This window comes from Prunus mume, linkage group LG2 (assembly GCF_029339155.1).
Source record: "Prunus mume cultivar Tortuosa linkage group LG2, ASM2933915v1, whole genome shotgun sequence".
NCBI classification, from domain to species: domain Eukaryota; kingdom Viridiplantae; phylum Streptophyta; class Magnoliopsida; order Rosales; family Rosaceae; genus Prunus; species Prunus mume.
Window position 1 is genome coordinate 29,431,133 of NC_142699.1, and position 56,169 is coordinate 29,487,301.

General features: G+C 35.9%; 4 protein-coding genes and 1 pseudogene across 8 annotated transcripts; all 5 read right to left on the reverse strand.

Moving 5' to 3' along the window:
- Positions 1 to 368: 368 nt before the first annotated feature.
- Positions 369 to 10,457, reverse strand: BLI (protein BLISTER). Its single transcript, XM_008225840.3, is given in 14 exon segments — positions 369 to 877; positions 1,131 to 1,286; positions 1,896 to 1,964; positions 2,320 to 2,483; positions 3,493 to 3,609; positions 4,358 to 4,425; positions 4,718 to 4,794; positions 5,160 to 5,270; positions 6,070 to 6,135; positions 6,385 to 6,504; positions 7,726 to 8,324; positions 8,459 to 8,479; positions 8,482 to 9,160; positions 9,970 to 10,457. Coding segments are annotated over 14 exon segments (2,394 nt in total). The 5' UTR covers positions 10,036 to 10,457; the 3' UTR covers positions 369 to 796.
- A 464-nt stretch (positions 10,458 to 10,921) lies between these two features.
- Positions 10,922 to 13,446, reverse strand: LOC103323820 (glutathione transferase GST 23-like; annotated as a pseudogene). Its single transcript, XR_016123639.1, has 2 exons — positions 12,945 to 13,446; positions 10,922 to 11,525 (listed from the first exon to the last, which is right to left on the reverse strand). The product of XR_016123639.1 is annotated as a glutathione transferase GST 23-like (transcript).
- Positions 13,447 to 17,132: 3,686 nt separating this feature from the next.
- On the reverse strand, positions 17,133 to 18,142 carry LOC103323821 (putative glutathione S-transferase). The gene is made up of 2 exons (XM_008225842.3): positions 17,754 to 18,142; positions 17,133 to 17,667 (listed from the first exon to the last, which is right to left on the reverse strand). Exons 1-2 carry the CDS (start codon positions 18,060 to 18,062, stop codon positions 17,296 to 17,298), a joined length of 681 nt encoding a protein of 226 aa, XP_008224064.2. The 5' UTR covers positions 18,063 to 18,142; the 3' UTR covers positions 17,133 to 17,295.
- Positions 18,143 to 22,038: 3,896 nt separating this feature from the next.
- LOC103323823 (putative glutathione S-transferase) lies at positions 22,039 to 22,997 on the reverse strand. Its single transcript, XM_008225843.2, has 2 exons — positions 22,654 to 22,997; positions 22,039 to 22,567 (listed from the first exon to the last, which is right to left on the reverse strand). Exons 1-2 carry the CDS (start codon positions 22,960 to 22,962, stop codon positions 22,196 to 22,198), a joined length of 681 nt encoding a protein of 226 aa, XP_008224065.2. The 5' UTR covers positions 22,963 to 22,997; the 3' UTR covers positions 22,039 to 22,195.
- Positions 22,998 to 36,665: 13,668 nt separating this feature from the next.
- Positions 36,666 to 43,368, reverse strand: LOC148920004 (uncharacterized). Of its 4 annotated transcripts, none has more exons than XR_016123641.1 (8): positions 43,058 to 43,368; positions 42,752 to 42,973; positions 38,840 to 39,025; positions 38,355 to 38,637; positions 37,828 to 37,916; positions 37,579 to 37,646; positions 37,117 to 37,413; positions 36,666 to 36,993 (listed from the first exon to the last, which is right to left on the reverse strand). XR_016123641.1 is itself a non-coding variant. In XM_089044724.1 (7 exons), the coding sequence occupies exons 3-6, from the start codon at positions 38,565 to 38,567 to the stop codon at positions 37,403 to 37,405; spliced, it is 381 nt and encodes a 126-aa protein (XP_088900850.1). In that variant the 5' UTR covers positions 38,568 to 38,637; positions 38,840 to 39,025; positions 42,752 to 43,368; the 3' UTR covers positions 36,666 to 36,993; positions 37,117 to 37,402. The 4 variants fall into 4 exon arrangements, 2 of the variants coding, with proteins under 2 accessions (XP_088900850.1, XP_088900851.1); XR_016123640.1 differs by adding an exon at positions 41,500 to 41,604 and having other exon boundaries at positions 42,752 to 43,368; XM_089044724.1 differs by having other exon boundaries at positions 42,752 to 43,368.
- Between the last annotated feature and the right edge of the window lie 12,801 nt (positions 43,369 to 56,169).

Here is a 56,169-nt window from a genome sequence, read left to right on the forward strand (position 1 = left end):
TTGAAATGTTCTTTTTTTTAAAGGATTATGGCACCAAGCAAAATCAACCAAATCGAAAATGAGTTGCCTTCTTGATTATCATTCATAAGATGATGGAGAGTTGTATGGCAAAAATGACAAGTACAATAGACTTGTCCAACAAAACCCAATTTGATCCAACTTCGAAATCAATCTCAATTCAAATTCATAGGTAGACACAAGAAAATTAGCGAAATTCATAAAACTAAACTGAGAAATTATCGTGTGCATCTGAATCCTGCCTTTATATCTGAAAAGATACGCCCCACCTTCAAATGAAAACTTTCCCAAGAAATGCCCTCAAACACATTGGACAATATTCACCATTTAAAAGAAAATGACACCTGAGAAGCCAAATCGTTTCTTTCATTTCTTGGGGGCTTAAGCCCCAAAGTGTACAATGGATGCGGGTAACAAAGAACTGCCGAAAAACGAAAAAAAAAAGATAAAAACACGGTTACAATTTCTTACGTCTGTATACCACTTGTAATCCCCTCTTTCGGTATCCACCAAATACCCCCCTATAATATAAAGATCTAAACCAGTAACAGTAACGAGGGACTTTATTGTCATGTTTCAAAGAACTGATAATCAGATATGTCAATCAATGGGAAGGCCTCTTAGTACAAGATCATATTTCTTCTATTAAAAAAGAATGGACTGTAAAATTGACTCAAAAAAATATACAAATTACGCCCTTCATTACGCCAAGGGAGTGAAGGAAAGCAAAACCGGATTGGAGCATGAGGATTGTTGAGAAGCTATACTGACTTGAATCTCACAGAAGCTTACTAGTTCTTCGTCTTGATGGCCCTCCAGGAAAAAGCTTCATAATCCATCCCAAGACTCTTTCCACTACCTACACGTGAGAATAATAGAGAAAGATGATATTTCTATATATTCCACTCCATGATTGCAGAAACTACAATTAACATTCCAAGAAACATTATTTGCACTCTGGCTTAATTAACAGCTTGGACCATAAAATACATTTCTAATTAGAGACAAAATAAAGTATTAAAGGAACCAAAAGAACTAATTGGTACTTTTGGGGAATGATGTACCTGAGCAGCCAACTATAAATAAAATTATATGAACAGAAAACACAGTACCTCATCGCCTTCATCTGCATATGGAGTATTGTCGGGAATATCAACAGGACTAGGTTGTCTAACAATAATATTCTCGTTAGCCATACTTTGGGCAGTTAAGAGCTCCAATCTCTGAGTTTGAGCTTCAAGTTTCTGGGACAATTCATTGTTCAGCTCCTTCATTCATGAAAATCAATACGGTCAACATTGTAATTATGATCTGTGGACTAACAAAACAATTATGAGCCAGACACAAATCCATATATCAAAACTGAATCAATGCTACTATTAACGATGTAACTTCAAACCACATTATCCACTAGATTATGACCCATTGATGGTAGTGATGTCACTCTCGGTAACAAGAGAGAAGTCAATTCCATGCGTAACGACTTTCACCAAACTTACAACAAAATCAAACTAAGTACAGAGGCCGCCAGACCAAGAGTCAAGGTCAAAACCCATCTGATAAATAGGAAATGTAGTCTGCTAAGATGACAAAAGCATTCCCATTGGAATGTATTTTGTGCTTGAACTAAGCTTGTTCCATTGGATCAAAAACCAAGTAAAACAAAAACAATACTAGCTTGTTCCCAATCCAAGTCCACAAGTTCGAAGTAACATAAGAAATGCATAGGCCTCTTTCAGTCACAATATTTCATAACCCTTAAATATATGTATCAATCCTGAAGAAAGCTTCCTTCTTCCTTAAAGTAGACCAGATACTAACAAGTCAAAAGCAGGAGCAGACTACTACATTGAGTTGAAAATTTAGAATTATGCTACCTTCAACTTGGAACAATTAGATGACTCGGATGCCAAAGATTGTATTAACTCTTCTTTCTCCAATGCTAACTGAAACAAGAAAGCTTCAATAGTTATTATCTTTGCATGCTAGTAAATCATTTAAACTGCAACCACTTGTTTTCTCCTTTTCTATTTTTGAATATTTTGAATGTATAAAGTTTCTATTCAAAATAATAATAATAATAATAATAATAATTTAAACTGCAACAAGAAAGCTCCAGTAGGACTTTTTTTTGCCATCTCACTTTATCTAGTTCAACTAGTAAATCATATAAGGTGGGAGAGAGTTTTTTTTTTGGGAGAGAGAGAGAGAGATTAGAATTCAATTTAATGAGCTAGATTTAACAAGACCACTGAAACATCAAAAGTTAACCACTGAGAAAATATAAGGGGTAGATGGTACCTCAGAAATTAGTGTATGGATGTTTTCAATTGTTTGCATCTGGTCATGAGGTAGATTCACAGATGAAACATCAAAAGTCAGCTGTCCACTTGCAGGCAGAATCGGGAAACTTGAGGCATCATCCCTTTCCTGGCCTAAGGTGTCAGGAATAGCATCTTCATTTGCTTCAATTATTAAATTTTAAAAAAAACCAACGAAGAAATTAGTCACCATAAATACATTCATTCATCAGCAAAAATCTTATTGGTGAATATTTTTATCTATGCACATTGTTCATTGGAATTAATATGGACAGAATTAAGTAATAAATTTCTCATACAATGACAACACACCTAACCTTCTCTGCAATAATAAAAAGACTTCTATTAATTTAAACAAAAACTTGATCAGGAATAACTAATGAAAATAATGAGTATTTGTTAGGGTAGGTGCTCATTCGATATTCCCAACATGCACGGTGGTTGTTGAAAGTTACTGATTTATTTGGCTTACATTGATTGTTTGTAAATGTATCTTAGGATAATCAGCATCAATCAATATATCCAACACTTGTGAATAGTAAAAATTTAATAGCAAAGTTATAAACTAAAACCAATAGTTAAATAGGAGCGAAGCACTACAGGAATTCTGAGAATAATAGAAAAATAAAATAATACAAATAGAATACAGTAATAGATGCAGTCATTTTTTTGTTAGATTCTTGGAACGATTATCTTGGCCACCCAAAGAAAGTAAACTAGGTCTTTACTTGTACCATGCATACATACCATTGCCTTTCTAAGTTAAAGTTGCAATCACAGACACATGCTTCATTCATAAAATAGAGGTATAACCACATAAATATCATTACATAGCATTAAATGTTGTCAATTATCACAAAGACTCACCAAAGTAGTAACGGTTTTTATGTAGTTATATCTTTATTTTATGTATGACGTGCTTGGAGGAGAATTCACTCATAGGTTGATATGGTTGATAGAAATGAGTGTGTCGATTCTAACATGAATGCAATCATAAAGATTTTATGAACGACATATGTTCAACCAATAACAATACATGCAAACACTAATTACCAAATAACAAACACAAGCACAAACATAGCCATGGCCACAAACCAATTAACTGGATTCACTAAGAAATTCAGTACTTATTATTATGGCATTTTAAATTTACCTAGATCTTCTGTAGAAGTAGACACATCTTTGTTATTAGTATTCTTGCTATTGCTAACATCAACATTCTTTCCACTTGTGGAAGCTTTCCGTAACATAGACTGCAACAGCTTCTTCTCTGTACCAGATAATAACAATGAATAAGAAGCAAGATTTGGAGGCATAAATAAAACTATAGAAGACTACATTCACATTAGTGGAGGGATTAAGAGACCAGTCAATAATTTCACAACCCGCCTTGTTGGCATGGCAATCAGGGGCCTTCGCTACATGAAACTCCCAGCATTCTTAGCTTGTGTTCATTTTCAATTAACATAACAAAAAACAAAGGTTCTGAAACTTAACAAACCTCAATGGAATAATTTTTTTTTATGTAAAGAAATGATCACTTCATTCAAAGGGAGGATTGGGAGATAGAGTCTGGTAATATTTGAACCTCCTCAATCTCGCCAATGATTATAGAGCTAGTGGTGTGGTGTGGAGGGACTTCACACACTCAAGCAGTAAAATAACCGTGCTAAGAACAGTAGCTTGATTACGCTCTTATTAGCTTAAATTGGTGACAAGGGCACTAGAAAGGCTAGACCATAAAAATTAAAGAGGCACGCCAGTAGCAATTTGTTCTCTCTGAGAAAAGTCACTAAAGGTAGAATTCTACATTGAAAAGTCGGTCATGAGCAATAGCAAACCTAGAGAGGTTCTACTATACAGAGAAGTATTCTTAAAATTAAACAAAAGGGCTTTCATATCAGAGGACTCTACCCTCACAACTTTTCAACTTTCTGTCTTTTTTATAAATAAATATAATATACCCCTTAATCAGAAATAGTGTAATAAAATTCCATTGTAGATCATATAAGCCTTACCTTCCTGAAGAGCATTGATAGTTGACTGCAAATCCGAACGATCCTTTTCTAGGCTAGACAGTTTTTTCCTGCACAGATTGATTTAGGATAGTCATTTTCAGAGACATTGGTAATAAGTCTAAAACTGAAAGTGTACAACATTCTTTAGGATAGTCATTTAGGATGTGCATCTACCACATTCTTTAGCTCACAACTCTAATTTTTCACATTCAGTAACACTCAAAAATTTCAGATTTTTTTTCCAAAACAAATATAACATTTTCCATACAAGAGACAGGGGAGTGATAAAAAAATAATACAAGTGATTCAGAATATGTTCACAAATTTTTATTTTACTGCAAATGTAAAAGGATAACTTACTTGTATGAAGAGATTTCAGCTTGTGTTTTCTCCAATTGCCTTTCCAACTTTAGCTCACTGGACCTTAATCTCAGTGCCTGGGAAAATTAATATAGCAATTTAAATATATTTTTTAAAGCAGCAGCATCAAACATGAGCAATTTTGTACCTAACCCATATCACTATGTGTACATACACACATACACGCATATACACAAAAGCTCGGACAAACTTTTATGTCGGCCAAAAGTGCAAACATAACTCGTTTCATAGGTCACATCCAAGGAAAACATATGACCAAAGTTTCTGCCTACCACCTCCACTACAATTTGCCATTCCCTCATGTCCCCTTCTTAGCACAAAAGAGTAACATAAAATAAAAAATGTTTTGTCCCCATAGAATTACAAAGTTGTTTCTACAAAGCAGTGCCTAAAACCCAAACATACCAAGAAAAATCACTACCTTCTCCTCTAATCCGATAACTTCGGATGCCAAAAGCTTGGCACGTTCATCGGCTGCATTACATTCTAGATGTGCATTTGCATATTCATTTCTGACAGCATCAAGTTCCACCTATTGACATCAAGAAAAATTGAAATTAATGAAAACATAAACTAGATAAAGAAGAATGTGCAATACTCAAAATATAATTAGACATGGAAACATTAAAGAGTGACTAGATCTTATACATCAACAAATGCTCAATCATAGCAAAAACCTAAGAGTTTATTATCTGAGTGTAAACACACATGACAGCCTCATACAAGCTAGAAGGTACATCCTTCATTCTAATATTTTTTTTATAGTTACAAAAAAGTATTTCACCCACTAAGGATATCATTACAATACAAGGGATGGGGAAGACTGGATTGTTTATAGATGGTGGACGGTTCAGACTTAAGAGTATTTTTTCCATAAAACATAAATGACATCCTCAAGTCACAACCATCCTTGGCATTGTAATAATTTCCTACTGCACCTTTCTAGGCACTCTCTCTAGGCATCAAATCTAAAAATTATTACCACATTTTCCAAAGTACCATTAGTCCTAAAATACACATCCACACAATCAAATATCTAAACTATAAACTATAGTGTAAATATACACTGCATTTGTGTCTCAAACCAGCCAAACTAGATTTTCATTCATCCACAAAAGGTCATTAGAATATAATACAGAAATACAGAAATACAGAAATTCTTGAGAATGCACATATGCATGTTGGAGTGGATGCACAAACATGTCTTTGTGCAGAATGTGAAACATATGGAAGCACACACACATATTAAATATCTAATATATATGTATAGTCCCTTGAGATATAAATGAGTTCCGAAATGATCGGTGGAAAGGTGATAAATGGACTCTAACCAGCTGGGCCTTGATTTCCTCCTGTATATTTTCCAAGTCAGATTTTAGCTGGTCAACAACGCTTCTCTGTAGAAAAAGCAAATAGAAAACACTTAGGATGAATTCATGGCAGTATGAATGACCTTTTTAGGGAGATATAGATGGCAGCATCACTATACAGTGATGTTAGCATAGCTGTCTTCTTGCTAGGATACTAAAGGAGAACAGAAAGTAATGCAAAGATGTCAGGCATGCTTAATTCATAAATTCATAATGCATCAACACACTAAATGTTACATAAATGTAATGATGCAATATCACATTACACAGGTACACCTGTTGGTTATAACTCTCCGTCAAAGAAGAATTTTCAGCAGCCAAGGACTCTGCTAAAGCACGAGAAGCATCAAGTGCTCGTTGCAAAGAGAACTTTTCTTGTGTCAAATCTTCAATATGCTGCATAACAACAAGATAAATACAAAAAAGCCATCAACAATAGAATTCTTCCAAAGCAACATGCTCAGAAGAGTGACATCACAGTTTACATAACTGTACACAATTTTCATTAGTTTTTTTCAATTTGGAAGTATACAACCTAAGATCTATGAGAAAATCGAAAATAAAACTTAGTTATTATTAGATGTACTAAACAAACTTAGCATGTAATTGTTAGTCAATCATTCCTAGGAAAAAGGAAACTGCATACACGTTGGCTTATTATATGTATTTTTCTCTGCTATGCTAAAGTTAATTATTGTACTCAAAGAAGGAAGGCAACTTTTGAGATTAAAACTAGGAGCACGCGCTATACCAGTGATGCACCGTATATGATGAGGACATCTTTGTCAAACCCATTAGGGTTTACAAACGAAAGAGATGGAAGAGGGAATTATTAATTAGTTTCCTAATTTATTTGTTAGTTCCTAGGTTCTCTAAGTTTTCCAGATTTCATTAGGATTTTTAGTTTTTCCATATTTCAGTTGGATTTCTAAGTTTCCTATTTTATTTGGAGTAGGATTTCTTTCCTAGAATAGGTTTAATTTTCCTTTTCACTCTAGGGTTAGATTATTATATATACCCCTTCTATGTAATTCATTACGGAGTTGAGTTGTTAAGATATAAAGAAAATTATATTTTCCAGAGATTGGAGACTACTTGGTGTGAAGCCAAACCCCTGGAGTGATTCCAGACCTATCCTTGTTCGTTCTATTTTCTGTTTTCCATTGTTTTCACTTCCGCTAAACTACCTAAATTCTCAATTCACCCATATCCTACATCAGTATATTCTCAGATGCACTTGAAAACACAGGTATTTCCATTCTTCAATACAATGTATCCTTAGTATTTCCATGTTGGATACTTTGTTATCATCAACATCTCTTCATTATAACTCTAGCCATCCTCTCACTAACCCCTCAAAAGTCACAGCTACGAAATCAATTGTGATGATGATCTTAGTAATGAACCTATATTTCCATCCAAAAGGAAGCTCCGAAAATCAAAATGCAACTCAATGGACTACTTGTGTCACCCTTCACATGTATTGAACAAAGGACCTCAATATTTAATTGATTAAGGAATTTTCGAAGCTAAAATTACTAAATATATGCAAAAGAAATATCACCAGTGGGCGTATGTGTAATCATTCCCCATCAGAAAATTAGGGGCAAATGGTACCTGTTCCAGAGCAGAAAAATCTTCATTCTGATTAGGAGAATAAAATTCATGTTTTCTCTCCACGCTATTCCCCTCAATTATTGGCCTCTGCTGGTCCATTCCAGCATTAGGAGGAAATAAAGACTTCACAGAATTCTCAAATGCATGAGGTGCACCAGTTTCAAACTTTGAAAAGGATCTCACAGTATCATCATCCATAGATGGCTTACGAAAAGGCGACGAACCTAGAAAACTCATGCCATTTGATTTATAACTGTTGGACATAAGTGATTCCTCAGGTTCACTGTGTTGAAAAACAGTCCCTGAAGAAGCTTTAGACACATTAATAGAATCCAGGAAAGATGAGCGAGATCTCCTAGAATTAGTTTCAGGTGTAACTGAATATAGTGATGAACTTCTGGCATCAGATTCAAAACCCATGGATTCAGATGTCTGCACTGCTGTACTCTGCAAATTATGAAACCCACTAGCAGAGCTAGTAAGCTTTCCTTCTCCAAATCTGAAAGTTATAGGATCACTTAAGTCCACACTACTACCATGCATGTTTTTCCCAACTTCATCAGCAAACCCTCTTAAGCTGGTACTGGGCTCAGCCAAGCCTGCCATGAGGTCCCAAAACATAATTACAGTGAGCATCTTCCTTGGAAGAGAAGATTCAAAGAAATTGCATAAGCCTACACTGTGATCATTAGATCAAAACACAGGAAATCAAAATCCAAAAACGTATAATTACCTTCATAAAGTGAAGATGGGTAGGGCCACCAGACACTGTGCTGACATTACTGGCCTCACTTTGAAGCAATGCACTGACAGAGTTCTGAGGTGAGATTTTTGTAACAGAGGGATAAGAAGAACCAGAGTTACTTACAGAATCCATCAAAGATATATTATGTTCTTTGAACTGAAATTCATTCCTTCCATGATAACTGGAATGACTTGTATTGCTATCAAATTCTTGACGTGCTTGTGGTCGTAGAGCAATAGACTGATCAGATGTGGTCTCACCTGAGTTACCAGTATATTTTTCAAAATCATTATTCATCCCTTTTGTCCCATTGCTATGATTAACATCTAGTGATCCAGCAAACCCAAAACCACCATAGCTCTTATATTGTTGATCACTTGCATGTTTATGCACTTGATCATTAAAATCATATGTTGAAGGACTACTGTGGGAATTATTCACAGGAGCTTGTTCCTTTTTTTGGGAAAAATCAACTGCTTTGTAATCATTGTTGGATGATACAGAAGAAGTTTCAGTATAAGCACCACTAGGTCCATCAGATGTACCAGCACCATCTGGGACTGTAACTCGTACAAGTTCAGTTTCTAGAGGTTGTTTCTCATTTGAGCTAACTTCAGGGGCATTGGTTTGGCTAGTGGATGAAGCCTTCTTAGCTCGCTCTGCTGCTTTTTTCTTACGGAACTCCTCCAACTGCAAGAGTAGGGGAAAAAAAACCAAATATATGTGAAATTCAACAAACAAATAATGAAATATTTGGTAAGTTACTGTATCAGAATTGACTAAAATTAGCTACATGCGTATTTATTAACAAAAAATACTGAACTACACAGATGAAAACTAAAATGTTGATCTGTTTATCACGAGCCTTTGTTGGTTAAACAATTCTTTGTAAAAGTATGGGTGATCGTGACGTTTTAAATTGATTATGCTCTTCTTTCTCTTTCTTTTTCTTACCATAAGGCATCAATACACGAACAATGCTTGCCACATAACTATGACAACCTAGTCCTATCTGCATTATCTTTTTCAAAATAACAAGTGGGGTAGGATGCAATCTCATCTGTTGTCCGTCTAATGTTTATTCGATGCAACAAAAATACTGCTAAATCATTTTGTTCCTGCTAGCTCAAAACAAGATGTAAAGGTTGAACATAGACACTCAAAACATCAAGATTCAATATTTATCGCAGTTCCTGTACTGTCTCTAAGCATTATAAGCCAAACAAAACGATTTCCTGAACCCAAAAAAATGTGTTTTTAATCATAAGTCAATAGTAGGGAACACAATATCTTCACTATGACAGCAATCAAGTATAGATTCCGACCGTACAAGTGCAAACGAGACAATTGGATTAAAATTCAAAGCGAAGAGTCAATCATTTCACATTTCCAAATAAACAATTGCAGATGCATATATTCTACACAAACATGCAGACTTATGTAAAATTCCATTTGAACAATTTGAACGGAACTGGATAGTAATCGGATGGAAAAAATACCTTGCGCTTTCCCGCTTCCAAATCCTTTAGTTTTCGCGAGTTGGGCAATACTTGAGCTGAAGCCATTTAATCTCCAAAACTCACACAGTTTCAAACATATGAATGCACAATTCCCACCACCTCCCCGCAAACCCCTAACGAACGAAAACCCTACGAAACAAACAAAACAAAACCCTACAAAACCACAGAGATACCCGGATCAAGGAATTGAGCAATGACGCGCAATTAAAATTCAATCAACGGTCGGTTTCAATTTCGAATTCAAAACGTAAAAATCGAATCTTCGTAGAGAGATCAGAAAATATGTATAAAGCCCTAATTTCTGTAGGGACAAAGAGCCCGATCTGATCGGAGAGATGGAGAGCTCTGTGAAATTCTTTGGTTCTGGCAGATCTCCCCCTTTGCTCTCTCCCCTCTCCCTCGCCTCCTTTCTCTCTTTTTTTTTTTTTCTGTGTGTTTTGTTTTCTCAATTTACTTTTTTTTTAAAATTTTTGCGTGGATGATGATATTACGTGGCGGTAATAAGGGATTTTCAATTTGGGCTTTTTGTAGGTTTTTTTTATTCGTTTAATTATTTATTTGTTTTTTGGTGTGTCTTGTTGGGGTGGCGTCGAAGAGATGATTGATTATGGCTACGTAATGAATTTGAATTGGCGACCAGAAGGCCTTTTCGGATTGTGATTTGTGACAATGCTATTAAATTGTTGGTAACGTACCTATGAATTGTATACCAAATTTTGGACTTTGTTACAAAGTAATTGATTTCTAAGTGTTATAGCGTAAGGTCCAAATTTATGGATTTATCTTAAGAAATTTGACTCGAGATCTCGATTAACAGTAAGATCCTTGTAGCTCAAGTGGCAGTTACCCTTACAACTAAGAACATGTGTTCGAATCCGCCACCTCTCATTATCACTTATGTCACACAACAAAACAAAACAAAAAGTTGATATTACAAATAAACCAACATTCTTATCATTTATTTGACTGCGATATAAAAACTTTCGGCTAGTGTACACATACTTCGTAATTTTCTGATTTTTTTTTATAAGAAAAAAAAAAATTACAACCCAAACCCTTTTGGGCAGGCAGGTCCAAAGAGATCGAAATAAAAGCATTTACTAGATAAAGGGGAGCTCAAATTGAAAACAAAGGAATTCATAGAGCATACAAAATATATATATGACTTGGTAGGTTTCAGACTTGATCAGGGACACGAGATTTCCTCAGGCGTGTCATATGGGCCAGCAATTTTTGGTAGTCAGGAAGGTTGTCTTTGATCACAGGAACTTGCTTGAAATTCTGAACCCATGCACGCAGCCGAGGCAAAGTGCTTGCCTCCAGAACCTTGACACCAACCATTTCTTCAGTGGCCTCAAACCAGTGAGGCAACCAACCATGTGTTATGTCTACCAAGTTTATAGTTTCACCCCAAAAAACTTCTTGTCTCCGAGGCCCTGCTCTTCCAAAATTTTCAGGTTTTCCAAAACTGCTTGTATTGTCTTTTCTCGCTCTTCCCCGGCAGTTAATTTGAAGAATGGACCAAAAATGGGAGGCTGATAAATAAATTCAAAGTATATAAGCACTTGTATTGATTTTGTAATGCAAATTGAATAAGTAAACTAATCCTATATAGCTATTTGATCTGGTCTTGTAGCAGATAGACTTATTTATCAAATTATATATGTTCACCAAATGATGTATTAGTATTTCATTTATATATTCAACTATAAACTTACTTTAAACCTCGTTTAATTCTTAAAAGTAAAATACCGACATATCATTTGGTGAGCAAATTTAATGCTCTATCCCTTGTTTTATAAGTCCGCTTTACTTATGACCTAGCTTTTTACCATATATGTGTGTGTGAGTCACAATGATCCAATGTTACATTTATAATGAGACCTATTGCTATGTTGATGTATTTGACACCAGGTATTGGACCTCACTATTTTCAGGTCCCATGGCAGAGTCCCCGCCCTCAAGGAACTCAGTCTCTTTTGTCCCTTTGCCATAACATTTTCATTACGAACTACATAGACAGAAACATTTTCATTACGAACTACATAGACAGAAAAGGGGCTCTCTCTCTCTCATTTTCTTCTTCCTCCGTAACACACCTCTTTCCTGAAACCCCTTTTGGTTTCAGGGCTTCCTTGGAACTACTCCTTCGGCTAATACACTGGACATCTCTCTCCCCCGTCAAGTTGTATAGAGTCCCCCCTCCTCCCCCCAAAAAGTTTTTGCTGGGCTTTTGATTTTCTTGCCTCAGGCAAGTTTTGTCTCACCCCTAGGTTTTTAGGGGCTTTTATTAGACCCCATTCAACCTTGATCCAATGTACAGAGAATATACTATTTTTATTACTCAAAACACAATAAAATTCAACATACATACAATACTAACTAAACTCCTAATATAGTCAGTTAATTGCTAATACAAAAGACTGAAACACCTTTAGCATCCTATCACTTCTTCTCAGCCTTTTTGGCTGATCTTGGCTAGATCTTAAGCAATTTCCCACTTTTGGCCCCCTGATGGTTGTGTTCTTGATTTTTTGGGCTCTGGGTGTAGATCTCCTTTGATCTATCTTCTGTGGAGGTGGAGTTGAAGCATCTGGTGGGATCTACTATCTTATGGTGTTGTGGGATCGTGTGTGATGCTGGTGATGCCGTGACTTTTATTTAAAGGTCAAGGCGGAATTTGAGCGGAAATCAACAGATATCAATATAAAAATTAAATCCGAAAGTTGCTCATATGCTTGTTAACAAACTGAAAATTAAATTATTGACCAAAAGAAAAGACTCAACATAAAAAAATTGAAAACAGTCTGAGTAGCATATGCAAGAGTCTAACTCGATCAACATAATAGATTTCAACCCAGTAGACTGTCTCAAAAATTGAACTATAACAAACAGAAAGAAAAAAAAAAGCAGGTGATACAAAAAGTGATGAAATGAAAATGGAAACTACGCACCTGATACACATAAAATTGGATCCAAAACCGCGCGGAGGCTCTTTCGTGAGCATCTTGAGGCAGCAGACGATAATTCCCCGGCCAAGTTTCTTCGATGTATTCAAGGATGACAGTGGACTCAGCAATCGGTTTGCCGCGATGAACAAGCACCGGGACCTTCTTGTGAACTGGGTTGAGCCGCAAAAGCAATTCACTCTTGTTTGAAAGGTCTTCTTCTATGTACTCATATTTCACACCCTTGAGCTTTAGAGCCCATATCACTCTGTAAACATATGGGCTTGGCCAAAACCCTATTAGTTTCACTTCTTCTTCCATTGTTGACGTGTTGAGGTCAAGACAGGAGGATCATAGCAGTCTAAATTTTGGTTGCTGATATAATACTCTCTGAATTTTGACTTAGCTTGAGTGGTAAATTGTAAGTAAGACAAAATGAAATGTTAGTCCTGCAGCTGCTTGGAAAATGCATGAAAAGTGACATGCCCCGCCCTTCTTAGTTTATTCTTTTATGCAGCTCTCTTTTTTCTCTCTCCTTTTTCTATCTTTTTTCAAAGTTTTACATCCACCGAATGGACCTTATCCTTTTTTTTCTTTTTTTTTGGGCAAATGGTCATTTTGCCTCTCTTTCTCGTTCTTCATTGCTCGCTGATTACGTTACAAGAAAATTCTTCTCCAATTTTATTTTATTTTGAAAAAATGTGATTCCTAATCCTCACGGGTTGGCCCAGTGGTAAGAGCGTTTCCCAGGCCCTATGTAAACGGGAGATCCGGGTTCGATTCCTGCCGTTGGTGAATCAGCGATGAGGGGGGACGGGTGAAATTCCTATAGCCTCTCCGGGTTCGGAAGGGTGGATGGCCGTGGCTTGCCACCAGCTGTCCCCCGTTTAAAAAAAAAAAGAAAAAAAAAGAAAAAAATAAAAAAGAAAAAATGTGATTCCTATGGAGCATGTATATGTCACTATGTGGAATTTACACAAAGCTAGACAGTCCTGACTTTGAATATCTGTGTGTGACTTGGAAAGGGTAGAAAAAGAAAAGTTATTTACATTAATGCCCTTTAAGATTTTAGGTATTTTCACAAAATTTTAGTAGGTTTTGAAAATTACACTAGGATTTCCTGAGGTTTCAAATTATTTTTACAAAGCCCTTTTGTTATTTTCCCCCCAAAATTGCTAATGGCATAAAAAAATTTCTTCAAATAACAAAAGTAATAACTTCAATACCTTTTTTTTCCCCTCTTGTTTGGGCTCGCTCTCTAGCTAGCGAGGAAAGCCATGCTATATATTAGGGTTAGGTTCTCTTTTGCGCTCTACCGTCACTATCGTGCTGATCTTGGAAGTGTTGGCCTCGCCTCTGTCTCTCTCTGTTCTCGAGCAATAGCTTTTCCTTTGCTTGTCGTCTTTCCCTTTTGGTTTAGAGGTGATCATGTTTTGTCGATTTGGGGTTCACGACTAGGGCTTCGTGCCCTAGCATCGTCATTGTGGTCGTTGTTTACGGCTAGGGCTCTTTGCCCTAACATTGTCACTAAATCCACTGGATTGCCCTTGGGTCTTTGTTGGGTCTTATTTGCCTTAGTGTCGTTGCTATTTTGTTTAACGCAGCTCCATCTCCACCCTCTCGGTTGAATCTTGGATTTTGTGTGGTTGTGTGGTCGTGTGGGTTTGCAGCCTTCATGATGGCTTAGTGGTGAGGGTTGCAATAAGGAAGTTTTGCGAGGTGCTGGTGGTGCACCCTCGGAGTTTACAGGCAGTTAGCTTCTAGGCTTTTCTTGGGTAGTATGGATCAGGTGCATTCTAGGATCCTCGGTGTTAGGCACGATTTTTTACGGATAGGGTTGTTGGTTGCAATCTCTGTACCCATCTCTCTGGGGTTTTTTTTTTTTTTTGGTGGTGGGGATCCGGGTGGTGATAGAGCCCTTACTGTTTTTGAGCAATATTTCGGGCAACACCCTGTGCTCATGGATTCACCTAGTGCGTATAGAATTTGCATTGACAAATTTGATGATAAGGCTTGGAGTTGTGATTTGTTTGTTTGTTTGTTTCGAGTTCTTTGTAGCGGTCCAAAGTGGCATGTGTCGGATTCTCTTGTGACATATGTGATACTTTTTTCTACCCTGGGGTTTGTCCCATGTGTTTTCCTAGGAAGGTTTTAACGAAGCCAATGTATTTGTGTCGATCTTTGTATACCATTTTGGTTTATGAATGAAATCTTACTCTCAAAAAACTTCAATACCTTAATCTTTGTCATTTGAAGAAATGTTTTCTATGACATCAATCGTTTTTAACGGAAAATTATTGAAGGGGTTTTGTGAAAACAATTTCAAACCACAAGAGGTGTTAGTGTAAACTTTGAAACCATAAGGCCCCGTTTGGTTCTTGGGAAAATGGGTCTTTGGGATGGGAAATAATTCGCTTTCCCATGTTTGGTAAGTCTAGGCATAGGAAATCGTTGTCTTGCACATGGGAAAGTAGGGGGGAAAGTAAAGCCCTCATTGTCTCTTGGGTTTTGTTTTCCTCCTTATGGAAAAGTTCGGGAAAATGAGCCAACATAAAATACATATTCTTTTATGACCTATATTATCCCCATTAACAATTTAGAATTACAATATAGCATTAAATGCATTTTTTAATTCGATTTCATATGAGTATAATTAGAAACTTTGTTTGTCCGTCGCAAATCTCGCGGCCTGGTGCTCCAGCATCGAGGGGATGAGCGTCAACACGTGACGCGTCCTTCTTTTGGATGAGGTGCGGTTATGCGGGGGCGTGCCAGCACGGTTTACCGTGCGTCGAGATGATGATGAGGTTCGGGTAGAAGATGGTTTAAATGTTGCACCTATTTTGCGTTCGACTCCTAATCAAACGATTGTGGCCGAGTGAGGAACGAATCTCGGCCGTTAGGTTCACGGCCTGAGCCACAAGGCCGTTTAGTGGTGGTGTTGGTGGCGGGTTTTAGGTGGTGCTCCGGCGCGTTGCTCAGAGAGCGATGGTCGTATGATATATAGGGTGAGTGAGGTGATAACAGAGATGGTGCTCCGGCGCCTTGAAAATCAAGGGTCGTATGATATATTGATGGATAGATTTTTCTTACAGTCTACCACTACTCCTAAGAAAGCAAATAAAGGTATTGAAATTGCATTACAGAAAAATATAATTTGCTCCATGGGAGGCTTTTGGTCTTGGTGTTTGAACCCTTTGAACGTAGTCCTGAGCTTAGTATTTATAGGAGTCCTTGAGGGACATTCAAGGCTGACAAGACCTACGTGGTGGAGCCTGACCGGGGCAATTGGGTAGTCAAATCGGCATTTGAGATCGTGAAAAATGGTGGTCTGGGGTTGAGAAGCATGGTGGTGTAACCCCCATAAATCTCGGCAAATCTCGGCCACCGCTTTTATCGTGGATTCGCCCCTTGGCCGTGGGAACGCATTTAATACCCTGGACTGGTGGTTGATGATCGACCTAAGTCGTAAGATTACTTGTGAGAATGTCTGCGCCTAACCACCCCGATTCCCATCACCAAATCCGACTTCAGTCACTTCCCTCGTGCATTGAATGCTTCTTGTGACTAGTGGTTTTGCTGCGAAGTCGAGGCATTACTTCATTAAATGGAGCGTGGGGCCCGAGGCCACGTGGCGATTCAACCACACTTTCAGACCGTGTCTTTTGCGGCCTTGGGCCTCGGTCTTCAAAACTGCGGTCGCGAGGCCAAGGGGATTCTCCCTTTGCAGCTTTTCTTTTGCTCTTAGGAGGGCAAAATGCTTGATGAAACGCTAGGCGCCAGGGCCGAAGGGAAATCCCTTCAATCAGTTCATGACCGTGTTTTATTAGGCACAAACAAACTTAAACAAACTTTATTTTACATTCCTACACAAACCAAACACGTGAAAGGAAATAAAGTATTATTTCTTGATTACTTTTCCAGGACTACCAAACATAGGAAATAAATCTTCATTTCTCATCCATTGAGAAATGACATGGGAAGTGATTTCCCCTTAAATCCATTTCGTGAACCAAATGGGGCCTAAGTATAACTGTAGAATTACCATTTAAGTTCCATGATTCCAATTTCTTTTTTATTTCCCTATCTAAATAGAATTACCATCTAGGAACTGGCTTAAAATTTTTTTACTCAAAGGGGCTTGTAGTTCAAGTGGTTAAAAGTCTTCCCCCAATATCGATTGTGTAAAATAAATATAAGAAATTCGTTTTTATTCCAAGGGCACTACTCCCTTTTGAAATAGAATAATTTGGTACATGAAGTTGAAATTAGATATATAAAATAAGCACACAATAATATTATACACATAAAATATATGTGAGCCATGACCCTACGCAAAAAGCTATAGCCCATATGACTACTGGGCAGTGCTTTTGGCCAAGACAAACTTCTCTCTTTTATGTTTCACATAGTCAAGCAGTCTTCCATGATCAGGCAGGTTCTCTTTGATCACAGGCGCTTGCTTAAAATTCTGAGCCCATGTATGCAAGCGAGGCAGAGTGCCTGGTTCTATCACTTTTTTTCCTACCGCTTCTTCCACGCATTCAAACCAGTAACTCAGAGCTCCACAGGCAATGTCCACCAGACCAATAGTGTCGCCGCCGAAGAATATTTTGTCTCCAAGGACTTGTTCTTCCAAAATTTTTAGAACTTCTTGCAACTCTTTTGTTGCCTTTTCTTCTTCTTCGTCTCCAACAGCTCGAAAATATGCACTAAGGCTGGGCCCTATCTGGAAAGGAGAGAAAAAAAATAAGAGATCTATGTCAATATGTTTTCAAATTCAGAATCTCCTACACGTAAAATGTAATTAATTACCTTCTCTACTAAAAATTGTATCCAAAATCGAGCAAGGGCTTTTTCATGAGGATCTTTTGGAAGCAATGGCTTCTCTGGCCATGTTTCTTCGATGTATTCGAGGATGATGAGGGACTCAGCAATCGTCTTGCCGCCATGGACAAGCACTGGCACCTTCTTGTAAACTGGGTTGGACTGCAAGAGCAACTGGCTCTTGTTTGAAAGGTCTTCTTCTATGTACTCATAGCTCACACCCTTGAGCTTTAGAGCCCATATCACCCTGTGAACAAAAAAGCTTGGCCAAAATCCCAGCAGCTTCACTTCTGCCATCGTGTTGTGGTGAGAGGTTTGAAACAAATGGGTTTAGAGTCTCTCGTCTCTTGGTGCCAGATAAATTCAGTTATATAGAAATATGTCGCAATCTCCTACGCTTGGGCGATAAGTTTCAAAGTTGAAAATGGACTAAACAAAATGAAATGTTAGTCCTGCAGCTGCTTGGAAAATGCATGAAAAGTAACATGCGCCGCCCTTCTTAGTTTATTCTTTTATGCATCTCTTTTTTTCTCTCTCCTTTTTCTATCTTTTTCTAAAGTTTTACATCCACCGAATGGACCTTATCCGTGTTTTTTTGTGTGGGCAAATGGTCATTTTGCCTCTCTTTCACTTTCTCGTTCTTCATTGCTCGCTGACCACGTTACAAGAAAATTCTTCTCTAATAGATGTTGACAGAAACCACTTGTTTCAATTAGGACAAAACCAAGCCCTTCAAATTTCAAACCTCCCAATTTTATTTTATTTTGAAAAAATGTGATTCCTATGGAGCAGGTACATGTCACTATGCGGAATTTACACAAAGCACTCAGTCCTGACTTTGAATATCTGTGTGTGACTTGGAAAGAGTAGAAAAAGAAAAGTTATTTACATTAATGCCCTTTAAGATTTTTGGTATTTTCACAAAATTTTAGTAGGTTTTGAAAATTACACTAGGATTTCTTGAGGTTTCAAATTAGTTTTACAAAGCCCTTTTGTTATTTTTCCCTCCAAAATTGCTATTGGCATAATAAAATAAAATAAAAAGTTACTGTAATTTCCACCCGCCTGTCCTATTTCCCCACCCACCTTATTTTCAAAATTTTATAGACAAATTTGTCCATTTGTAAAATGACTTCTAAAGACTATCTAATTTTTGAACATATGTTCAATAACTAAAAAAATAAAAATAAAAACTAAAAACCCCACAGCCACCAAATCTCCCTCACCCACCTCTCCATTTGTAAATCTCTTTCTCTCTCTCTCTTCACCCTACTATCTGTCTTATCTTCCCCACGCACCCATTCACCCTCCCCCTCCTCCTTTTTTCTCCTTATTTCTCTCATCCCTCCTCTTGACAGCCACTCCTATGAATGAATTAATTCTTTATTTTTCTTTCGTTTGTTATTTGGTATGGTTTTAGGTTGAATAGCTCAAAAGGGTTATTGGGTTTTGGATTGGCAGGGGGTTAAAGGCTAGCATGCTTTCAATGAAAGCAAGGGCATGCTGTAGGGACTTGGGACTAAAGGGTGTCTTTTGGGATTTATTTAGAATTGTTATTGAAGAAGAATAAGAAGAGGTTGCTGGGTTTGTTTGGGTTTTGGGTGAATTAATAAGGAAATGGTATTTTAGGAATAAAGACGGGTGGAAAAATAGAATTGTTTTTTTTTTTTTCAAATGTATATGGTGGATGGGAAGATAAGATGGGTGAGAAAATAGGATAAGGAGGTGGAAATAGCAACACTCAAAAAAAATTTCTTCAAATAAGAAAAGTAATAACTTCAATACCTTTTTTTTTTCTTCTTGTTTGGGCTCGCTCTTTAGCTAGCGAGGAGAGCCATGCTACATATTAGGGTTAGGTTCTCTTTTGCGCTCTACCGCCGCTGTCGCGTTGATCTTGGAAGTGTTGGCCTCGCTTTTGTCTCTCTCTCTCTCTGTGTTCCCGAACGATATCTTTTCCTTTGCTCGTCATCTTTCCCTCTTGGTTTAAAGGTGATCATGTTTTGTCGATTTAGGGTTCACGGCTAGGGCTTCGTGCCCTAGCGTCATCACTGTGGTCGCTATTCACAGCTAGGGCTCTTCGTCCTAACATCGTCACTTCATCCGCTGGATTGCCCTTGGGTATATTGTTGGGTCTTATTTGCCTTAATGTCGCTGCTATTTTGTTTAACGCGGCTCCATCTCCACCCTCTCGATTGAATCTCGGCTTTTGTGTGGTTGTGTGGTCGTGTGGGTCTGCAGCCTTCGTGATGGCTTGGTGGTAAGGGTTGCGATAAAGAAGTTTTGTGAGGTGCTGGTGGTGCACGCTCAGAGTTTACAGGTGGTTAGCTTCTAGGCTTTTCTTGGGTAGTATGGATCTGGTGCGTTCTAGGATCCTCGGTGTTAGGCACGGTTTTTTGCGGATAGGGTTGTTGGTTGCAATCTCGGTACCCATCTCTTTGGGTTTATTTATTTATTTTTGTGGTGGGGATTTGGGATTCGGGTGGTGATAGAGCCTTTACTATTTTTGAGCAATATTTCGAGCAACACCCTATGCTCATGGATTCTCCTAGTGCGTATAGAATTTGCATCAACGAGTTTGATGATAAGGCTTGGAGTTGTGATTTGTTTGTTTGTTTCTTTCGAGTTCTTTATAGCGGTCCAAAGTGGCATGTGTTGAATTCTCTTGTGACATGTGTGTACTCTTTTCTACCCTGGGGTTTGTCCCATGTGGTTTTCCTAGGTAGGTTTTAACGAAGCCAATGTATTTGTGCCGATCTTTGTATACCTTTGGTTTATGAATGAAATCTTATTCTCAAAACACTTCAATACCTTAATCTTTGAGGTAAAACATTGTCATTTGAAGAAATTTTTTTTATGACATCAATCGTTTTTAACGGAAAATTACTGAGAGGGGTTTTGTGAAAACAATTTCAAACCACATGAGGTGTTAGTGTAAACTTTGAAGCCATAAGGCCTCGTTTGGTTCTTGGAAAAGGGGGCTTATGGATGGGAAATCATTTACTTTCCCATGTTTGGTAAGTCCAGACATGGGACATCGTTGTCTTGCACATGGGAAAGTATGGGGGAAAGTAAAGCCCTCCTTCTCTCTTGGGTTTTATTTTCCTCGTCATGGGAAAGTTTGGGAAAATGAACCAACATAAAATACACATTTTTTTATGACCATATTATCCCCATTAACAATTTAGAATTACAATATAACATTAAATGCATTTTTTTTTAATTTGATTTCATATGAGTATTGTGGTAACCAAATTAAATCAAAACCCTAAGTCAAATAATTCATTCCATTTGGGGATTATCTGACCTAATTGGGAATTAATTAACCTGATTGGGAGTTACTCAATTTAATTGGGGATTACCCAATTAAATTGAACGTTGCCTAATTGGGTTAATAATTGATTTGGTTAATTACCACGATTCCCAATTAAATGAGGAGTTACCTAATTGAATTAGGATTTGATTTGATACCTACCACAATTAGGGATTTGATTTACCCTAATAAATCAAATCCCTAATTAATCAAATCAATTCCAAAAAGGGGAGGAATAATTCCCTTCCATCTACGGAATTATTCCTCTGAAACCCTAGCCTCCAAGACCATTATAAAAGCATAGCCACACACAAGGGTTGGGGTACGTCTAAATTCCTACTGAAACTCTGCAGAAATCATTTCTCACAAACCCTAGCCACCACTTTCTTTCTCTCCCTTACACAAGGCTCCGGCCACCCGGTTTTCCTTGAAATACCTTACCTAACTTAGGCATCAGAGGGCCTTTGGCCAACACCCCCCGAGTGTGGTCCTTTTACTCCGATCTGTTTTGCAGAGAGAAAGAGAAGCGGAGAAGACGAATGAATCTTTTATGAATATTCTCGTGGGGAAAATCATTCCCTCCAAGTATAATTGGAAACTTAAACAAACTTTGTTTTATATTCCTACACAAACCAAACATGTGAAAGGAAATAAAGTGGTATTTCTTAATTACTTTTCTAGGATTACGTACCAAATATGGGAAATGAATCTCCCTTTCTCATCCCTTAGGAAATGACATGGAAAGTGATTTCCCCTCAAATCCGTTCCGTGAACCAAACGGGGCCTAAGTATAACTGTAGAGTTACCATTTAAGTTCCATGATTCCAATTTCTTTTTGATTTCCCTATCTAAATAGAATTACCATCTAGAAACTGGCTTAAAATTTCTTTTTTACTCAAGAACAAGGAGCTTGTAATTCACATGGTTAAAAGTCTTCCCCCAATATCGATTGTGTAAAATAAATATAAGAAATTCATTTTTATTCCAAGGACACTACTCCCTTTTGAAACAGAATAATTTGGTACATGAAGTTGAAATTGGATAAAATAAGCACACAATAATATTATACACATAACATATATGAGCCATGACCCTATGCAAAAAGCTATAGCGAATATGACTACTGGGCAGTGCTTTTGGCCAAGACAAACTTCTCTCTTGTTTGTTTCACATAGTCAAGCAGTCTTCCATGATCAGGCAGGTTCTCTTTGATCACAGGCGCATGCTTAAAATTCTGAGCCCATGCATGCAAGCGAGGCAGAGTGCCTGGTTCTATCACTTTTTTCCCTACTGCTTCTTCCACGCATTCAAACCAGTAACTCAGAGCTCCACAGGAAATGTCCACCAGACCAATAGTGTCGCCGCCGAAGAATATTTTGTCTCCAAGGACTTGTTCTTCCAAGATTTTTAGAGCTTCATGCAACTCTTTTGTTGCCTTTTCTTGTTCTTCATCTCCAACAGCTCGAATATATGCACTAAGGCTGGGCCTTATCTGGAAAGGAGAACAAAAAAAGAAGAGATCGATGTCAATATGTTTTCAAATTCAGAATCTCCTACACGTAAAATGTAATTAATTACCTTCTCTACTCCAAATTGTATCCAAAATCGAGCAAGGGCTTTTTCATGAGGATCTTTTGGAAGCAATGGCTTCTCTGGCCATGTTTCTTCGATGTATTCGAGGATGATGAGGGACTCAGCAATCGTCTTGCCGCCATGGACAAGCACTGGCACCTTCTTGTAAACTGGGTTGGACTGCAAGAGCAACTGGCTCTTGTTTGAAAGGTCTTCTTCTATGTACTCATAGCTCACACCCTTGAGCTTTAGAGCCCATATCACTCTGTGAACAAAAAAGCTTGGCCAAAATCCCAGCAGCTTCACTTCTGCCATTGTGTTCTGGTGAGATGTTTGGAACAAATGGGTTTAGAGTCTCTCCTCTCTTGGTGCCAGATAAATTCAGTTATATAGAAATATGTCGCAATCTCCTATGCTTGGGCGATGAGTTTCAAAGTTGAAAATGGAATAAACAAACCAAAATGTTTAAAATGTCTTCATTTTGATGATATTAAATTATGTGCTCACCTGACCTTATAGCTTTTCATGAGTAGTTAATTAATCACCTTTGTGGGTCTTATCTCTGAACATTTCTAACTACTATCCATAACGTGTTTTTATTATTTTTTTGGGTATTGACATTCAACAACCCAATTGGTAATGGGACAAGTTCAGAATTGTTTAAACTACCATACAAGGCTTCCTATTTTCAATGTGAACAAAATTACACCAAAAGTGAGATTTTAGGAATAATAGATTTCTGATGTAAATACGTGTTATTTATGAGTTTAGTGTTTGTTGACTTTTATTACAGGGAAAAAGCTTGGCTCCTTAAATTTGAGGAGCTCGTCCTTACAACCAATGTGATTTTGACACTTGTTAATTTTGTTAATATTATTTTTCATTTTTTGTTAAAATTTTCTCAATGTTGCTTGAATTTGGCAAGTGTCAAAACTCAATTGGTTTTAAGGAGGAGCTCATCCTCCTCAATTTTAAGAAGCCAGGCCATGCTCTTTATGACGTGCAAAATGTTGTGTTTTGTACAAAAAAATTACTTAAGGTGTGCAGTGTATGCGTGCAATATTCATGGCTATCAAAACTTGCAATCTTTTTGCCTGCTAAAAAGTTAAAGCCCAACCTAAAAGTTCCCATTCCTTTCAAAATTTCTTCTCTTCCAGGAAAGAAATACAGATTGGTGAGCTAGTAATTTCAAACAATCAAATCACTTGAATCATTTTGTCAGGGCCTTCAAAACAATCGAACTTTTATTAAAACATGAGGAGGATGCAAGTTGATTTTTCGTTTCACATAACAAGCACCAGACCAAAGAAGAGATTGAATACTAAATTCTCATTCACTATTAATTCCAGGTATGGCATATATTATACTGTTGGTCGCTCCAGTTATACATGCATGGCCCATCTTCATATACAACCCAATGACATTTGCTACAAATTTTGTTATCTCTTTGGTCAACGTATATATCGAACCAATGAAATGCACCTGGCCATTCAAAACTGCAGAAGAATAATGTCGATGTGGTGAAGATATTAGGTTTAAAGCTGAATTCATATGAACCCTTAGGTTGGAGCACATGGAAGCCGAGATCATCGTCCTTGGATTTACAGTGAACAGTGAGGGTCAAGCCTCCCTCTAACTCACTTGTGACTCTCACATGCCTTGTCTTCACTGCACCACACTTGGGGGTCATGGTGAGCAAGAAAAGTGTCATGGTGATTAGCAGCACCACTGAACTTCCATTGAAACAAGCCATATTCTAACTCCAGGTTGTTTGAAGAAATTAATTTTATCTTTGTGGAAAAAACATACGAGTGGCAATTTGCTAGTGCCCTGTCGGTATATATATATATATATATATATATATATATATATATATATATATTTATGGATAGGGTTCTTTGAACCTAGTTTGAATTTGATGGGAATAATAATATGGAGAGACGAGCAAAGAAAAGAACAGTAATAATGAATTTGTCTAATAGAAACGTAAAAGTGTATGTGGTTCTCACTTTATCGAATTATATATACAAATGAAATCCTCTCGTTACGTTTTTGGTAATTTATTATTTCATAAAAGGAATTTTATTAATTTGAAGAATCTTTTATGGGTATGTAAGATCCAATCCAATCCAATCCGTCTAAATTGACTGATCCAATTCAATTTAATCCAGTTTTAATTAATTTCGATGATTAGGCTGATTGGATTAGATCTATATTTCCAAAATCAACATGATTGGATTGGATGACAGATTTACTTGTAAAATGGCCAATCCAATTTAGTTAGTTTTATGCTTATTTTGCTCATTAGGTAATTTTCATTAAGAAAATAGTGCCTTTTTCATGAGGATCTTTTGGAAGCAGTGGCTTTTCTAGCCATGTTCCTTTGATGTATTCGAGGATGATGAGGCACTCCACTGTCACCTTCTTGTAAACTGGGTTGTACTGCCAGTGGTGGACCTATTAAGGTGCAAGGATGTGCATGCACCTCTCCATCGCTGGAAAAACCATTGTAGGTGTTTCAAATTGCCTTATTTCCATTTTCAACATTTAAGTAAATGTTATTTACTTAAGTTTACAATGTAAATAAGGAAGTACACCCCATTTGTATTCAAATAAAAATACTAGAAAATCAAATTTCCACTAAATCAAAATATGAAAAATCGGTTTTAGTGCAAAATAGGCTAAAAATAATGGCTCATTAAGTCAGTATATACTTCATACTAATCCCATAAAATTAAGCTTTCTTATTTGATGTGTAAGAAATAAAAGCTGCCAAAATTATCTTCAAAAAATGATTATTGCTAAAAACCATTTTTCATACTTAGTCTCAATATTTTTACATAAAAAAATTTGTCATGTATGATTAGTCTCAAGCAACTGGCTCTTGTTTGGAAGGTCTTCTTCTATGTACGCATAGCTCACATTCTTAGCGAAATTCTATAGTGAGGGTGTCATTTATGAACCTTTTATGTGAATCTTCATATTAGAGCCATATCACTCTATGAACAAATGCCACCTACTAATTAAAGATGGTGTATTTAATTGAGATTTGAATATATTGTTTTGAAGCTAAAGTACAGACGATATTCAATTATAATTTTTAAGTAATCAATAAAAGTCGGGTCCAATTGTGTAATTAAAATCTAATTACAAATGATTTTTTTAATAATAAAATAACCTGTACGGCTATACTCCGGATTTTTTATTATAAAAAAGCAATGCCGGCTTTACCAGGGTCCTTTTTAAAAAATTTATTTTTTATCAATAGTATAGCTGTGGGGCTATACTCTTTACATAATGTGATCTTTTTTTAATTTTATTTTTATTTTTATAATTGTTTTCCCCGATTTTTGTTTATCGATAAGAGTGGTTTAGAGCATTATTCATTTCTATTAGGCCATTATCCAAGTCTCTATTGTCCCCTTTTGAGTTTTTTACTTTTCCAGAGTTATTACCAATATAAAGAATTTAGCATTTTCAAGTTTAATACTCGTATTGTACATGTATGTATGTATTTTTCATGTTTAATACACTTATTTCTTACAAAATTTTCAATAATACACAAAATACTCACATTTTATTGAATAAAAATAAATTTGTTTTCAAATAAATTTAAATATTAATTATTCACTAAGTAAATAATAATTAAAACATAACTACTTATTAAAGTAATTAAGAAACAGAAACTCAGAAAATGCTATTCAATAGGTATATTTTTTAATGAGACTTTAACAGTAATGTTAATGATCCTATTGTTTTATCTTTTAAATATTATTAAATCCAAATTCCCTCTACCCCATTATCACAACAGAAATTGCAAATCCAGATCCCTTGTCTCTAATCCAAGTACCTAAACTTCTAATCGCAACCATTCATTTTAAATCCAATGATTAATTATTTTATTATATTTTGTTCTTTCAATAAATTAACATAAACATTCTTTCTCTATTGTGCACTCTCTCCAGATCCTAGCAACTAAACAGAGGGATTGTGCTATGATGGATCCTATTAAAAGTGATCAATCATGATGATATCACGTCCTCCAACAACAATTAGACTCATTTAACCCAAAAAAAAAACTTATATCTTTTTTTTCTTCGATACAAGCGATATTGAGAGAGGGGGGAATCCTTCGGTGTGTGGGTAAATGCTCTTAACTATTTGAGCTACAAATCTTTGCAAATAAAAAAATCTATATCTAAAAAATAAAAGCAACAATGGAGCCCGAATTATTTATTGAAGATAAAAACAATTAAGACTTGATAATATGAGTGGCATGATCATTCCACCGATAGCAACCATTGTAAGCACCGTTAATGTCGAACTCCCAGCTCAACTTGCATACCGCGCTAGGAAATACTTTCCAGTAACACAAACTGCATTCGTCTTTCGAATCTTTATATATGTCGAACCACTCAAATCTACCTGGCCACTGAAAACTGCAGTAGAATTGTGTTGTGTGAATAAAGTTAGGCTTGAAACTGAATTCAAATGTGCCATTGATCGGGAGCACTTTGACACCAAGATCATCGTCTCTGGATTTGCAGTGAACGGTAAGGCTCAAGTCTCCATCCAAAGCCAAATTATTTTCCACTCGAACAAATCTTCTCTTCCGAGCATCACAAATGGACGTTGAGAACACCAAAAGCAGCATTAGCAAAACTGCATTTCTAATGAAGGAAGCCATTGAAGAAATTTTTTGTTGATGGAAATTAAAACACAACGGTACGAATATCATGCATCATATATTTTTCTTACTTTTATAGTTGTTCGGCAGGTTCCATATGGTCTCACATATGGTATAGTACACTTGATTGATTTGCAGGATTATGGGAATTTGCTGAGAACATGTGGTTAATTTTGCACTCAATTTTCTCCATTAACATAATAAACTCCATCACTTGCATTCTTGTGCCTTGATCACCTCCATAGTACTTGCCCTCAATTCCCTCCATAAACATTCCCAAATCTTTCAAACCTTCATCAACCCTTTGATTATAATTACCTCTATCACCACCCCTCATGCCTTAATCACCTCCATTATTAGCAACTTGATTTTCTCCCTGTTTATTCACAATTAATCTTGGCGTCCTCTTAATTAATAACAAAGCAAGATATTTGCTTGCTTAATATTACTTATGTAATGTTTTTAATTGAAAAAAAGAAGAAGTATATAGCTAGTGCCCAAGCAGACAAAAGAAGGGAGATTCACTATTATACCCAATATAAGAGCCCAAATTAAAAATAAAATAAAAATCATATATGAAATGGACTTTAGAAACACACCCAAAGCCCATTTACAACATAACAAAGAGACTTTTAAATTCTTATAAATTACAAAACTGCCATCAATTTCTTAAAACAAGCCCAATCCCAAAACCTCATAAAAAAAACCTCAAAACACTTAATTGGGCATCAAAGGAATTTAATAATCAAAATTAAATTCAACTTTTTTGGGTTTTTTTTTGTTTATAGAAATTAAATAGTGTAGGCTTTATCTATATTATTAATGCTAAGAATGGATATATTATTAAGTCCCCTCGTTCTTCTAACCAAAAAAAAGTCCCCTCGTTCTTTGTAAGTTTATTTATTTTATTGATAAAAAAGTATTATTGATTCACATCTTTCATCAAGAATTCTATAGTGAGACCCTTAGATTAGGTCATATCTCTTAATCGTTGGATCAAATTAGTTAGTTTGATCCAACAATTAAGAGATAGAACATTATCTGAGCTGGTGTTAAGGCATGGCCCTATCTCTTCCATCTTTCATAGCTAGTACTAAGGCATATGAGTCATTCTATAGTAAGGGCCTTATATATAGCACTTAGGTGAGGTCCTATCTTTTAACCATTAGATCAGGCTAACCAATTTGATCCAATAGTTAAGAGATAAGGGAGACCAACCAACTCATTTTTTATTTTTTTAACTTAAAAAATAAAAAGGGTCAACGGGGTCTAGAATAGTGAAAGATGGCATTGACTTGCAGACGAATGTACTTGGACACCAAGAAAATGTAAGGGACTTGTACTTGTGGTTAAGAGTAGCTAACAGGGTATAGCCTAGTTGAAAGACCTTGACTTATAGACTAGTGATCTTAGGTTCGAACTCCGATGGTATCTTTACAGTTTGTATGTGAGAAAACTCCAATTCCCCAATATCACTTGTATAAAATAAAATAAAAAGTTGTTAAGAGTAAGCAATGTATTTACTACTGTAATTGACTCAATTTACCCTCAATATTCCTAGTATAAAAAATAAAACAAGATAATGACATGGGAAAATTAAAAGAAATCATAACAAATGAAATTAGTTTTTTCTTGACAACAAAAAATTGGGGATAGCCAACGTGGTCTAGTCCAGTGAAAAATGACATTGACTTGCAGACTAGTGGTCTCATGTTCGAACCCTTATAGCATCATGGTAGTGTGTGTGTTTGTGAGAAGCCCCTCTCACCTCTTTACTTTAGACCATCTCTTGTACTAAAAAAAAGTTGCAGTTATATTGAAACTTTAGGGGACTAAAAATCCCTTCAATTGAGATTTTTTGGGTACTTATATCCCCTGAGGAGATTAGACTTCCCGCAATTTCATACGACATTTCTATACAACATTATGTGGCATGCCCATGTCATTAGCCATGTAGATTAATAGAATTAATTATATTTTATCTTTTTGAGGGATAATTAATTGTTTGTTATTATTTATCTTTCTATTGAAGAACTATAACCCAAAATAATTATGAGTGTATTGGTTAGTGGCCTTTTCAATATTCAAAAGAGGTCCTAAGTTTGAATTTCATTTTCTATGCCTTGCATGATTAGTGTCAAGTGGATTGAAGACCAAACATTATTCATGATTTACTTTTCCTGGATGGTTGTAATAGGGGCTGTTGGAGTTTTTGTGAGTATTTCAAACTACAAAAGTATTATTAAATTTATATTTGTTATTATTACTATATTTATTGAATTGAAATTTTAAATATGTGTTAAATGGTGGTTTTAATTCTTTTATGGTGCATTTGGATGAGGAAAATAAACTTGAGATTTTGACAAAAATCAGAAATTTCTAAATTGACATGAACCAATTCCGGTGTTTGGATAAAAAAACATAGAAATTTAGAAATTCCGCGTAGAAAAAAAATGGAATTTGGAGATCATAAATTCCAAGTTTAAATTCTATCTAAAAGTCGTCATTTTTAAAATCCCAAGAGAGATTGAGTTTACAAAAAAAAAAAGATAACTTTACAAATAAAGGTTAAATTCCGTGTTTTAAACCAGTCACCCAAACAAGAAACTTTACAAATTCTAGAACATTAATTTCCGTCATTTATGAAATCCTTTGTACTTTTAAATTTCCTCATCCAAACACACTATTAGAGTTGAGATTTCAAAATCTTTTCCTTTTGGTATAGTTGGACATGTTCTATTGATATTAATATTAATCTCTTTTGGCAGTTTTGTTTTGGGTTTTAATGTCTTGAATTGGAGAAAACATGTAGGCCAAATGTAACCGGCTATGATTTGATTGTGTATTAATTTTATATATTTATATTTGGATTTAAACCATATTAACATTGGCAACTTATTGCTTTTAACTGTGGGAGCATTTTATGCAGCTTAATTGCTTGTTTAATAACCAAACCTGCACTTGGAAAGCTCATATATATATATATATATATATATATATATATATAAACCATTCAAGATGTACTTTTGAAAAAAGAGAAATCAGATTGGCACCTTTCTTCATTATTTTCTCCACATTCTTGAGTTTGAGTTTCAAATTGTTTTCTTTTATCAAGGGAAAGATTCGAGTTGTTTATCAGACCCAAGTATGGCGAGTGTACGCTTATGCGGGCCATATATAGGCTGTTGTATCCTGGAGCGTGGGGCACCATACAACCTTGCTGCACCGAGACATTGTCTCCGAGGGGTCGAAATCTACTCTTAAGGACAGTGACTACACGCCTCAACCTAAAACTATCATTCTACTCAAGTATTAATGTAGACCAACTTCTACATCCCAAAAGATAAGTATTTTACACGAACCTAGATGTGGATTTTAAAAACCATTTTCAAAATCTCACAATGAAAAACCTTATGTAGAGTAAAAGTTTTACTCTAAAAAAATTCTCAATGGGTGAAGTAGATTTTGAAAATAAAGGCATACTTCAAAAGCTATTTGAAAACACAAACCTCACCCAGCTGCAAATGCAGAGATGAAGAAGAAGAAGAAGACCACCATCTCTCTTAAAAAATGCATACCTCACTAACATAGAGAAAAATGCAGAGCCAAAGAAATCAAAGTCTAAAAAAAAACCTATCTGTCTTGGCAAAATGGTAGAAATACGCCAAATACAAATGACCATATTGACAAAAAAGAAAAAGAAAAAAGAAAATATCAACGGCCCACAACAATAAAATGAAAAGTCAAACTCTTAATTATTATTTATTCTGAATATAAATTAGAACATAGTGATACCAAATTGGACTAACTAAGAATTCATCACATGGTTACACATGATATAGTTAGTTACGGTTCCAACTATAGCAAATGTCATATTTCTGGGATTCTTCGTTAAACATGCATGGCCCATCTGGTCCTATACTCCAGAAACAGTTGAAGCACACTCCTTGGTCTCTCATCGCCGTATATATATCGAACCACTTAAATTCACCAGGCCACCTGAAACCACAGAAGAACAGCGTCAACCCGATGACGTGAGGTCGAAAGCTGAATTGGAAGGAGGCATGAGGAGGGAGTACTTGGAGGCCAATATCATCGTCCTTGGATTTACAATGAACGCTAAGTGTTAAGTCTCCGCCCAAATCATTTGTGACTCTAACATGCGTCTTTGGAATTTGACACATTGTTATTGGAAACAGCAAAAACAACATTAGCAGCATTGCATTTCCAACGAACGATGCCATGCTTGCTTGTTTAGTTTAAGAAGTTTCGCCTTGGTGCAAAAACAATTGATGGATCATGTTCTTTATATAGGTGCAAGTTGTTTTGAACATAGACAATTTGGTTTTAATGTGATTCTAGGGGGGGTTTATATTTTGGTTGTTTCCTTTTAGAGCTTCGTATTCATTTAATGCCATTTGTCTCTGATGAGCCTTTGACTTTCAAAATGCTTTTGATAAAATAAAAATAAAAATAAAAATGGTTTGGGTCCAATAAAAATCCAATTTATTGAAATGCTAAAATGATGGGATTGTTTTTTTTTTTTTTTGGGGGGGGTTAAAAAATTAATGGGATTATTTAGTAAAAGCGCCCAGCCATGATGACATGATTTTTAATACATGGCATCCAATTCAAAAGTTGGAATTTTTTTTTTAAAAGAAAAAATAAAAATAAAAATAAAAAAGGCAGATTATTGTTTAGAGTATTTGAGTTGTAAGGGCCTATGTACCCTATGAAATAGAAAATTTAAAAAAATTTGGGAAGAGTGAACATCTAGTAGATTAATCACTATTTTAGGGCTTTGCATCTAGTAAATTGGAAGATGAATTTGAGGTAGAACTTGCAATATAATTCAATTAGCTTCTTGTGATTAAGTGTGGTGAATTACATTATTGCTTGACGAAGAATAATGATTTGCTTGGTTCCCTTGTTTTCTAAAACGTAATGAATCCAACTTGTTAAATTTATGCCTTAACCAGGATAAATTGCAGGATTGGTGATGTAGAACAGATGGCAGATTTTATCGCGGTTGAGCAAGAAAAGGGACGTGGTGGGAATTTGCAGAATTGTCGTCCGAGCTCCGATTATGGAGCAAAATACCATTTCGGAAAGGGAACGATGCCACGAGTCAAACTCACAGCTTTGCTGTGATGTACGATGGATTTTGGCATTCTGGAGTCGTTTGGCCTTTCAAAACTGCATTCAAAGTTCGAAGTTAATTCCAAATAAATTCTGTTTTTCCGTTTCGGAGTTACATAGTTAATTCCCAAAATAAATTCTGTTTTTTTTTCAGTTTCGGAGTTACGTAGTTAAGTCTCCGAATTAATTCTGTTTTTCAGTTTTAATTGTAATAACTCCCCTAGCAGTTACAAGGGTTGAGAGTTGTGTATTTAGACGGGTTCGTCTAACGTTTTTTGGCAATTCAGATTTTAATCAAATTAATCAAAGAGAGTTTCTCTTAATTTCTGGTGGATTCCAGTGTCCTTGTTACTCAAGGTTTTCGTTTGAAACCTTATTTGCTTGTGCTGCGTCAATTGGATATATGATATTTGTATGAACTAGAAAAGAATCTTATATTTAAGGAAAACTATGGTTAAAGTGCCTGAAAGGGACTTAGATACATGAATTATCATCTAAAAAAATCGAAAAAAAATCTGTTGAATGCAGTGAAATCTAACTTGGATTGCTTGTGGTTGATTTCGAAACCCTAGAACTTCATCATTTTTTCGCAACTTTATATTGCTTTGATCCATTTCTTATTTGTTTCATAAACTTTCACAACAACAATCTCTACAAATTCACTTGTGTATCAGTTAGATTTAATTTAGGTATTCAAACATTAGATTAATTTGGAATCCTCGTAGGAATGATATTTGGACTTGTCAAACGCTATACTACATCATTCTTGTGCACTTGCAAGGGCAATGCAATACCTCTCTTGTATCTCAAAAGCGTAGAAGATCCCACCTTTCATAAGGATGCTGGTTTGATAAAGAAGCAAGCTGTATCCAATCATACATTAATACTGGCAATCACATCCCACAATATACTCAATTTTAATAAAGAGAAATATAAAGTTACCCAAAAGCTAAAGCGCTCAAGATCTTGTAGTGAAGGCATCATCGCTTCCACACTAAGAAGTCTCTCAAGTCGTCTTCGATTTGTAAAGAGATATTATCATACAACAAAAGGGCACATAGGGATACTTACACAAGAATAGGGGAAGAAACCATTCTTATGTACACTGGCATTACATATAGACTGAAAATTTTCATGGACAAATTGTCACAAGTAAATAAGATATGTTGATCTGGAGATAAAGATCCTCCCCAAATGTTCCAAGCAGAAGCTTCTCAAAGATGAAATCTGAACCTATTATACATTCATGTTTGTAATGGTTACAGCCGCTGTTGTATGCATTGATCTATGCATTCCTAACTTAGGCCAACATGTGGTAACAGTTGCTATCAAATATACCTGTTAATAATATCAAATTCTCGAAAATTTCTTTCATTCAGAACTTGTGACTCTTTCAGCTAGTGAGTTTTGATGAGAGCAACTCCGATTAAGGACAATACCACAAGAAAAATGCTTAGATGGGACGTATTTCTTGAGAAAAAGTTGTGGCAGAAAAGAGTACATAAATAATTAAAAAGAAAGAAAATTGACTACATACGATAAAGAAAACTAATTCCTCATTTGCAAGAGCTGCTGTGAGTTCATTCTTTTCCAGTTTCTCTTTGATGAAATGTTGTAACCGCATAAGGAAAATTGGCCCAGGTCCTCAACAATATAACATATGCATTCATGGTAAGAAAACCTGCTAAATGAGATTATTTAGGGTAATACAAGCATCTGTCATGTAATTCTCAGTGTTTTACAACTAATAATTTTGGAGGTAGGAAGAGACAATCCGTTACATGTTCAAGTTTTTACAAAGATTTGTGGGTCGACCTCTTCAAGATTGAAGTGATATAGTTACATGTGCCTTCAGAGTTCTTGAAAATTAGAAAACCAGCCACCGAATTTTGTAAACTATTCTATAAAATTAACGAGATACGCAAATGTAAACAGCAGACTTAATGGTAGAAAACTATAAAGATGTATCACAGGAGCGGCCTCAATGTCCTCCTAAGAACATTGAAGAAATATTTTCCTTTTCCAACAGCTGTTACAGACCAATTAAGAAAGGACTTTTGATACTTACCTCATGGTGAGACCTTTTAAATTCTGCAAAGACTCTTCAACAGATGAAAAGCTCGAGAGAAATAGAATCTGAAGTTAGGCCCAAGTATCTTCAGCAGAGGGTCATCAGAAAGGTTGTTTATGAACTGCAAGACATCAGATTTGTTGAGTTAATGTGAGATTATATTTTGTAAAAAGCAAAATAGGTCAATTGTCGAAAAGACATGATGCTGTCAGGGCTGACGGGACTTCAATTCCCGCGACAGTTCACAGATGGTCAGAATAATATATTGACTATATATCAACCTATCTGAAGTTCTGAACTACTACTACGAGTGTGGGATATCCAATATCACCTTCAAGAATGTGCATCTTGTTAATTGTCTTTGAACCCTCACAGTTCTCATCTATTTATTTATTTTTTTTCAAAAAGAAACTAGCAAATATCAGTGAATCAGCAAAACTTATGAATTTAGCAAATAAAGAACCTGAAGCCAGTTTCAAGCAGAAAAAACTTGTGTAATATGAAGAGCCTGCTCATATTGGGGTTAAACTTTTTCAATCTCAAGCTCAAATTTGCAGCTAAACTTTTTCAATTTCGGGTTTCAGACTTTCAGTCAATCGCAGTATTTGAAAAAGCGGCCTAGGCGGCTAGGCGGGCGCTAGGCGGCTGGGCGGGCCTCCAAGGCGGGTTGGGTCTTTTTTCGGTGCCAAACCCGGAGGACGAAGCAGCCGAAACTGAAGAAAACAAATCGAAGCTTGAGTTGATAGAGAATCGAAATGGTCGTGACTACGTCTGCTAGCTCCGTCCTCTGAGTCCAAGCTTCGTATTCGTTTTGAATATATTTCAAGAGTATAGCCGAGTGGCTATACTATTAAAATACTCGAATATATTAATATTTAAAGAGTATTGGCAGGCGGCTATATTGAAAGTATAGCCGCACGGGTATACGTTTTAAATATACAATTTTGTCATATCATTTTAGGGTTTAAGGCTAAAATACCACTTTAGCCCATTGAGCTAGAGTTATTTCTTCAATTATTTTATTTATACAAGCGATATTGGGGAATGAGAATTTAAATTATTTCTGATACCTCTCATTCTAATGATTTCCAGTTATTAGCCCACTAAGCAACAATAAAAAATGAATTTGCATAATAACAAATAATACAGGTTAAAACCATAAATAAATAATAATTAACAATAAATAATTAAAAAAAAAGAAAAAAAAAAGGGGATCCGCCAACATTTTTTGGATCAAAGAATGTTAAATTTCATAGTATAAAATTGCTTGTATTGCAATTTACTTTCTAAAATGTATCCATCGTAATTATGAACTAAACCGAATTACAGCCTTTTTTCTCATTGCACTTGACAACTTATGCTATGAGATATATAAGCTTGCGCTGTATTCTATGTAGATGAAAAATTAGATACAAAACAGTCTAACGAGACATTGAAGATAAGTTTGCAACGCTGTTTTGAAATTAATTGAAGGTATTAGAGGTCATATGACATTGATATATGAACTATTCTAAATGAGAATTCAAACAACATGTGTTAGATGAGAAGTAGCATCTCATTCTTAAATATGACATATTATTTCATTTGTCTATTGGTTGTGCTTGTTGTTAAGATGGTGCAACCAAAATTCTTTCACCAAGAAATTTTTCCTGAACCTAAAAGAAATTTAGCTAGGAAAACCTTTGGTGGGAAGGGAAAATTAAGATAGAAATAGAGTTAAAGGTAAGGCTGAAGAACAATCGCGAGCACATGTGATATTACAGAAAATGTAGTGAAGGAATTTAGAATGGGCATTTTCCAAATTAAGCACACATCTACACACAAAATTGCTCGTTAGTGTTGTAAATATAAAAAAGATGAGATATCGCTTAGTACAATCAAATAGTACTTCATTCCTCGTCGCCCAAATCATTGAACGCATCGCGCAAATCATTGAGCATTTCATCCCACGTCTCCTCCACATGCAGATGAAATGAGTATCCATCAACAGGAATAACAAAATTGTCCATACCATGAAGAAATTCTCGAAATTCAGAACCCATCGCACATAAATTTACTAATATGAGACGCAAGCTTTGATATTTCATTGTTGTTCTCATCGAAACTAGAACAGTCTCTAGCATCCAACATCACCAGATCTTTGCATCTGTGCAGCAACGTGACAAGACCATCCCGATTAACTTTTGCAGTCTTCAAATTTAAGTACTTGATATTAGACATCAACTTCACAATTGACAATGCCACACGCCCATGAACAGAGCTTTTGGACAAATCTAAACCATAAAAATTCTTGCAATGTGTTTGTATAATTGCAAGTATTTTCGCCAAATTTAAGCATGAACTCAATGATAACACCTCCAAATTTTTCCACTTGCCAATCAGCTCTAGGTTCGTGTGTTTGCTGTCCAATAAATTTACTGGTAAACTCGAAGTCACAAGGCCAGGACACCTGCACACATTCCACAACAACAAAAATGCTAGATTTACATTTACAAGGAAAATTAAACTGGGTATACTTGAGGGTTTTGAAAATTAACTTGTTTGTTAAACAAGTGAAAATGAGAAAACTTACACATTTGCAGCAAATTCAAATCATCTACTGTGCATAATTTTGGAAGCTTGAGAACAGTAGCGTTTCCTCTGCTCCGATTGATCACAAACTTCAGAAAAGTGGAGACAGAGCAACAATCCCCATCAATTTGATACTCACTTGCAAATCTGTCCATAAGATTTTGAAAATTCAGACATTCAGACACATCCCAAGGCCAGACTTCCATACATTACTGCAAAATCTCCCCTCCCCCGCTGTGCTAAGGATGCTCATCTGAGTCCACTTAATTGGATCCGCAAATGCTTTATCAGCAGCAGCCTGTAGTCATATAGATTCAAATCCCACGCACCATAGTAAGTTATACAACACCAAACTCAAACTGCATATATATGCTTTTGGTTGGGACTGCCAAGTATACAGAAATAATTACTTGAGCCACTAAATAGCTCTCAAAATCAGAACCAAGCAAATAGAAGTCTTTACCACCATCCACAGTATCACATAGAGATTCAAAATAGTCTTTAAAGCCGAAATAGCCATCTCGGACCATCCTACACGTAATAAATATCAGAGCAGAATTAGAAGCTGAGGAAACAGTTCACTCAGAACACCGCACAATGGTAAAAAACGACACTAAACACATGCCCTCTAAAGAATCTGAAAATTCTAGACTGGTCACCCTAATCACTAACTGGCTAATTGAGTATGATTGAAGTGACTGTAATTGCGTACCTTATAACACGTGCACATTGCAGCGGCATTTTAGGAGATCCTTCCACATGCAATTTGGGAACTTCATGAATCTTTGCTCCAAACAAAAACTGGAGAAAGCAAATTCTAAGAGAATTATCTCTGCTATACTACAAACAAGTATATACTATATACCAATCTAAAATCTTGAAATAGTCAATACACAGATTCCATCTTGCAGAAGTTACAGCAAAAGAAAATTTCAGTTGGTCGACAATACTTGACATCACAGTCAGCTAAGCTGAATTCAACTACTTTAAGTTGGCTACATAAATCTCGCTCGGCCTTTCCATTCTCTACAGAAGCTCATGTTATGTTCAGTCACACATCATCTATCTTTAAAGATGGTCAAAGATCAATTCATATCACAGTGATTATACTAATTTTTTGATCCTGGCACGGCCCACTAATATTCATGCTCGTGCTGCGCTGTGCCCCACTAATTCAGCAAAACTTATGAATTTAGCAAATAAGGAACCTGAAGCCAGTTTCAAGCAGAAAAAACTTACTTGTGTAATATGAAGAGCCTGCTCAAGCCAATGAATTTGAATCCATTGTTCTGTAACAATGTCAACCATCTCAAAGCAAAGAGAAAGAAGCCAATGGCAAAAGGAACACCACACTAACAACATCACACACTCATAGCCATAGACCAAAGATGGATTGAGTACATCAGTGCACGACCTTTTGAGAGGCAACTGTTTCGAGTCTATCCTCAGCATCTTGTGCTTTAGACTCTAAAACATTAAGATCGAAGTTGTACTTTCTTGATGCAGCCCACAGAAGCCGTACCTAAAAAGCATTGCAAAGCCCATTTCTCAAATCCAACAAACCCTTTCTGCTACTTTTTCATTGAATTGAAAATTGCAAAAAATAAATTGAAAAAGATGTGAGTCTCTCTGTGACATACAAATGCAACCAATTATTATATACTTACTTTCAATTTGGCATGTAGTTGAAAGCTGAAGAATTGAAGCTGAAATGGGAAACAAACCTTAAGAGTGAACAAAACAGACTGCAAATGATGTATCTGGGTTTAACAGAAGTATGGAACTCAAGGAATGGGAGATGTTGTGCCAGAAGAACTGCTCCTGCACAGCTTTTGCAAACTTGGATACCAGGGATGGAGGAAGTGGGTGCCTGCTGTGGTTTAGTGAGCTGATTGATGTAAGAAATTTCACTGAAAATGGGCAAGATATTTATTTTAGAATGGCAGCATCAGAACTAGGTATGGAGTCATTTTTAATCTCAAAAGTCAGTGTGTTAATGCAAATTTTAAAGAAAACAAGAAAAAAAAGAAAGAAAGAAACGTCTTTGGATATGGAACAGTCAATTGGGAGTTATCCATCTCTTCATGATCATGTACAAAAAGTAAAGTCAAAACATATCAAACCCAAAGGTTGTTACTCTATAATTTTGGATTTCATCTCTTCATGATCATGTACAAAAAGTAAAGTCAAAACATATCAAACCCAAAGGTTGTTACTCTATAATTTTGGATTTGGACACAATTATCAAACTCTACTATCAAAATTCGTCTGTTAAGATCAATGGATGATAGACATTACAGAAGTTTTTTTTTCTTTATCAATATCTAACGTCTCCCTTTTTTTTCTTTCAAATATATTTCCTGCCTAGATCATGAAGACTATACAACAATCAGTGCTAAACCTGCTAAACCCAATTTCCACCCCGGGGGGTTAGCCCACTTGGGTTATATTTTGTAGTCTCATTGAATGTGAAGAAAGTAAGAATCATAGTAGGCAGTATTGTGTCATCTCCTGGGTGTAGCTCTGTTTTTTCTAATGCTTGGAAGAAGCAGCACCAGAATGATTGTAAGTTGTTTTCTAGTCTTCTACCCCTTCAGTTTCCAATAGGATATATAGAGCAACTCGGTTATTTGAAAATTTATCTACAATGGCCTATTGCGACATAGATGACATGATGTTAGAATTGAAAAAAAAAAAGAAATGTGTGTCAAATTATAGGATAGCACCTCCCAATTGGAGATGCTCTTATTGGTACTTCTCTTGGGCATTTGTCTATTAAAGTCAAATGTAGGGTTCATCTCTTCTACTCCCTTTTTTTTCCCCATTTGTCAACTCACTTAAGTATTAACTTGAGGGAGAAAAAAAAAAACTGAAAGAAAGAAAAAGATGGGAAGAATTAAAACAAGTATATATTCAGAAAATTGCAGCTTCCTTTGAGTTGATTTGGTATTTGATTCTGGAAGACTGACCAAGTGAGTGGATGACAACAAATGATTGAGATTTTTCTACTAGAGGATCCTAATTGTCAATTGCCACGCAAGACACCATCATTCTTGAACTAAATTTGAAGTAAGCCCACTTTTGATTGAAGAGAATTTTCTCCATTTCACACTGGAGAGAGTGATGTTTATTTGCATTCAATTACGCATCTAAATTTGGTATGACGTGCATCAATATTGTCGATAATGCATCAGTAACGTGTTTACATTGATAATTGATATTGTGTCAAAACGAATTCTACTCCAAGCTACAGTGAAAGGGGATCCCTTATGAGAAATTCATCCTATGTCCTTGAAGCTTTAGTAATTTGTCTCCCCACTATTCAACTTTAGTATTGAAAGCTTACTAATTGTCTTCCCAGCTACTCAACTTAACTATATACTGTAGGGTTTCTACTTTCTAATCAAGTATTGCCAACGCTGCTAATTGTGAAATTTTTTAAGGTGAGAGACAGTTATGGACAAAGCTTTACCAAATTAATATAATTATCTTCTAATTAGAGTCAGACTCTCCATGTATAGTGCAGACTAAAAGAAACACACCACTCACTGGTTCATCAGGTGTACTCAAGTTGAGCAGCCCTGGAATTCTTGTCCCTGTCGACCATAAGAACACTACAGGTCTTCCAACACATCAAGTTCTGCACAGAATCCAGTGGCACAGCTTTTGGATTCCGGAAATCTTGTTGTGATAGATGGCAATGGTCATAATGACCCTGATAATATTTTATGGCAGAGTTTTGATTACCCAGGTGATACGTTAATACCAGGTATGAAGCTTGTTAGGAACAAAATCACAGGTTTTAATTGGCATCTTACACCCTGGAAAAGCCCCAGGATCCTTCTCAAGGACATTATGCATATCAACTTGGTCCTTATGGATACCATGAATTAATTCTGAGGGAGGGTTCTGTTATAAAATATCGGACTGCACCATGGAATGGAATCCAATTTGGTGGGAAGCATAATTTAAATCCAACATATGATTTTGTGTTGGATAATGATGATGAAGTATATTATGGTTATAAGCTTCTCAACAGCTCAACTCTTTTCAGGCTGGCGTTAACTCAAGATGGATTTGGGCTGAGCTACATCGAGAGTGATGGAAACCAAGGTTGGGTCATTTATCTAAAAGCAACGACTGAAATCTGTGACAAATATGGAATATGTGGTCCAAATGGTGCATGTAGTATTGACAAGTGCCCAGTATCTAGCTGCTTGGAAGGATTTATACTGAACTTTCAACAAGACTGGGACTTGGTGGATTGGTCATATAGCTGTGTGAGAAAGAGCCAACTGAATTGCAGCGGAGGCATCTTTATAAGAAGTACTCTGGGGTGAAATTGCCAAGTACAGAACAATACTGGTATAACACAAGTATGAACCTCAAGGAATGTGAGATGGTGTGCATGAACAGCTGATCCTGCACCGCCTTTTCAAATTTGGATATCCGAGATGGAGGAAGGGGGTGCTTGCTGTGGTTCAGCGATCTGATTGATATAAGATATTCCAATATAAATGGGCAAGATATTTACATAAAAATGGCTTCATCAGAACTATGTATGGAATCATCTTGCTGTTTAAAACAAAGTTTGAAAGAAAAATAAAAGCCACCAAGGAAAAAAGAAGAAAGAAATCTTCCAACAGCGACATGATTAGAAACAAGATAGAGCCAGAAAACTTTTGACATTATTAGAAAAATATTTCTTTAGAAGTGTCTCAGAAACTAGCATTAATTGTTCGCTGGATGATAAAAAGTAAAGATTTTCTTCTTTATGAATTTCTGACTCCTCAGTCTTCTGCTTTGAAATACTTCATTCCTACATCAAGGACACAATACAAAGATCACAGTAACCAGTACTGTGTTGTCTACTGGACTGCTGATCCTGGGCCTAACCCTGCTATTATATGTGAGGAAGAACCAGCAACAAAAATGTGGCAAGCTATTTAATTTTGTACTCTTCTGCCCCACCATTTTCTAAGATAGGTAGGTTCAGTTCTATAGAAAAATTTTGCTGTTGCCTCTCTGGTTTCTAAGCTAAGTTTCCATGCTACATTATTTACTTCACTACGTACTTCACAGGAAAACTGAAGCCCGGCCAAAAGGAAGATCTGGAATTACCATTATTTGACTTGGCCGCTGTTGTTTGTGCAACCAAAAACTTTTCAAACAACAATAAACTTGGAGAAGATGGTTTCGGATCAGTCTTTAAGGTAAAATCAAATATAGTCCTCCCTACAGTTAGCTTGACAGTTTCCACACGTCATTTGGGTCACAGTCCTTTCAAACTAATGAATTAGATTTTTCACTTGAGGTGGTGTAATATTTCTTTTCTTTTCTTTTTCTGTTCTTTGGTGGGTTGGTTTTGTGTTCCTCTGCAAGAGGAGGAGGAGACAAATCTTTCTTCTTCTTCTTCTTCTTTTTTTTTTTTTTTTTTCTATCAGCAAACAAGAGGGCATGATCAAATGTCAAAATCTATAACAGAAATGCAATATCCAAAGAATGGAAAGCAGTCCAACCAAGAAGAACCATCAATGGATGAATATTGAATGCATAACGATTTATCAAGTTTCAAGCAAGAAGAACCAAACCAGAAATAAATAGTCAGAATTTGAGATTGGGGCCTAAAACCGAACCTTGTTATTGGCAAGAACATAGAAACTCCATGATAGGATAGCTTCATCATTTCCTTCCACTGAAGACAGACACCAAGTCAGCAAATTTTGCATTTTTTTCTTCTGCGCCATGCCGTCAATGCGAAGAGAGAAGAGAATAAGGCGGAGTTGGCACTGGCAGAGGGAGGAATTGTCGTAGTTGTCGTTGATGTGGTGAGGTGAACATGTCGTTTGGGAGAGAGCCTAGAAAGAAGAGAATAAGCGGGAAACAGGGAGAGGAATGGAATTAGATGAATTAAGAGTCTCATGATCTCTTCTTTTATGGACCTGACTTGTGCTTCACTGCTTCGGCTTCCCAACCTCAATTCCAAGCTCAAATTTGCAGCTAAACTTTTTCAATTTCGGGTTTCAGACTTTCAGTCAATCGCCATGTTCGAAAAATCGGCCTAGGCGGGCGGTAGGCCGGCGGTAGGCGGGGCGGCTAGGCGGCTAGGCGGCTAGGCGGCTGGGCGGGCCTCCTAGGCGGGCTGGGTCTTTTTTCGGTGCCGAACCCGGAGGATGAAGCAGCCGAAACCGAAGAAAACAAATCGAAGCTTGAGTTAATAGAGAAGCCAAAAGGCTGTGACTGCATCTGCAACTCCGTCCGCTGCGAGTGCAAGCTTCGTGTTCGTGTGAGATATATTTAAAGAGTATAGCCGATCGGCTATACTCTTATTCGGCTATTGTTCGAGTATATTAATATTTCAAGAGTATAGCCGAACGGCTATACTGTTAAAATATTCGTCTCTATTTAGACAGTATAGCCGATCGGCTATACTTTTTAAATATACAATTTTGTCATATAATTTTAGGCTTTGGGGCTAAAACACCACTTTAGTCCATTGGGCTAGAGTTATTTCTTCAATTATTTTATTTATACAAGCGATACTGAGGAATGAGAATTTAAATTCTTTCCAATGCCTCACATTCTAATGATTTCCAGATATTAGCCCATTGGGCAAGAATAAAAAATAATTTTTATTTATAACAAATAATGCAGGTTAAACCCATAAATACAACAACAAAAATAAGGATCCACGAACATTTTGTGGATCAAAGAATGTTGAATTTCATAATATAAAGTTTCTTGTATAGGAATTACTTTCTAAAATGTATTCATTGTAATTATGAATTAAACCCAATTATAGCATTTTTCTCGTTGCACTTGACAACCATGCTCTTGTGCTATGAGATATATTAGTCCTCGTTGTATTCTATGCAGATGAAAAATTGGATACAAAACAGTCTAATGAGACAACAAAGAGAAGTTTGCAGCTCTGTTTTGAAATAAATTGAAGGTATCAGAGGTCATATGACATTGATATAAGAAGTATTCTAAATGAGAATTCAAACAACATGTGTTAGATGAGAAGTAGCATCTCATTCTTACATATACCATACCCATGTGCACCTGAAATTCCCAATGTGAAGATAGGATAAAAGTGCAATACCTCTCTTGTATCTCGCAAGCGTAGGAGATCCAACTTTTCATGAGGATGCCGATTTGATAAAGAAGCAAGCTACATATGATATAACCATTATTTCATACATTTTTATTCTCTTTCTCTTAGATTCTTACTGTGTTCTTCAGTGAGTTTAGTCCATTTTAACTTAGTTTTTTGTTTTACTAGGTCTGAACAGTGAAGATGAAAAAGCAAGCAAAAGGATCATTTTTGGGATTGAAAGATGTTTCGCAAGAATGTCCTGTGCAAATCAGACAACTTCATGGAATATACTGTACTGTACTTCCTTAGAGTGAACAAGATGTTGATCATATCATTGGAAAGATACGAATGTTAGCTTTCTGTAGAATTTTGCGATTCATGATTCGAATGTGTGTGGAGAGAGTTGTGGCCGTTCTAATATAGATAGTTTTGGGAAAATGTGTTCTACACGGGTGTTGCAAGGATGTGGGTTTATTTTCTAAGATCTAATCCTATATCTAGTAGGATTTTGGATGCCAACTCATCAAAGACAATTGAAGCCAAACTAGGAAAACGGAGTTACCAAGTCAAAAGAAGATTTGTTCCTTATTTAAAGAAGACTAAAAAATAGGGTTCTTGGATGCTGGAGTCGAAGGATCGTCAAAGAAGCCGCTACCATCATCAAGTTCTTGAGCATCATCACAATCCATAAGTTTTATTTTATGTTTTCTAGCTTTTTCGTTTAGTTTTCTTTGAACATGAGAAACTTAATTATTCTCTAGGACAAGGATGATGCCCGAACATGAATAGTTATGATTTTTAATGTTATTTAATGAATTCTTAATTTCTTTTAGATGAATATTTAATCACTATTTTAATTGTTGCTATTTGTTTAGGTTATTTGACTGATCACCTTTAATCTAACAAATTCGATTCGAATCCACCACTACACAAACATTCATGTGCTAATTATAAGTGAAATGTGACCGTTCTATTGAGTTAATTCCCTGAGTTAATGCAGTTAATAAGAGCACTTCCACAGTTAGCCCCTTGCCATGGCAAGGGAGCCCTAGGCGGGTACTATTTATGTGAATAGTGTTCGCCTAGGGCAAAAAAAAAATTGTGTTTCCAGCAATGCAAGGCTTGCCATGGCAAATACTATTCATTTTTTTGTTTTTTTCACAACTTTGTTTACTTAAACAATTAATTTGGATAATATTTTCGGATAATATTTTTGGGTTCCTATGTGTCAATACTATTCATATCGGATCAGATTTTCAGTTTCAAATTTCAGATACATTTCAAAATTCAAATTTCAGATAAATTCAAAATGTCAAATTTCAGATACATTTCAAAATTCAAATTCCAGATAAATTTCAAATTTCAAATTTCATGTGAATTTCAAATTTCAGATAAATTCAAAATGTCAAATTTCAGATACATTTCAAAATTCAAATTCCAGATAAATTTCAAATTTCAAATTTCATGTGAATTTCAAATTTCAGATAAGATTTTCACCCTCTAAAATTGCGCCACGTGTCATCTCTATCTGCCTAAATTTTTCTATAAATGCAGAGGCTTAGCTCATACCTCCCACACCATATCTTCTCTACATCTTCATTTCTCTCATATTTTAGATTTCATTCTCTATTCTCAATGTCAGACGACATGGAAGAGGTTTTGGAGAGGCAAGAGCGAGAAAGGCGAGCAAGAATGCGTAGAAGAGCTGCAAGCAAAAGGGCGCAGAGAGAACTAGATGAGCAACTTGGTGTGGCCGTTGCTTTGTTGGAGGAAGAAAACCAGAGCCGCCGTGGTTCACGAGAAGGCCGGGCACCGAATGTGGACAGACATAGACATTCTCGGGGTAAGAATCTTATGGAAGATTATTTTATCCCACAATCTCTGTACTCTGATGTTCATTTTCGAGCAAGATATAGAATGCAACCCCATCTGTTCAATAAAGTCATGCATGATATTTGCAATTATGATGACTACTTTGTTCAAAAGAAAAATTGTGCTGGAGATTTGGGGCTGCTTCCCGAGCAAAAGTTCACAGCTGTGATACGAATGTTGGCGTATGGGTCATCTGCTGATCAGGTGGATGAGATTGCCCGGATGGGGAAGTCCACTATTTTGGAGAGCTTGGTGCGATTTTGTGATGCAGTGGAAAATCTGTACACAGGGACTACCTGCAGACCTACGCCCGAGGACCTGCAACGGCTTCTACAAAAAGCTGAGTCTCGTGGATTTCCTGGAATGATTGGTAGCATTGACTGCATGCACTGGCAATGGAAAAATTGTCCATCTGCTTGGCAAGGGGATTATGGGAATCGGAAAGGGCAGAAAAGCATCATCCTCGAAGCAGTTGCTGGTTTTGATACATGGGTTTGGCACGCCTTCTTTGGAGTTGCCGGCTCTCAAAATGATTTGAACGTCCTGGGTCAATCCCCGGTGTTCAATGATGTTCTGAGAGGTGAAGGCCCAACTATCACATATCAAATTAATAATACCGTCTACCAGAACGGGTATTATCTAGCTGATGGATCCTTATCTACCCGAGGTGGACATCCTCCACATTTGTGAAATCAATTCCACATCCCCGATCCCACAGAGGATAATGCATCGGATGATTTTGCAATCGTCATATATTCATGCCTCAAATGGACTTGATGGAGCAGGTGGTACATGTAATGTTTAGATATGCTTTGTTGTTTTTTTATGTTTTAGTTGTGGTTTGTTTATTTTTTATGCTTTGATTGTGGTTTGTTTATTTTTTATGCTTTGGTTGTGGGTTGCTTTTTATGTATGGAATGTTTTGAATAAAAAGGAATGTTGTTGAATATTTTCTTCATTCACTAAACGAAAATGAATACAACTCATAAAATAAAATACATGAATTACAACTACTTTTTTAAACAAAACAAAAAATACAATGAAATGAAAGGCAACAAACTAAAATGGTACAATGAAATGAAAGGCAAGCAAACTAACTTAATGGTACAATGAAATGAAAGGCAAGCAAACTAACTTAATGGTTTTGATCATTTAACCAATCCGTGTTGCTAGGTCCATCGTCACGAAAAAGTCTTCGTCTCATAACATCCCTTCGTTCTAACTTCCAAAATTGTTTTGTTTCGGGGGACATATGGGTTGTATCCATAGCCATGGTTTCCCGATCATTTTTTTCAATCTTTCCTTGGCGTACATACTCCCTTTCTTTTGCATATTCTACTTCCATTGCCCTATCGTGCTCTTGTTGTTTCATATCCATTTCAATTCTCATGGCTTGCATCTTTGAAAGCTCCTCCAAATATTTAGATGTATTCTTGGTAGAATTACTCCCTCTCTTCGCCTTCGCCGCCTTCCTCCCAATAGGCCTCGGCTCTTTTTCGATAGGTGAGTCTTGACTCATCGGGGAATCCATAGGTGAATCCGATGTCGGTGTCTCATGGAGTGGCATCTCGTTCAACACTATCGTTGGACCCGTTAGAATAATTTGGAATCTCTTACAATTCTTCACCACCTCCCAACATAGGGTATGGTTGAAACTTTTTTTCCCTTGCCCAGTAGCACCAAAAAACATTTGTGCTTGCATAATCTATACAAAAAAAAAAAAAAAGGTAAGGCAAGAAACTTTAAAAAATATTGGCAATGCAACAAGTATAACAAAAAATAATGGAAACACAAGAAACTTTAAAAAATATTGGCAATGCAACAAGTATAAAATAAAAAAAAAAAGGAAATACAAGAAACTAAAAAAAATATTAGCAATGCAACAAGTATTAAAAAAATTAATGGAAACGCAAGAAACTTTAACCATTTATTAGAAATGCAAAACAAAATATAAATATTGCAAGAAACATTCATATTAATATTGGAAATACAAGAAATATTAACATAATATATAAATTGCAAGAAACATTTAAATAAAATTTAATATGACATAGAAATTAATAAATAAAAAATTACAAATAATTTACCTCACTGCTAAGGTTTTGCCCGCTTCTATGGTTGTTCATCGCTTTTGTCAAGGCATCTCTCCACTTTCCCAACTCTTTATTAAGAATTTTCCACCTACTAGATAATGCTTGATCCGTACGGGTCGAACCAATTACCCTTTCACAAAATTCCTGATGAATTTTTTTCCACATATGACAGAATTTGATCTCATTGCCCGTTACGGGACAATGACTAACTTGGAGCCAAGCCTCACACAAGCTAATATCTTCCGTCATGCTCCATGCTCCTCCTCCGGTTTCACTAGAAGAACCCATAATATGATAGAGAAAAAAACAACTTGAAAGAGAGAAAAAAACAACTTGAAAGTGAAAAAAATTTGACTAGAAAGTGAAAAATAGTAGAATGAGAAGAAAATATATGAAGAGTTGGTGTTAAAAGTGAAGAGTATTGGTTGGTATTTATAGAAAAAAAATTCAGTATTTTTTTCGTATTTTTTTAAATTTTCCGATTTTTTTCTATTTTTTTGGGCAAAAAATTGCTTGCCGTTGGATTGCTGGAAAAAACCAATCGGAGAGCCCAGGAGCTTCCACGTGGCATAGAGCCGTTGGGGGTTACTTTTCCGATTTTTTTATTCGTGAAAAAATGGCTGCCATTGGATAAGTTTAAAAGCGGATCGGATGGCCCGATGCGACACGTGGAATCATGCCGTTGGGCGCAGCGTCAAATTTTTTTAAACCGGCGCGTGTATTGCACGCGCCACTTTAAAAAATTTAAACAGCAGATCGCGTCATCCCAGCCCACTGGAGCTCGCCAGCCTCCCCTCGGGCTTGCCCGATTTGTGGGCCCCATTGTTTGCCTTGGCAACTTCTTGTTGCTGGAAACCAGTTTTGGGTTCCCCCAACCCTCCCTTGGGCCCTTGGCTGCCAATGCTCTAATGTTTGCCTCAACAAGCCATTCAAAGGGAAACGTATAAAAAAGGAAAATGTCAAATGGTCCAAGCCCTTCAATTCATTTTTCTCACCATTTGTTATTTATTTTTCGTACATGAATTTTTGGCAAATGCTTGACTCAAGCACCGGCACCGATGCCATTTCTTTAATTTCCTTCGCCCTTTTACAGGTTTGGGTAAAATTTGAACTTTACTAATTCTTTTATATGTAAAATTTGCAGTTTTTGAATTTTGTTCTATGTTTCTCGCATCCTCTCGTTATTTTCGAGCCATGATTGACATACAACATTAATTATTATTATTATTTTTAGTATGTTTGAAATTTTTTATTTTTATTTTTGCCAAACTTAGGAAGGAGAAGTGAGGATACTCACACACACAGGTACCATATAAGAGACTTAAACACAGGACCACTTGGAAGCACATCAAATGTCTGAGCCAATTCAACTAACACTCCATTGATCATTTCATTTTATTTGTTTATTTGTTTCTGTGAGAATGTGACGGTGAAAATGTCTCACGTTAGAAAATTGAGAGACCTAGCAAAGTCAGCCTCAACTTCCTCCAGTTTCTTCTTCTTCTTCTTCTTCTTCTTCTTCTTCTTCTTCTTCTTTTTTTTTAAAGGTTTAACTCAAAACTTTAGTAATTTTGAATTTTCAAAATAAAAATAAATTATGAGTAACATGAGAATGTTAAGAAATTATTCATCTCTTAACCAAACTCATGCATTTGAAAATAATAATAATAATAATAATAATAATAAAACCCAACAATCAAACCTCATACTTATTATATTTAGTCTCATAATAACCAACTCATACATAATTCGGAAGATTTATTAACTAATAATTCAAGACCATCATATATAATTTGATTAACTACTCATCATCATCACGCATCCATGGAAGGCAATCTTCCTTCTTGGTCGTAGAGTTAAACATGCAAGGGCCATCTTGCACTATTTTCCAGTAAGTACAGTTGTCCTGGTGGTCCTCGGGTGAATAGGGATAGAACCACGAAAATAAACGTAGACCTGGCCATTCAGCGGAGCAGGAGATAGTGGCGTGGCGGTCGAAACCAAATTCAAAGTCAGCATGAGGCGGGAGCACTTGCTGACCGATGGCAGTTAAATTGGCTGCGCAGTCAAGCGTAAGGTTCAAGTTTCCGGTCAGATTATTTGTGAGCTTCAGATACCTTTTGTCTGGAGAACTTTCTGCTGCACCCGTAAACAACAAAAGCATCATTAGCAGCACTGCATTTCCAAGGAAGGAAGCCATGCTTGTGTTTAACGAATTAAAGATTTTGCGTTTGTGGAAGAACGCACAACTGGATGAAGATGTTCATGTTTTTGTCTATTTATTTATAGTGCCTGAATTGGAATTTTAATAGTTATGGTAATATGTGACGTTCATTGAACCTATTAACAAATTCCTAGGAATAAATATTGGAAAATGAAGGTAAAAACGGAAGGATAATAATTATTATGTTTGTTTAACACTCCATGTATAATAATTTTAATTAAGAATGTCAAACAGTCCGACTCTAGAGTTTTCATATTTGTCATACACTACAACACTCAGCCTTCATCCAAAGGCTCACAACAACATTCAAAGAACCACGGCAGATCAAGGCCTCTCATATACTCTCACAGGAAAGAAGAAACGACAAAATAATGAAATGATGGACACCTATCGTACGTCCTGTATCGATAATTTTTTTTTTCTTCTTCTTCCTTTCTCTGCAACATCTTTCCCCAAAATCTTACCTCTTATCAAGCCAACATGTCTCCAAAACCTTTGTAACGATGTCTTCTCTTTCGCCTATATATTTTTTAAGAAAAAAATTCTCTTTCCTATGTCAATTGAGATGATGAGTGGTTTCAGGAAATGATTCCTCTGTCGTCCATGTCAACTTTCCTGGTTGTTCCTCGCGTCTTTGATTATAATACCAAGCAATATTGCTGGGGGAGACAATTTACAATCTAAATGGTACCCTATAAGCAACAGCCACACCAAACTGGTAAACTCGGAGAATGGTGGCTGCATTGTCTCTATTGTTAGAGGAGACAATTTGCAGTCTAAATAATCAACTTAAGGGACAATTACAAATAAACAGGTACTATGAATTTTTGTAATAGTGAATCTGGAAAATACAAATCTAGCAACACTCGTGCATATATGCTTAGGGTAGGGCCTTTTTGCTCTAAGTTCTGTTAGGAGGAGATGTTGCATAAAGGAAGAAGAAGAAAAAAAAAAAATTATGTAGATGATCCTGATGACTTTCAAATGAATTGTGTATTTCCCTTGTTTCTCGCTACATCTCCTCTCTCACTCAAACTTTCTCCGTTCTTTTTTTCTTTCTATTTTTTAACTACTAATATCACCGAGATCTTTTGTGATAAAACACTACACCTACTAGGCTTTGTAGGTGGTTAAGTTGTAGACAATATCGGTGTTGCAAATAGGTGTGCTGCTAACCTGTCTTTCTGAAACTTAACATGATATCAGAGCGGGTTGATTTACTAGGCCTTTACCCTTACCCCTTACCCAATATGTGGTGTTCACATTGGGCTTGAATGTTTACCCTTACCGCTTACTCAATACATGGTATTCAAGTGTCGGGCTTAAATGTTTGACTCTGATGTGGACTTGGCTCCACGTATGGCCCACTATATGTGGTAGTTCCACATGAGGGGGCATGTTAAAGAACACATCAAAAACTTGACTAAATAAAAATTCAACATATAATGAATGATTCTACTACTAATATTATTGAGGTCCTTTGTGATAAAACATCATATCTACTAAGCTTTGTAGGTGGTTAAGTTGGGGACAATAATGTTGTTGCTAGTAATGAGCTGCTTACCCATCTCTCTGAAACTTAACATGCATGGTTAGGTATGGTTTAGCTGGCTGAATGAACCAATCTTTTTATTTATTTATTTATTATTATTTTAACTTTTCTAATTTTAAATTCTAAAACTAAAATTAATTAGAATTAAAGTGTGAAAGTCAGGAAATTGTTCATAACTCTAGAGTTGTTTAATATTTCTGGGTTTGTTTGTACCGTGACTAACAGACCAACTAGGTAGGCTAGATCATCCACGTGTCATGCTATGAAAGGTCATCACCTTAACCAAAGAAGCATTACACAAATTCTACAAGAGATGAAGACTGCCCCTCATCTATAAAAGGAGACCACTCTCCACTTAGGAAGAGATGACTGGCTGGGCTTCTCACTTGTTATCTTTATCTTTGGGTCTATTCCCCTTGTACAAATGTAAACAAACATTATCATAATGAGAATATACTTCTCCGTGGATATAGCCCATTCATTAAGGGTGAACTACATATATCTCGTCTTCTTCATATTTATCGCTTGCCCAAATCTTCACACACATGCTGAAGGTCCTCACCTTCACCCATCATCCACCATTCTACCTCTATCTAAGTTGACCCTCCAAAAAAAGCATCAACAGGGTTCAAATGTAGTACCCAGAATTTGAAACCCATACATTGCCTTTTAATGTTTTGACAATAAAAAAAATGAAAATGATGGCGCACCACAACAATCAAACTGATCTTACGAAAAAACAGAACAATCAAACTCTCTTAATCAATCTTTATTCCCCATATATAATAACTGGTACATAATATCATCTTTCATTTCGCCTAACAACTGAACCAGGCAGAATCAAATCACCGATTAATCAATACATTATTTAAAGCGATCTCAGAGGGGTTCCACCCGAAGCACTTTCCATACATGCATGGGCCAATTGGCAGTATATCCCAGTAACACAGCCTACACCTTTCTCGATCTCTCTTGTCTATGTAGACATCAAAATAGTGAAATGTACCTGGCCACTCAAAACTGCAGTAGAATCGTGTAGTGAAAAATGGTTTAGGCCGAAAACTAAATTCGAAGGCGGCATGAGGCGCGAGGACTTTCACGCCAAGATCATCGTCCCCTGATTTGCAGTGAACTGTAAGAGTCACGTCTCCAACCAGCTCATTTTTCACTCTAACATGTTTTCTCTTTGGAAAAAGCTGGTTGATGTGAAGAACAAGAGCAACATTAGCAGAGTTGCATAGCCAATGAACGAAGCCATGCTTGCAAATTTTAAGAAGTTTCGATCTCGGTCCAAAAACACTTGGATTTGTCATGGTTTCTTATAGTTACTAGTTGTGCCATTTGGTCTCACACTTGATAGTGCATGAGCTGTAAATTCATGGTAAATTGTGATGTTCATGGAACCTGGTAACAATTTTCTAGGAAGATATGGGAGAACATGTTAAAAAGGAAGAATAGTAAAATTTGGCTTGCCCTGCTTTCCACGTAAAATATTTTTAATTAAGAATGTAAAACTGCCTTTCAGTTTTCATACAACCAAATTACAGAAATGGAGCTTTCTTGTTCTTGGATTTCCTCGAATTAATAGTTGATACAAGTCCTCAATTCAATCAATAGTTGGGTCTAGTCCTTGAATTATTGTTTGTTGATACAAGTCATTTGACTAGTTTGCCACGTAGATTACATTCCATTTTTGACATGTTGATTCAAACTTTTGTATTTAACTGATTTGTATTTAAATTTTTTCTTCCTATTATATCCCTGTTGTCTAAAATGAGTAAGATGAGAATTTATATGCCATTGATGATTGGATTTGATCATGTACAATTATGGCATGTTTACATATCAGTAATGGGTATAGGAGGGAATGATTTCCATTCTTGACTTCCCCTACGTTTACTTGCAATCAGGAATGAAAAAAATAAGTGGACTCTACCTCAAAATCCGTAATCACATCCCCTCAAAACTAGGTATCAGATCAACTAGTAGGGGGTAGTCGATACGATTCCCATTCCTTTTTTCCCTTATTAACTTCCAAAAATACCCTTACCACTTTACTATAATTCCAAAACACCCAAACCTAAAAAAATAAAAACTCACTCCAAGAAGTTCAAAGATACCCCAACTTCTTTTTCATTTGGTTGTTTAGTAGTTACGTAGGTGAAAGATATATATTTATTGGAGTTTATTTTTTTGTTTGAAATTGGCTCTAGACGAAGGTGTTATTAACATTATCATTGAACAGAGTTGTTACTATTCATCTTGTTCAGCGTATTGATTCCTCATATTTACATCGCTTTACTGGTTTGCTGCATGATTAGTTTGGTATTCTTAGCCAATTTGAGAATTATACATGTGCTGTGGTGAAAATATGCAGGGCATTTTAGTAATCAAATTAATTTGAATTCTGATTCATGAAAATTAATAAAAAATAACAATGGGAATCAACCTCATTCCCTTGATAATTCCATATGTTTAGTAAGTAGCTTAATGATGATTTTTCCCATACTGATTCAGTACTTCCTTGATTCCTAAATTCTCTGATTCCTTACTTTCTCCATTACTGATACGTAAACAATGCCTTAAAGGAATAATTACATTTTGAATGTAAATGTGAACCTTCATTTTTTTTCCTTGACTCAAATTCCTATTTAACGTGGATTTTATTATTGCACATATCTTTAGGATTATTTATTCTTTTTGAGATACAATTTCTCCTTGAATTTAGCTTATTAACCAGATGCACATTTTTCTTTCTTGTTCTTCATCTCTATCTTCTTCTTTCTCCATTTCTTCTTTGTTCTCCATCTTCCTCTTTTCTTCATTTATATATATCCTATGGTAGAGAATGTTTATCTTGTATGATCAATTGACAATCTGTACATTGCCACATATAATTCTAAAGCCTCCTCATGCTGATGATTTTGAATGTGACCCAAGATCATGGCATTCCATATTACAAGATTCCTTTACCCTTTCGTTTTCTTCGAAAAGCTGTAGGTAATTATTTTTATTTTTGTTCACCCTATGGTAGAGGTATAGTATATCCTTTTGTAGATAAATTATCCTATGGTGTAGGTATATTGCCTATTGCATAGGTATATATGTGTTTTTTCATATTTTAGACAATGAATAATAGTATTTTATGTACATTTTTTTTTATAGGTAACATACAATTTTATTTGTCTATTTTTGTATATGACTTATAGGTAGTCTTCTAATCTATGTTCCTAACTTATATGTAGTATTCTAATTTATGTTCATGACTTATAGGTAACACGATTTATCACGAAGTTTTTTTCGTTGCTAATAAGAACACTATTTACCTGTATGTTAGGTACATAATTTAATGTGGGTGCTTGCCTAATTGATTAGTATAATATGTGGGCCTTTATTTTCATCAATTAATTTGTATTTTACCCATATATTAGGTAAATATTATCAATGAAAGAATTCCAAATTTAAATTCTGAAATTTAATTACAAGTACATAATTCATTACATTTAGATTTTCTATGTTTTCCTTATTTAACTCAAAGGGTAAAATCGACACAATAAAAAGAGTAATAAAAGTCAAAGGACCTACATCTAAAACCAAAAACGCGTGGACTAAATCCAATGACAGCTAATCTTTTTGGACCTAGATCTAAAAACCTCCTAACAATTTTCTAGGAAGATATGGGAGAACAAGTTAAAAAGGAAGAATAGTAAAATTTGGCTTGCTCTGCTTTCCATGTAAAATATTTTTAACTAAGAATGTAAAACTGCCTTTCAGTTTTCATACGACCAAATTACAGAAATGGAACTTTCTTGTTCTTGGATTTCCGCCACCGCTCTATTTCCCCACCCACCTTATTTTCTCACGCTCTTTCCACTTATCATTATTCCTAAAATACCATTTAATTATTAATACAAAATTTGGAAGAGGAGGAAAATAAATCATATTCAAAATTTTAAATGGGTTAAATTGAATTGGATGATTGATTTTTCAATATAAAAATAAAATATATTGAAACATAACAAAAATGTAATGAAATCAAAACTCATTACTGAAAATAGACGTAGCAAACATTTAATCTTAAAAGAACAGTGGTTCTGTTAAACGAACTTCCAAAGCATAACTCTATAAAGTTTCAGATTTTTCACAATCATAGAGATGCAAAAGCTTATTCGCTAAAAGAACAAGAAAATATAATTTACCAGCACTTCAATTTG

Excerpts from the sequence above, each read along its gene's own strand:
- LOC103323821 (XM_008225842.3), bottom strand. The coding sequence starts at position 18,062 with ATGGCAGAAGTGAAGCTGCTGGGATTTTGGCCAAGCTTTTTTGTTCAC. Across the intron at positions 17,668-17,753 it reads TACAATTTTTAGTAGAGAAG|ATAGGGCCCAGCCTTAGTGC; the intron begins GTAATTAATTAC and ends TCTCCTTTCCAG.
- LOC103323823 (XM_008225843.2), bottom strand. The coding sequence starts at position 22,962 with ATGGCAGAAGTGAAGCTGCTGGGATTTTGGCCAAGCTTTTTTGTTCAC. Across the intron at positions 22,568-22,653 it reads TACAATTTGGAGTAGAGAAG|ATAAGGCCCAGCCTTAGTGC; the intron begins GTAATTAATTAC and ends TCTCCTTTCCAG.
- LOC148920004 (XM_089044725.1), bottom strand. The coding sequence starts at position 38,567 with ATGCTGAGGATAGACTCGAAACAGTTGCCTCTCAAAAGGTCGTGCACT. Across the intron at positions 37,917-38,354 it reads AGGCTCTTCATATTACACAA|TTTTTGTTTGGAGCAAAGAT; the intron begins GTAAGTTTTTTC and ends TGCTTTCTCCAG. Across the intron at positions 37,647-37,827 it reads CAATGTGCACGTGTTATAAG|GATGGTCCGAGATGGCTATT; the intron begins GTACGCAATTAC and ends TATTACGTGTAG.